The sequence below is a fragment of the Fragaria vesca genome, linkage group LG6 (genome assembly GCF_000184155.1).
Source record: "Fragaria vesca subsp. vesca linkage group LG6, FraVesHawaii_1.0, whole genome shotgun sequence".
Classification (NCBI taxonomy): domain Eukaryota; kingdom Viridiplantae; phylum Streptophyta; class Magnoliopsida; order Rosales; family Rosaceae; genus Fragaria; species Fragaria vesca.
In genome coordinates, this window is record NC_020496.1 from 35,614,373 (window position 1) to 35,668,784 (window position 54,412).

The 54,412-nt window shown below is 37.2% G+C and overlaps 5 protein-coding genes across 6 annotated transcripts; 2 read left to right on the top strand and 3 right to left on the bottom strand.

The window, feature by feature from the left end:
* Positions 1–3,015: 3,015 nt before the first annotated feature.
* Positions 3,016–5,448, bottom strand: LOC101305964 (threonine dehydratase biosynthetic, chloroplastic-like). Its single transcript, XM_004304440.1, has 6 exons — positions 4,826–5,448; positions 4,406–4,709; positions 4,135–4,314; positions 3,689–3,991; positions 3,407–3,604; positions 3,016–3,298 (listed from the first exon to the last, which is right to left on the bottom strand). Exons 1-6 carry the CDS (start codon positions 5,059–5,061, stop codon positions 3,239–3,241), a joined length of 1,281 nt encoding a protein of 426 aa, XP_004304488.1. The 5' UTR covers positions 5,062–5,448; the 3' UTR covers positions 3,016–3,238.
* A 7,111-nt stretch (positions 5,449–12,559) lies between these two features.
* On the bottom strand, positions 12,560–16,754 carry LOC101297077. Its single transcript, XM_004306228.1, has 8 exons — positions 16,739–16,754; positions 15,783–15,972; positions 14,239–14,886; positions 13,813–14,116; positions 13,608–13,720; positions 13,074–13,401; positions 12,789–12,989; positions 12,560–12,679 (listed from the first exon to the last, which is right to left on the bottom strand). The coding sequence occupies exons 1-8, from the start codon at positions 16,752–16,754 to the stop codon at positions 12,560–12,562; spliced, it is 1,920 nt and encodes a 639-aa protein (XP_004306276.1).
* Positions 16,755–18,565: 1,811 nt separating this feature from the next.
* On the bottom strand, positions 18,566–21,995 carry LOC101306254 (K(+) efflux antiporter 4-like). Of its 2 annotated transcripts, XM_004304441.1 has the most exons (6): positions 21,100–21,995; positions 20,636–20,711; positions 20,449–20,522; positions 19,944–20,014; positions 18,812–18,890; positions 18,566–18,671 (listed from the first exon to the last, which is right to left on the bottom strand). In XM_004304441.1, the coding sequence occupies exons 1-4, from the start codon at positions 21,126–21,128 to the stop codon at positions 20,002–20,004; spliced, it is 192 nt and encodes a 63-aa protein (XP_004304489.1). In that variant the 5' UTR covers positions 21,129–21,995; the 3' UTR covers positions 18,566–18,671; positions 18,812–18,890; positions 19,944–20,001. The 2 variants fall into 2 exon arrangements, with proteins under 2 accessions (XP_004304489.1, XP_004304490.1); XM_004304442.1 differs by lacking the exons at positions 18,566–18,671; positions 18,812–18,890 and having other exon boundaries at positions 19,596–20,014.
* A 7,374-nt stretch (positions 21,996–29,369) lies between these two features.
* On the top strand, positions 29,370–49,418 carry LOC101306739 (HEAT repeat-containing protein 7A-like). Its single transcript, XM_004304443.1, has 51 exons — positions 29,370–29,409; positions 29,508–29,598; positions 29,700–29,754; positions 29,849–29,980; positions 30,060–30,131; positions 30,887–30,977; positions 31,093–31,188; positions 31,743–31,821; positions 31,916–31,979; positions 32,693–32,796; positions 33,002–33,107; positions 33,435–33,524; positions 33,881–33,958; positions 34,105–34,172; positions 34,252–34,351; positions 34,484–34,607; positions 34,983–35,058; positions 35,140–35,242; positions 35,392–35,490; positions 35,580–35,654; positions 36,153–36,212; positions 36,658–36,747; positions 37,100–37,221; positions 37,851–37,980; positions 38,066–38,145; positions 38,784–38,919; positions 39,145–39,226; positions 39,925–40,070; positions 40,405–40,485; positions 40,577–40,677; positions 41,954–42,192; positions 42,273–42,382; positions 42,554–42,682; positions 42,802–42,876; positions 42,960–43,093; positions 43,221–43,293; positions 43,758–43,889; positions 44,110–44,291; positions 44,440–44,562; positions 44,857–44,917; positions 45,024–45,119; positions 45,460–45,560; positions 46,182–46,287; positions 46,429–46,542; positions 46,636–46,710; positions 46,790–46,888; positions 47,681–47,752; positions 47,839–47,924; positions 48,026–48,119; positions 48,697–48,804; positions 48,888–49,418. Exons 1-51 carry the CDS (start codon positions 29,370–29,372, stop codon positions 49,026–49,028), a joined length of 5,121 nt encoding a protein of 1,706 aa, XP_004304491.1. The 3' UTR covers positions 49,029–49,418.
* Positions 49,419–52,494: 3,076 nt separating this feature from the next.
* Positions 52,495–54,251, top strand: LOC101307032 (UDP-glycosyltransferase 73C1-like). The gene has a single exon (XM_004304444.1). It carries the CDS (start codon positions 52,511–52,513, stop codon positions 53,960–53,962), a length of 1,452 nt encoding a protein of 483 aa, XP_004304492.1. The 5' UTR covers positions 52,495–52,510; the 3' UTR covers positions 53,963–54,251.
* Positions 54,252–54,412: the final 161 nt, after the last annotated feature.

Here is a 54,412-nt window from a genome sequence, read left to right on the forward strand (position 1 = left end):
CTCTCTCTCTCTCTCTCTCTCTCTCTCTCTCTCTCTCTCTCTCTCTCTCTCTCTCTCTCTCTCTCTCTCTCTGTGTGTGTGTGTGTGTGTGTGTGTGTGTGTGTGAAAACACAAAAAGTTAGACATTTTGTAAGGACCGTTTGTTTTACCGCATATAAGTCCTGATAGGAAAAATTATTGCCAACCTGATTGATAGCGTTTGGGGAGATGGATAACTTGCTCCCAGAAAATATTTATCATGTTAGAGTTTCATAACAAATCCAGTTAGAACGGTAAGATAAAACTTATCCACCCAGGTTTTCTCTCTTTCTACAACCACGTGTCCATGTGCTTACTCTGAGAGAAAATAAAGGTGAAAAGAAAATAACAAACTACATATACCTCTTTCAAAAAGATTTGAAACACAAATACATCTACTAACAATGTTTTTAAACAAATAAAGACAATTTTTATCAAATAAGGACAAATTATTTTGTGTTTGCCATGTGTCATGGTTTAATTTACCAAACTAACCTTATACAAATTAAATCAAATTAAATAAGACCCAGTCATGTCTTGCTTTAGCTGCTATTGTACTTGCTGGAATGTTGCTGCAACTGTTAAGTTATGCTACAACAGTTTTTGTCAAATTCTGCTATTGCAGCACTTTTCCTCAAATTTTGCTATTGCGATAGTACTCGTCAATTTAGTAGTATTCTGCAACTGCAAATCCAATGAGAAACCCAACTTAAACACCGTATGCCAACAGTAGCAGCAAGACCTAACCATCAGTAGCAATAGCAACAAGACCTGAAATCTACAACAGTAGCAGCAAGACATGTACTTGTTGCTACTGCACTTGCTGGAATGTTGCTGCTACTGAACTTGCCGGAATGTTGCTGCAACTATTAAGTTATGCTACTGCAACAGTTTTCGTCAAATTCTGCTATTGCAGTACTTTTCCTCAAATTTTGCTATTGCGACAGTACTCGTCAATTTAGTAGTATTCTGCAACTGCAAATCCAATGAGAAACCCAACTTAAACACCGTCATGACAACAATAGCAGCAAGACCTAACCATCAGTAGTAATAGCAACCTAAAATCTACAACAGCAGCAACAAAACCTGATTGTCATGGCAACAGTAGCAGTAGCAGCAAGACCTGAAATCTACAACAGTAGCAACAAAATTTGATCGTCATGACAGCAGTAGTAGTATAACTTGGACATATCCCTCAAAAGCTACCAATGAGATCGACTACTCTACCACCACCCCTCTCCAGGTCGTCAAGCTCCACACCGCCTACTTTAATATCATCTACTCTAAAGTATTATCACCCAAGATAGCTTCCCTGCCATGAGAGATGATCTCCATCGTTGATTTCTAGATCGTGCTTATGATGTCGTCGATCACATGCCCGACTTACTTAAGCGACAATTGCGCCATTGACGCGTCGACCTCGAGCGTAAGGACACTACTCAGATCACTGTTTAGAGGTTTGAGAGAGAGAGAGAGAGAGAGAGAGAGAGAGAGAGAGAGAGAGAGAGAGAGAGAGAGAGAGAGTAGTAGAGAGAGAGNGAGAGAGAGAGAGAGAGAGAGAGAGATGTAAATTAGATCATGTGTGGAGGAGAAAAAAATGTGGCAATATGTGTAGTTTTATCATAAAGTTAGGGTATATTGGTTATTTGATAGTGAAAGTTTGGATATGCCTAACATTATTGATATTAGGATTAGGCTTAGTGTCATTATTTGTCTAAATCTTTTTAAAGATGAGTTTTTTTGTATTATGTAACTGTTTGAGGCAGTAGTATGTTATATTCTCAAAAGAAAACCACGTGCTTGTCCATCTTTCTTCAACCTTCGAACCAGATCTCCCTTTTCAAAAGTCATTGATCGGTACCACCGTACAGATAACTTGATTCTCTTATTGCCGGCAACCACGACTACCCTCGTCTCATCTTCAATCATCAAGACAACCTGATCCTTTAATTGCCGTCGCATGTACAACAAGTCTGCAACAAAATGAAATCGCCGGAATCAATGTCAGTTGCCGCCAGCGATGAGTTCTTCTAATGGGTCTCTACCATAGTGAATTCAATTGACCTGGAATCGCTTGTTTCCATCGAGCCAAAAAAAATTTCGTTGGGTTGAGTTTTTGTTTTTCTTTAATTTAAGTTTATCCGATCCAGCTTGTTTACTGTTAAGATCTAAGATCTAAACATTGATTTAAGATCTAAGCCTTCAAATCCAATCTGTTTCCATTCCAATCGAAGTCTGACATGGATACTGATCTTTTCCAGTCAGGTCTACCAAACACGGCCTAAGAGTCTATAGAGTTGTTGGGAATTTCAGGATCTGTTTTTGTCTAAGTTGCACAGACACAATGATACGATACGGCACGACACGGCGACAAGGCAAAACTCAAAAACTGAGTTTCCGACATGGCAAACAGAATTATATATTTATATATTTTTAATAAATAAAAAATACTAAATTATAATTATACACAAAATTTTATATAATTATACAGAAAAAAATTATTTACGACACGTCACGTCATAATTATAATCTCATATAATTATGCAGAGATCGAATGGGCGATGTTTTCTTCGTCCGCGTCGTTTCTTGAGTTTCCTCTTCTTTTTTTGATCAAAAGGAAATGTTTATTCATGAGGAGAGAACCTGAGTTTCCTCTCTTTGTTTGTGTGCAAATGCTCGACGGATCTTTACTGCGCCAATTTATTTATTTATTTATTTGTAATTTTTTTTAAGTGAGAAAAACTGATGTGACATGTCGTAAATAGACGTGTCGGGCCAGTTAACGTGTCGGACACTTTTTTTTACCGTGTCAAACTCGTGTCTGCATGTCGGGAGTGTCCGACACTCCACCCATGTGAAGTGTTCGTGCAACATAGGTTTTTGTTAGTGGGAAAAAAATCCCTAAATTTAGAGCTAGTGGGTATTTCCCATATTTTTATTTGTACAAAGGCAAATTAATGATGATACTCATGATAGCAGAATTGCATGAAGTTTTGGAATCTCTGGAGTACTCAAACTAATGGGATTGCAGACAAGTAATGCAACTATCCTTAAACCAAGGTACCGTGGATCTCAAGTATACTACTACCTAGTGTCAACTAATTAATCTACATGATTACAAATCATATTATCCATAATCATCAACATTCCTTTCAGCTCAGCACGTCTTCATACTCATCGATCACGGCAACAATTGTCTTCTGACGAACCTCTTGCACAGTTATTGCACCCCAGCAATGCATAGGGCACTAACTTTCTTTATCGTGTCCCTCTTGATATACTGCATATATACCAAGCACAGCATGTGTTAATCTATAGGGTAGAAAGTAGAAACAATACGGTCATCATGAGTAGAATTTAAATAATATATACAAGTTTTTTCTCGTACCTCGTTTGCTGTGGATATAACATGCTCATCTACAATGATTATACCATCAAGAAACTCAGCGCAAATGGAGAAGCATTCTTCACCAATGGCTTCTACTAGTACTTCCCCATTTTGTTTCTCAAGTAGAACTCTCTTGCCTTTATGGAATGACCATGCCATTACACTTCTAGTGCGCTCCTCCACACCAAAAACTTTTACCTGCCACATGATATCAACTTAGTTTGATGCATAAAACGTAGAAATTCAAGTTCAACACTAAGAAATAACCATAAGGTAACAAACCTTTGGGAAAACCCTCTTTACGTATGCGGCAATTCCAGCAATACGGTTCCCATCACCGACAGGAACGAAAATTGCATGAAGATTATCAATTTTTCCATCTCCAACCATTTGAGTGATTATCTCCACCCCAATGGTTCCATACCCTGTAATAATGTCGGTGTGGTCGCGTGAAGGTACATAGATTATGTTTTGATTTGTAGCAACCTTTTTGGCATAACCATCGGATTCTTGAATGCAAGTCCCTTTGAAAGCCTTATAGCATTGCTTTTTATCTAAAACAACTTTAATTTTCTCCCTATCATTCTTCGCAAACAAGAATTGAACAAAAGTTATACTCCATTTCAAATTCAGAAATTACCAAAGATCAAATGGACATAGATCACAAAATCTAATCTACTTTATTTGCATTAAGTAGGCATATTTGGGATCACAACAAGTGAAAGTACCTGTTCAGCAGAAAAATAATCAACTGGGATCGCAACCCTGGCTTCTGAATTCAAGAGTTGTGCTACACATGCTACTGTCACTGCATGTTTTCCAACTGTGCATATAAATGCCCTCCTCTGCATTTCATTCAGTGCATTTGCCATGAAGTTATAGGTCCCTCTCCATCTGTAGGATGAACCCTGCATACATCACAACATTAGGAACCTAAAACAACTATGAATCAAAGCAACATTAGGAACAATAGATATACTATAAGTTATGTGTACTCACAAGTTCCTTCGAGCAGCAGTCTTCTCTTTTGAGTAATATCTGTACTTCTTCTGGGGTTGAACTGAACTCACGAGAACATGTATGGACTGGTTCTAGGTCCTGTCTTTGAGCAAACTTGCACTCATAAATTCTTGACGAGAGTATGCCACTTAGAAACTTTGGGGAATTTTCTACATTAGTGTGTTCAAGGCAATGCTTCCTCAATGTTGGGTTAGCTTCGACAAGAGTACCTTTATCAAATTCCTGCCCTGGAACTATCCTTGTCTTCTTACCGTTCCAGATGCAAACCGCACAAATCCAATGCCTAAAACACAACTGAAGCATCAGTATACATGCACATCAAACAAAACAATACAAAAGAAAAGATCAAAAGGAACATGAAATAGAGAGAGAGGGAGAGGGAAGTTAATGAAAAACCACCTGTGTCCACATAGGTAAGATGTAGCACTACTAACAACTGCAGTCCCTAAAGGAAGCCACACTGAGGCAAACAACTTCCCAGCAGTGGCTGAGAAATGGAACTCTCCATATCCAATAGTATATGCAGAGACCACAGAAAAATAGGTTGCATTTACCACAGAAAAATCGGTTGCATTTAACACAGAACAATCGGTTGCATTAACTCCATTGTGATTCGGCTGCGTTGTGTCACTCATCTCCTTTGCATCCCAGATCCATATCCCTAAAATTCCAGTGCCAAGTGCCAACGACAAACAATATCCAAACTATTGCGAAGAAGGATTTCCACATCTGTTTTGTCTTGTCACTAGTGGTATTGATAGACTGGAAAAACCACTTCTCCAACTTATCCCCTACCGAATTTACCAAATTTCCAACTGGGTTACCAAAGACAGTACTCATTACAGTACCCAGTAAAACAAAAGCAACCACCAGACACTTGGCTACATTTGTATCAGGAGTCACATTGCCGTACCCAATGGTAGTCACGGTGACAATGACAAACAGTAAGGAGTCGAGGAAACTCGGACGGGCCTCAAAGGAAAGTGTGATCAGATACCCTCCTAATAGGTAGAGAAGATATAGGCTTATACGGAGGGCAATACAAAAGAACCTGGATGTCAGCAGTTTCCTGACATAAATAAAATGAAAACAAAATATGAGACAAACTGACAAGGTATAGTGTCAGTTCATGAATTTTGCACAATATTGAGCTATAATGCTATATCTATAGACTACAGTGATGCAGGGGAGACCTTTAGAACAATCTTCTCTTACTGGATTCTAGGAAATTCAATTTAGCCGAGAAATCTGGTACTTTAGGACCATTAAGGATTTTATGAAATCAACCACAGAGAATCAAGTAGGAGGATTTATAATATTTTTATAGTACTAGCATCGAGCTACAGGGTCCTAGGTATCCAACACAGTGGCCTTAGAACCATAACCTTATCAGGCAATTCATGTAAATCAAAAACCATTTCACCGAGAAACTTGAAAATAGAAAATCCTCTGAACAAAAAGCCTGTCATGTATGAGGTTTCACATGCTGAATGCTATCAATGCATAATTGAAACAACAAAACCACAATGTGCAATAACTTTTGGACATCAATAAGTTGTAATAAGTTAAGGATCACTGAGCAGAGATGATGTAGAGCTGTATAGAATAGGTGTTTTCTTAATAAGATGAAACAGCAGATTGACGGCTTACATGGTTATCAAAGGGAACATATAATAACAAAAGCTTGCGACACAGTTCAACAGCTGTGGAAAAGCGACCACCAAGTACACCTGCAATTTATATAAAGGAATAAGAACATGGCTAAGCATGAAGTTGGATAATGCATGATAAAATAGTGCAGTCTGCACTATTTTACTCTATGTCGATTAATTGCAGGACAAGTAGGGGACAACATTTATTGAGAACTAATTCTCGATTGTCTATCAAGTTCCAGAAGAAGCAGAACCGAAAATCGATCACATCTATAACAGAACAACGTACTGGTGGCTATAATGGACACAAGTTGAGGAAGCAGAACCAAATATCGAGAAATCAATTGATAGAATGCATAATATACAGAGTTTGATGCCTCCTGCTGTTACAGAAATTCTATATATGAACAATCATCAACTCATGCTATGCCCAATCTCATATATATTGTCTATATTTTGCCTTAATTTTACTGTTACAGGTACCAAAGCTCACAAATCGATATTTCAGTGAAGAACAAATCGCAATTTCGCAAGGTCAACACCAGAATCAGAATCAATTGACCAAATTTACATTTAAGACTTTGCGGACTGAAGATCGGAAGCTTACCTTGATAGTGTCGTGATCGGGGACTCAGGGGAAGGTCAGGCAACTCCGATCAGCTTGAGGCTTCCTCCGATTGTTCATCTAGGTCAGTGAAGAGATAGAATCAGATCATATCAAGAAAACAGAACTGGAATTAGTCCGTAATCGAAACTTACGGTGATTCTTCCTTACCGGGTTCATCCTCCATGGATGACCTTCAATTCTCCACCTTGCTCTTCGTCTAGGTCTTCTCTCTCTTCGCTTCGCTTCTCTTCTCTTCTCTTCTCTTCTCTTCTCAGTCTTCTCTCGCTTCGCTTTGCTTCTCTTATCGTCTCCGATAAACGAGGATTCAAAAATGCGAAAGTAGCGGAAAAAAACGACGCCGACTCCTAGTTGGGAGGGAAAATCAATTGGGCCAAAGCCCACTATTTTTATTTCCACCGTTCTACTTTCACCAAAGGTAAATAGTTTACACTTTAACACTAGGTCACCTTGATCCCTTTTTTCTTTTCTTTTTTTTGTAAAAAAAATTCATTTATAATACCGATACACCTCGAAATGGTAATTATTGAAGCTAGAATTTTGTGTTAGATAGATCAAGATCATTGTAGTAAAATTTTTGTTTGATTGGAATACGTGTTATATAGACCCAGAAGCACCAAAATCGCCGCCATAAACAGTGAACTCCGACGAAGCCCGATGACAGCGGAAAACACAAATCGTCAAAACTCTATCGAGATTCGAAAACCAATTATACCAGCAGATAGAACGTGAGGAGGAGGTCGGATTTCATACCTCAGGCAGAGTAACTCGCCGACGGAGTCAACGGAAAATGCAGAAAACACCGCCGGAAAGTCAGAGTTTCTGCCTTCGTCTCTCCCTACACCCCAGCAGCTGAACGAACCTAGAAGGATGTCGACGATGACGAGAACAAAATAGTACCAGTGCGCCGCCATGAAGTGACCGGAAGACGGAGATAGACACGGTCGCCGGCGCGGGTCGTCAGTCTCGAGCTCGCTCACTAACCTTAACCTTCTGGAGCGTTCTGATGTGTGCGATCAACACTACCCGTTATATACTTTATGTCAATGGTTGAGATTAAATCGTGGTTGAGCCCAACGGTTTATATAGCGCACCTCTTTTTATAAAATAAATAAATTTCTTTTGTTACCAAACTTCCGAAGTACAAAGACCTTCGACCAAACTTCCATGAAAAATTCCACCGAGTCCGTAATAAAGCTTACTTCATTATCAAACCTTTATAAACTGAAGATTTTACTTTGAAATTTTACAAAATTTTTCCGAAGGTCCTTGTTAATCAACGAAACTCTAAATCAAATTTTTAACATTCAACTTTAACTCTTCAAATATTTCCGGTGATGCACACCACATACAGACTTGAACTGACCAATTCATTGGCAAACCACACACACAATAGTGTCATCGGAAGTAGAGTATGATATAACGTCTCAAAACAAATTTTCAATATATAGAATAATCACAGATGGTCGGGTTTGAAAGAATCTAGGAGAAACCTCTGTACCTATGTTCGAATCTTCCAACGGCGTGAGGTTCAAGTACCATGGGATAGTTAGCAAACATCGAGAAGTATAAGCACTCAAAGCAGGCCTGTACCTGAGGGGAGGCTTGAGAGGTCGCCGCCTCAAGCACAATAAAGTCGAGGGCAAAAAAAAAAAAATTTGTATATGTGTACATATATATAATTTTTATAAAAATTTTAAATTTTGTCTTCTTTCTCAGTTTCTCGTGTTCATTATATTTTACCAATATTAGAATACTTCTTGAATTTATATTCAAGTTTGCACATTTACTGTGTTAATTATACACATCTTGTAATCAGCGAAATTTCTTTTTATAACGGTCATTATTTTTTCTTTTTTCGTATAACCGTTAAAGGACATCATTTTTAAAATTCGCCTCAGGTCTTTAAATCTCAGATCTGACCCTGACTCAGCACAAAGCCTCTCATTCTCAAAGTATGACGTACGCAAATACGCATTAATCACTTGTGTTAGGCATATAAAAACACTGTAGCCACGACAAATCGCTGTAGCTTGCAGAAATAATTGTATATGAATATTGCTTGGGAAACTCGATTGTCCAGTCGAGAATTGTTAACCTACTACATAGTTGTTGATCTAGCAGTTGATGATGAATACACCTGATCACTAAATTGAATGCCATAATCTCGCCATGCTTGCAAGTTGCAACCTCCATGACCGGTCAGTCGGCCTGCCACTGTTTCTACAATGCAAATTAGAAACAAGGATTTAGACACTGCCATAGTCCAAGCACCCGTTATTATTGGCTCCAAGAAGCATCAGTTATTATCATCCAGCCAGGCTTGCGAGATTAGTGAGAAAAAAATTCCTCTAGAGAGAGAGGTGTTACCACTTTAGTTAGTCTAGAGTGAGTGTTTCTTGTAATCTCATTATTTAGTATAATAGAAGAAAGTACTACGGTTGTCCCGAGGAGATAGGCACATTTGCCGAGTCTCATTAAACATTGTGTCTTTTTTTGTTGCTATTTTTGTAAACAAAGAAGCGGTGAAAAAATTAGATCCTGGAATAAATAATTATCCGTCGACCTTATAATAGGCGGCCACTTTTTTCTTAATGGTTGCTTGATTATGAGAAGACACAAAAATAAATGATTATGGGCATTATTCTATAAGATTAGTGCTTGTTGGTGTCTCCCGCAAAATATGAAAATTTGTTCAGAAGCCTCAAGTACCTGATTTGAGGAATCTTCATCAAGACGTGAGTGAATTTGTCTTAAAGCCTGGTTCTGGATCAGAAAGTAAAGGAGATGAATTTGAAGAAGCAGCAACGGTAACTTTGGCTAGTGATCTGGGTAGGGCTACTCGAGCTTCATCATAAAGTGCTATCAAGCTCCAAGAGATAGGACCCGGCCACGATGACTCTTTGCATGATTAAGGTGGAGAAATGAGAATGGATTGATTCCCATGAGTACATGTCTGATTTCTTGAGACACATGCATATATAATTTCAACAAGTTAACTAATAACGGATTAAGAAAAAAAAAAGTTCTTAATTGCACGCGTACGTAATTGGGATAGCAGTAATAGCACATAACTGAATAACCCAAGCCAAGAGTTATTCAATGAAATGATAAACTTAAGAGACTAGTGGAAACCAACCAAGTCCATACGGCGAATCGTTATTTCCATCAATGTAATTGTCTGCTGAAAAATAGTCGGTTTTTCCATCAGCTAAGTTATAGATGCCAATCACTAAATGACCAGTCGTGTTTGTTGCATAATATATGCAGTTTCCACCTCCGACTCCATCAAACGCCTTGTCCTTCAATACCGCTGACACTGAACTGGTTAGCTTGGACAATGGAATCGAGATATGTCTGTTCAAGCGTAAGAAACTATAATATGGATTAACGAACATTGTCTGGTTTTCAAGAGTAGTCTCTGTCAATGCAGGTTCGGGGCCAAGGTCTAACTTGAACACCCAAAATGGTGCATCTGGATTCTGTAGACGAAGTTGGGAGTGTTTATCTGTACCATTATGCCGATTCCATACAAGCAAAATTTCACCTTCAGAAGCTATCATGAAGTAAGGATTAGCCTCAATTCCATACAGATTCATGTGTCCTGCAATTAAACTTCCAATTTCAAATTGCTTGCCTACGTAGATCTGACTTTTGGCTTTTGAAAAAACCTCTAGGGGATCAAAAACAACTACATATCGAACACCATATCCCCCTTTAGCGAATGCGTACAACTTCCCATCCTTATGGAATTGAAGCTCATCAAAACGAATTTCATATTTGGGGCCTGATTGGTAAGTCCATGATTTGTCACCTGGCCTGCAAAACGCCAACCTGTATGTGAGTGGTGTTAGTATTGTAGCTACAATGCAGTCAGAAGATTTCGGGTTTGAGGAGGCTGCAGATATCATGGATGATTCATTGGAGGGTGGCAGCATAATCCGAGCACCTGTAATCGGGTTCGACAAGTAGTTGATGCTCCATCCATAAGGAGTGTAGCTAGTCGACTTTTGCATTTTATAATCTCTCATGATCAAATATCCATCAATACACCCTAGGAAGGATGTATAATACGAAGGATCCGCAGTTGCTTTTGGAAACGTAAAATTATAGACACTGTCTTCACTTGGACTATAGAGACTACAGAGTACAGTTGACGAGTCCACAGACCGAACCCATTTCAAGATCCATGGAAAAAGGGTGGCACGTTGACACCATTTTGACGACGCTCTTCTCCATGATGTACACACAGCAGAGAACTTTTGTGAATCAATAAGTGATAACCGCTTCAGCAACATCTCGATCAAGTCATCCGGAAGATGTTCAGACCACCTATTCGAGACAGAGACTACTCCATGGCGGGCACTTTCACCATCTCCTAATTCCAATTGACGGCAAAGTTTATTTTTCAATGTGTCATCTTCAAAACTTGTTGCATTAATTCTACCATCAACTCTACTGCAACTGATACCCATTGTCGATCTTCTGAAGTTATATTCTTGATTGATTGGGCCTGGAAAAAAAAGAAGAAGATCAACTAGTTAATCAAGTATACCTGCACAAGCTGTTCACAGGATCGAATAGGGATAAAAAGATAAATTAAATTAGTGCAACAAGGCTTGCAAGTTGCAAACGCCTCATAATCTACCATAATCATACCCAACATAAGTTTAACAACTAACCAAACTAGCTTCAAATCGAGCAAGTAGCATGTAACAATCATGTAATCAAAGATGGAGAGTACTGATGTTAAGTACTACTTACATTCGACTTATCTTATAGAATTGCCTACACCAACAAAACCAGAACAATTAGTTCTTATTAGGGTTTGGAGTTTTAGCACTTCTCTATCTCTATAAATAATGAAGGAGTATTCCTTATATATATATATGCTACTAGGGTTTCGGCTGTCCTTCGCCACGATGGGATTATATACAGGATTTACTTCTTCTTTTTTTCTTTTTTCTTTTTTTTCTTTTTTTTATATACAGGATTTACTTCTTAACTGAGTTGTTCTATCTTACACAAAGTTGTGTCTTCTTGTACAATATGGCTAAAGCGATGCTGTGACCAAAGGTCCTAAACCATGAAATAGACTTACAACTTATGACATTAGATGAATATCCAAATTTACATTTGGGGTCAAACAAGGAGAGCGCTTTCAAGGCCATATATATCTAGCCAAGTCCAAGGATAAAGCTAGCATGGGTGCTGCGATATATCATATATGTGCAGCATGCGGTGGCGGAAATTTGGGAGGCAAGCACCGAGCCAGTTGCATGTTGATGGCGACACCCTTGGGAGAGCCCTAGTTTCGGGTAGTTTCTAGGTCATTGAATAAACTAGGGTTAGAACATGGTTCACACTCGGTTTTTCTTGTGTTGCTTTGGTATCTAGAGTTTGTTACATGTTAGGTTGCCCAATGCTCTTTTTCATTTGGTTATATAGGCTCTCTAATGATAGCTCAAACTTATTTTCTAAAAAAAAAACAAAATGATAGCTCAAACTTGTCATGTATAAACCTTTGTGATATTTAGTATATTACAACTTCTATCTTTAATGGATTGACAACCACATCACTTGAAAAAGAAATGCATGTTAAGCATTCTTATATGGCCAAATTTCAAAGAGTTCAAAATAATACTGCTCAGAACTGTAGCTTTTATGATGTAGAACAATAGGAGAAGCAAGTTAGTGTTGATTTCTGGCTACAACAAGCTCATTAGTACTCTTACAGTAATTAAACTAGATCAATTCTATACGATAGGCTCCACACAGCTGAGATCCGCCACTTCAGCTCTACTTCACTACTGCTAGCATTCTTAGGCCTAAATCAAACCCCAGTTAACACTAAATTCACTCATCAATGACAGCAACAATATTCTTGTTGCAAACCTCTCCCACATACTTAGAGCAGTAACATTGCACCCCAGCAATGCATAGGGCACTAACATCCCCTCCTATGTCCTTGGTGATCTGCATATATACCAAGTATGACATGTGTTAATCCATAGGGCTAGAAAGTAGAAACAAGACGGTCACCATGAGCAGCATTTCAATAATATATACAAGTTTTTTCTCGTACCTCCTCATTTGCTGTGGATATAGCATGCTCATCTACAATCATTATACCATCAAGAAACTCAACGCAAATGGAGAAGCATTCTTCACCAATGGCTTCTACTAGTACTTCTCCATTTTGTTTCACAAATAAGACTCTCTTGTCTTTATAGAATGACCATGCCATTACACTTCTATTGCTCTCCTCCACACCGAAAACTTTTACCTGCCACATGATATCAGCTTGGTCTGAGGCATAAAACGTAGAAATTCAAGTTCAACACTAAGAAATAACCATAAGGTAACAAACCTTTGGGAAAACTCTCTTTATGTACGCAGCAATTCCAGCAATATGGTTGCCATCACCAATGGGGACGAAAATTGCATGGAGATTATCAATTTTTCCACCTCTAACCATTTGAGTGATTATCTCCACCCCAATGGTTCCATAGCCAGTGATGATGTCGGTGTGGTCACATGAAGGTACGTAGGTTGAATTTTCAGTTGCAGCAATAGATTTGGCATGGTCATCGGATTCTTGAATGCAAGTCCCGCGAGAGACCAAAATGGCTGCATACTTTACTATATCTTCTATTAATTTCCTCCTAACAACCTTTGCAAACAAGAATTGAACAAGGCTTATACTCCATTTCCAATTCAGAAAAAACCAAATATCATATGGATATGATCACCAAATCTAATTTATTTTATTTGCATTAAGTAGGCATACATGCATGTCTTCCAAGAGTCACTTAGCTAGAAAGTAGATCATTGGGGATCACAACAAGTGAAAGTACCTGTTCTGGCTGTTCTGGCAGTTCTGGCAGTGGAGGAGGAATATAACTATTTGGGGTTGCAACCGTGCAGGATAAATGTGCATGTGAATCCCCTCCTCTCCTTTTCAATCAGTGCATTTGCCATGAAGTTATAAGTCCCTCTCCATTTGTAGGATGAACCCTGCATACATCACAACATTAGGAACCTAAAACAACTATGAATGAAAGCAACATTAGGAACAGGAGATATACTATAAGTATATTTGTACTCACAAGTTCTCTATTGAGTAATATCTCTACTTCTTCTGGGCTTGAACTGCACGCACGAGAAAATGCAGGGGCTGGTACTAGGTCCCGCCTTTGAACAAACTCACATTCATAGATTCTTGACGAGAGTATGGCACTTAGAAACTTTAGGGAAGTTTCTGCATCTGTGTGTTCAAGGCAATGCTTTTTCAATATTGGGTTAGCTTCAACAAGAATACCATTCCCAAATACTAGCCCTGGAACTATCATTGTCTCGACCTCCATCAATGATTTGGTCTTCTTATCCTTCCAGATGCAAACCGCACAAAGCCTAAAACACAACTGAAGCATCAGTATACATGCACATCAAACTAAACAATATAAAAGAAAAGATCAAAAGGAACATGTAACAGAGAGAGAGGGCGAGGGAGAGGGAAGTTCATAAAAACCCACCTGTGTCCACATAAGTAAGATGTAGCACTACCAACAATTGCAGTCCCTAAAGGAAGCCACACTAAGGCAAACCTCTTCCCAGCAGTGGCTGAGAAATGGAAGTCTCCATATCCAATCGTATATGCAGAAATTACAGAAAAATAGGTTGCATTAACCAGATGGGTTGCATTGACTCCATTGTGATTCGTTGCATTTGCTCCATTGTGATTCGTTGCATTAACTCCATTGTGATTCATCTTCGTTGTGTCGTCCCAGATCCATATCCCTAAAAATCCAGTGCCAACGACAAACACTATCCAACCTATTGCGAAGAAGAATTTCAACTTCTGTTTTGTCTTGTCACTAGTGGTCTTGATAGACTTGAAAAACCACTTCTCCAACTTATCCCCTACCGCATTAACCAAATCTCCAAGTGGATTACCAAAGACGGCACTCATTACAGTACCCAGTAAAACAAAAGCAACCACTAAATACTTGGCTACATTTGTATTAGGAGTCACATTGCCATACCCAATGGTTGTCACGGTGACAATGACAAACAATAAGGAGTCGAGGAAACTCGGAGGGGGCTCAAAGGAAAATGTGATCAGATACCCAAAAATTAGGTAGGCAAGATATAGGCTTGTACAGAGGGCAATACAATAGAACCTGCATGTAAACAGTTTCCTGACATATATAGAATGAAAACAAAATATGAGATAAAAGTATAGTGTGAGTTCATGAATTTTGCACAATATTGAGCTATATCTATAGTGATGCAGGGGAGACCTTTAGAACAATGTTCTCTTACTGGATTCTAGGAAATTCAATTTAGCCGAGAAATATGGTACTTTAGAGCCATTAAGGATTTTATGAAACCAACCATGCACAGAGAATCAAGTAAGTAGGAAGAATTATAGTATTCTAGCATTGAGCTACAGGGTCCTAGGTATCCCACACAGTGGCCTTAGAAACATAACCTTATCAGGCAATTCATGCAAATCAAAAACCATTTCACCAAGCAACTTGAAAATAGAAAAATCTCTGAACAAAAAGACTTATGTTTATGAGGCCGGTTTCACATGCTGAATGCAATCAATGCAAAATCGAAACAACAAAACTGCAATGTGCAGTAACTTCTAGACCTCAATAAATTGTAATGAGTTAAGGATCACTGTGCAGAGATTATGTAGAGCTGTGTAGAATAGGTGTTTGCTTAATAAAATGAAACTGCAGTCTGATAGCTTACATGGTTGTCAAAGGGAACATATAACAGCAAAAGCCTGCGACAAAGTTCAACAGCTGTGGAAAATTGACCACCAAGTACACCTGCAAGTTATATATAGGAATAAGAACATGGCTAATGATAAAGTTTGATATATGCATGCAGTATGCACTATTTTACGCTATGTTGATTATGATGCAGGACAAGTAGGGGACGACATTTATTGAGAACTAATTCTCGATTGTATATCAAGTTCCAAGTCATTAGGAAGAATGAAAAAAAAGAGAGAACAAACATACATCAGAAAACTTTGAGGAAATCAACTTAACACGTGAAGTACCATAGCGCATTGAAGTTATTGATGCAAAAGTAGAGGAAATCAACCCGAAAGAGGGTCTTGGAAAAGCAGATTCCAACAGCTTTAGATGAAGGTGAAACAGACTCGAAGGAAGTTGAAATAGACATAAAGGAGCGAGCAGGAGGAGACAAAAGGGTGTAGAACCATCTTAATTGATGAAAAGGTCCTGGACCTTAACAACATCCGTGTACAAGAGCAAGAGAATTTTAACTCTAATGAGAACTTGTACAGTCAGATTCCAACAACAGTAGGCACTTGAACAAGGAGCACATAAAATGCACTTAAACTGCTGCTGATAACAATGGACATCTTAAGAGATTCAAGATAGCAAACATCTTAGGATGAGACTGCAAGCAGAGGAAAAAACCCGAAGAAGCAGAACCAAAAATCGATCACATCTATAGCAGAACAACGTACTGGTGGCTATAATGGACACCAGTTGAGGAAGCAGAACCAGATATCGACAATCGCGAAATTGAAATGATAGAATGCTATAAACAGTATCATGAATACATAATATACAGAGTTTGATACCTCCTGCTGTTACAGATAACCTAGATATGCACAATCATCAACTCTTACTATGCAACCGCACCCAATCTCATACATATTGTCTATATTTTGCCTAATTTCACTGTTACAGGTACCAAAGCTCGATCACAAGTCGATATTTCAGTGATAGTGTAAAGAAATTGATCAAGGTCAACACTAGAATCATAATCAATTGACTAAAGAAATTGCGGACTGAAGATCCGAAGCTTACCGTGATAGTGTTGTGATCGGGGACTCAGGTGAAGGTAAGGCGATTCCGATCAGCTTGAAGCTTTCTCCGATTGTTCATCTAGGTTAGCGAAGAAAGAGAAACAGATCTGGATCAGTATCGCAAAAATTGAAATTGAATTCGTCCATACAAATCAGAACTTACAGCGGCTACTTACCGGATTCATCCTCCATTGTTGATCGAGCTTCGATTTCTCCGCCTCGCTCTTCGTCGTCTAAGTCCTTCTACTCTTTCTCTCTTCGCTTCTCAGTCTTCTCTCTCTTCGCGTCGCTTCGCTTCTCTTCTCTTTTCTTCTCTTTCCGATATATGTGGATTTCGAAAATGAGAAAATAGCGGAAAACGACGCCGGCTCCTAGTCTTGGGAGGGAAAATCAATAGCGGGCCGGTGGATCACCTCTTTTCTTTCTTGCAATTTAGGCGAAAGCCCACTTCTTTTTATCATCCACCTTTCCACTTTCAACCAAAAGATAAATAGTTTACTCATTAACACTAGGTCAGCTTGACCTCTGTTTTTTTTGTTTTGGTATTTTGTTCGGGGGCATAAAACAACCCCAAAGTAAATACACCTCAAAATAGTGAGAAGACGGTGCGAGAGAGAGAGACACTGAAAATGTCTTGAATAGAAAAAGACTTTGTGTAGTACCAAGCTTTATCATTTAGCCCTTCGGCCCTGACCCTCATCAATGACGATGGTGACGAGACTAATAAAATAGTACCGGTGCGCCGCCATGAAGTGATCGGACGAAGATAGGTTTGGTCGTCAGCGCGGGTCTTCAGTCTCGAGCTCACTAAGCTTCTTGAGCGTTCTGATACGTACGATATACATTACCTTTTATATACTTGAACATAACAGTTGAGATTAAATCGTGGTTGAAACCAACGCTTATGTCGCATCTCTTTTTGTTAAATAAATTTCCTTATTAGCAAACTTCCTAAATACCAAAGAAATGCCTTCGACTTTCGAAAAGCTTTCATGAAAATTACCACCGACTCTATCATAATTCATAAACTCATAAAACATATACTTCATTATCAGACCATAAACTAAAGATTTCACATCTAATTTTTCTGAAGGTGCTTAACAATCATCGAAACCCCAAATCAAATCTCTAACCATTCAACTTTTGTTCTTCAAATATTTCCGATGCATACATAACTAATTGACTTGAATAGACCAATAATTCATAGGCAAACTGTGAGACCCCGTAAAGTTATGACTTTATGAAATTGAAGTCTTGATAATTCCTAGTAAACGATTTCTATAGTAGACGGACATTGCTCGATTTAGTTGAATTCGAGAGGTTTCATTTTTGAATTGGGCCTATAGTGTAGGCTTGGAATAACCCGATTGGGTCACATGTTTGGGCTTAAGGAGGGCAACATTGTAATTTTATATATATGAGCAACAAATTAATAAGCTTTGATCAGAATGACCAGAAGCTTCTCCCGTTTTCTCTCCCTCTCTTACGAACACTCTTTCTTTCTGTCTGTCTCTCTGTTCATGTTCAAGAAGACAAGGCTGCTAAATATTCATGGTGGGATGTTAATCTTCAGTTCAAGGATACAACAGAGATGGAGTTTGGGTCGTTTAGCTATGTACCGTCGACACCGATTTGAGTTGTAGAAAGCCACAGGCATGAACGTTATTCTTCTTCTCTTAGCATATTGAGGTAAAGTCCTAAGAACCCATAGATTTGGCATTTCTGATTTTGATAGATTGGGTTCTAATTATTCTGTTAATTGGAATGCCAGTGACACGGAATTTCGAGTGGAATTTGAGTTCCAAGGAAAGAAGCATGAAGTCCATGGAGAGTTACTGAATTTGAAAAGGGAGAAGTGATCGATGAATACAATCAATACTCCTGATTAGTGAATCCCATAATCTCGGCATGCTTGCAACCTCCATGCCCGGCCAGTCGGCCTGCCACTGTTTCTACAATGCAAATTAGAAACATGGATTTAGACACTGCCATAGTCCAAGCACCCGTTATTGGCTTCAAGAAGCATCAGTTATGATCATCCAGCCAGGCAGCCATCACCAGGTCCAGAGCAACAGTACCTTGATATTCATTGTCTTTAATCAGATATACCTTTCAAGAATTTGGCATGGATTCAGACAAAAAGAATTTGGCATGGATCGAAACAACATGCACCCAAAAAAAAAAAAAAAAAAACTGTAAATGAGGGGGCAGATCTTTGTGGATGTAGATAATGCATGAAGAAGGTTTACGTTAGTTTACGACTGCTTTTGAAGACATTGAAAGGAACACGCCAACGAATACGCCCTCAGAAATTTTACCTCCACACAACTGCAAACAGCATCCAATCAGAACTGCAGCATTGAGAATAAAAAAAACATTGTATAATCCAGTCTACATTAGCGAAAGCTATGGCTTCACAATCAATGTCGATTATAGTTATCTTAAGCACACCCGTCCAATAAACGAACATAGAAACTAAATACCAAAGAGTGCTAAAGATATAACCAGAAATACTGAATGTCAAGATGCAAGAGCAGAATAGAGGCATATACCAGTCAATTTCATGTGCTATCATTCTACGACTATCAGCAACTTCAGTAAATTACAAATGAACGATAGGATACAGCATAGAAAGACTCAGAAGGTAGACATGCAATCAGAATAGAGACCTAAAGTAGTCCAATTTAATGTGGAAGTTCCACTACTGCCAGTAACTTCAATTAAGGCCTCTATGTGATTAAGGGTGTCTTGGGAAAGTGTAAGTCTAGCACAAATACTGCACCTCTCACCCCTCCAACACAGAAGAATAGCTACTGGTACTCCATCCTATTAGTTTTAAGGACTCAGATGCTACATCCTAGTACGATATTTTGAAATTGTCACTCAGTGTAAACCCAAACACAGGCAAAGTAGCTGGAGGAATAAAGCACCAAGAAGAAATAATCTACAACACTATTATAAAAGGACATTAACAAAGAGCCAAACTAAACTAAAGTGGAAAAACATAAACAGTATAATTTTGCATAGGGTGGTGCAATTAACACACCCTTTTTTGCTATTAACACACCCCTTATATAAAGGGCATCTTATCATTCTCTACTTATTCATTGCCATGTTACTAGTACCTGCTAGAATATGGCATGGGATACTGGTTATAAAGGGCATCTTATCATTCTCTACTTATTCATTTCCATGATACCATCCCATGCCATAATCTAGCAGGTACTTTTATAATTTTTGTGGCAACATCTATTCCTGTAATTTTGCAATGCCTAAAACACTAGGTGTAGGAAGGTTGCACATTGAAATAATCATAAGTAAGCAAAAACTTCGGTAGAGAGAGAGAGAGAGAGAGAGAGAGAGAGAGAGAGAGGATCTAACTTTGTTGTGGAAAACTCTAAGCCCAAAGCAAAAAGAAGAAAGATCACACCAAACTGAGCTACAGTTTCAACCTGCATCCATATACCACAGTGAAAATATGAATAAGACACATAAAGATAACCTAAATACGAGGGATCAGTTAACGATCTAAATTTTAGAAAGGAGAACAAATTCTATCTCTGCGTACAGAATAGTCCTGGTTGTGTTTCTTACATGAGGCATGCTCAATATAGCTACCAAGAACATTTTATTGCATACTCCAAGACAACAGACTTAAGAGTATCTGAGCGACTGAAAAAGTGCTAGAATCATCTGAATGAGTACTAGAAATGTTTCTTTCTTTCTTTCAATAATGTATATGAAAAATGACTGTTCATGCATCGTTCTTTCCAAAATTATCAGTCACTTCTACACATGTGACGAGAGCAAATGACCAAGACCTTTATGCTTACAATATCATAACATATAAACCATTGCATAAGATAATAAAGCAAAGTGAACATACTTGAACCATTTCACTAACAAAGTGAACCCTCCAGGTCCAATAACAGATTTGGCTAGCAAATACCCTGATATGACCTGCAAAGTTATAAATCAAAGTAACACAATAAGAAACATTAAGTATAGTCAAATTTACAAGATGCTCTATGATAAGTTCATAAATGTATGACTGTTGATGTGTATGTACAGACCAGTTGTCCAGCACAAGCAAAAGCAATATCACCACAGGTTGCAGAGACATTAACGACGACCAGATCTGATATCAGTCTACAATCCAACAAGCAGAAGTGATCAGATCACCATTTCTAATGAATGACCAAATTCGGGCAACTATATTGGTTTCAAGACATAATCTGATCATGGTACACATTTCCAAATTCATTTAGCACTCCGCGAAAAGATGAGGAAATGAGAAAAACAGAAACTGAAAGGGATAGATACAGAATTTCTAGTTAACTACACAAGTTACAAAACAGAAGAGACACAAATCAGACTTCTTGCTCACTTATATCTCTCAACTTAACTTTTCCACGTTCAGCCTTTCCATTTTTTAGATAAGCAAAATCAACGTGGAAAAGTTGAATTTACAATTCACACACTTATTGCTCACTGAATAAGTTGAGGGATGAAGAGGTAGTCGAATTTGGTTCTTTACCTTCGAGCAATCAGTGAGCAGATTGGCATAAGAATTTCTAGTGTCCATTCTGCTCAATAGATTGGGAATGAGGGGCGTGCGATAAGGCGGCGCCGTCGGTTTCGGAGAAGGCGTTGATGAAGGGGAAAGAGGAGTCGACGGCGAAGAGGTACCCCCTACATCGTCCATGGCTGTGGATATGGTACCCCTACATACTTGCCTGCAACAATTTCTAATCGAATTGAATCCTATTATAAACCATGATTTACAATCCCGTGACAAGTCAATTGTAAAGCATTAGAAATTTGTGAAACTAAACATAAACCACACAGACAAAACTTGATTAAAATTCAAAGATACTAATATTCCATGGATCCGAAACAGAGTACATACACATAAACCTCCTCATCACCCGAACAAATCCCCAACCACAAAATACGAGTAAATCATGACATTACGGACGGTCCTGGATAAACACTGTACTGTAAACAACATCCAAACAAATACAAAAACACTCCCGGAATTGGTTTTGAAAGAGAGGTCTCCAAATCCCACAGACAACAATAATGACTCAACGAAGGCCAGACCCTCCAGAAAATGCACAACAATTGCACCAACAACTACACAAGCCATCAGCATCATGACTGCCGTGCACATTCGGACTCCTGCCTCCAAATTCTCATCCAAACTTGGATTATGAAGATGGGTCTTTTTGGAATAGCGTCCGTGATAGATAACCAAAACAACTGTCAAATATACGCCGATCCACATCCTCAATAATCGCCGGCGATGCGGCTGCACTTTGTTTTGGTCGTCAGGTTGCGCGGCTGCGTGTTGTCAGAGCTTTTCTCTCTCTATTTGTACTAGGTTTTTCTGTTTCTTTTTCTTTTCGAGTTGGAAATTGACTGTACTTGTTTAAAGTCCAAACTACTTGCGGCAGATATGTTCGGCTTCTTATCCTTGTTTTTTACTGTTTTATTTTTACTAGCTTTCTTTGCACACGCAGGGCCGCGTGCGTTTGGTTTTGTTATCGTTCATTATCGTGTGTCATGATTGAAATCATGACTGCGCCATGCTCCTTTCTTTCAGGAATTGGATAATTCGTTTGGAAATTTGCACTCATTAAACAATATTTCTACTCTCTCCCTTCTCTTAAAAGGACTGCCCTGGTGAAAATGCTAAAATCAGATTCAAAAGGCTAAAATCTAAACTTCACGTCAAACAATACAAAAGAATCACAATTTCATATTAGGCTCTTCCTCACAAAATAAGAAAAGAAAATAATTTGCCTAACCACAATATGAGTCCAGGCCATGAAAAGCCCAAATGTAAGCTTAATATGAAATTGTATCTAGCAAACTCAAGACCTAAAAAGAACTTGAGGGTATTGAGATGAACACATCTTCAAGTCATTCTCATCTCTGTTAATCTGCAATGAAAACAAAATAGTGAGAAACTCTTTAAATCTCATTCCTTTCAAAGTGGTATCTACCACAACATAAGGAGATAAATGGTCTATTTTATTTGAAACACAACTTGGAACTCGGCATCAATGGTTCTGTACTTAAATGCAGTAACAATGGCATAATTAGCTCCATGATCCCCCACCCCAAAATCCAATTTCCTAAAGCACCTCCCTCACAAAATTCCAATGAAGTCTATTAGAGCATCTCCAGCAGCTTCCCCAAAATTTCTCTAAAATAGGGAAGCAAAAGCTAAAATCTCTAAAAAAATTATGCTTAAAATCCAACAGCTTCTCCATTTTAGAGATTTCAGCATTTAATACAACAAAAAAATATACTATATCATTATTGATTATAACAAAAAACATTATATATTTCATTGTAACAATAAAATACTCAATCAAATATTCTATTGTTGTCTTGAATTCGTTAGAGCATGTGAAGAATTTAATTTTGGGGAATGAAGGCTTTGCTGCAAATTTGGGGAATGAAGGCTTCTCTTTCTTCTATATCCCCATTTTGGGGAATGAGATGGGGAAACTGTTGGACCTAAAAACAGCTCTATATTCCCCAAAATTGAGAAGCTGTTAGAGATGCTCTTATAAGCTTTAGCAAGATCAACTTCCTAAGCAAAGAAAATAAAAATTGCAACAAAAAAGTAAATGATAAAAGGATTCTCAGCAGTGTACTAAGTACCCAAAAATTGCAACCTGTAAGTTTGAAACTTGAATAAACTCTTAATCAACAGTCACATAACAATGATAATACACAACAAAAATCACTAAACCACAACCCCTAAATTCGCTTGCATAAGCATACCTTTTTCTGTGTTTATGCTTTGAAGAACGACCACCAATTTGCACCAATTTGCTTGTTTACAGTGTCATGATATGGTAGCATAAAGAAACTGCTATTGAACGTAAATCCGCTCAGCGAACAATACCTAACAATGATAATCCAATTCCAATGAGTAACATGAAAAACCAAAAATAATAGAAATAGGATTCCTAAATCTAGGATTCCTAAATCAATGCAAAACAAATCTGAAAATTTCCTAAACCAGCAATTTCCTTTCCACCAAGATACACCTTTGCAATGACCTATGTTGAAGGTAAAAAAACAAAGATGCAAAAGTTACAGATCAAATAGTTTCAGCGTAAACACAGACATATGAACCAAGCAATTGGGATCCTATAGCAGCAAATACCGACCCCAATCGGTTATTTGCAGGGCAACGTGAATACCTGATTTCTGATATGCTCCTCTTTGCCCTCATGTGGTTGAAGTTGAACTGCAAATCAAGAGGTCAGAGTACTGATTTGATATGCTCCTCTTTTTGGGGTTGAAGTTGAACTACAAATCGAGAGAGGGGTGAGCATTGATATAGAGCCATATGCCCATATGTAAGCCGAACCGCTCCCACATTGTTCCGGCTAAAAACAAAAACACAACTGTTCATACACAAAAAGTTAGTATGGACACGTTGAGATTGTAAGCCAATCACTTGAGCAATGAAAAGAATTAATAGCTCCATTTACCAAAACATAGAAACATTCATTGTCACTATTGTTCAATCAAACAATCAATAAAGTTCATTGACTTAGAAAGAGGCATAAATTGATGACAATAGGAAGCCTGTTATATATCTACTACCACAGATTAGAAAGAAAAGAACGACAAAAGTAATACAGCATTACAGAAAAGTATATCATTTACATCTAAGACAGTTGAAAAGCTAATTCCTAAACAGGAGCGTATATAGAACAGATGAAAAATGAACAACAAAAAGAATCAAGGATTTACCACTAGTGAGCCTTTGGTACTTTGACTGATATCGATGAAAAACAAAACAAAAACAAAACTATCAAAACACTTGCTTCCCACCCAAATTGCATACACATTGATTCTTTGAAGACAAAAAAAAAACAGAGGAGACCCAAACTCATCTAATTGAACACAAAACCTCACCCAAATTGTTTTGACGCTCCCTTTCTGGGTTCACTTTTGTTTTGCTTCTCCCTTTCTGGGTTCACTTTCTGCTTCGTGCATTTAACTTTTTTCGCCTTTAACATTAGTTAGCTATTTACTTATTAACGCATGCAGGACTGTCTCAACTATTTTTCTTTGTAACATTCATAGACAATCAAACAGTTTTCAGCATAATACAAATGAATTGAACTCTCAAACTCCTAAACTCTTAAAAACAAAAACAAAAAAGAAGTCCTTTGCTTCTCAGATTTCACGCACTACCAAAATCATGTCCTTCATATCACTTGAATTTTCAATCAGCCTCCATATGCTATAGTTGTAGCAACATGCATGCTACAGCTTGCCATTTATGTGAAATGACTTTCTATGTAACAGTTAACACTTAACATAATCATTTATTATTTTATTTACTGTAAAAAAAACACTATGAACTTACAATATCGGTAACCAAGCATGAAATGACATACTTAATAAGGAAAGAAATTACACACAGCTCTAATCACTACATTAAGGGGTCAGTTTGCATACGTTTCAGATTGCATCACAATGGAAAACCAATTTTAATAGCATGAGCAGCATTAAGGACGACAAAAAAACAACAAAACAACAAAAGAAAAAGAAGTCAGGCATACGTTGATTGACCTGAACTTAGCCATACACAAACCAGTTCTTATTACATCAGTTCTAGAGTACGAAACAGAAGAAAGATAAGCCAAAGAAGCCAAAAAAGAAAGAAAAGAAAGGAAGCAGGGCACCAAGTTTATATCAGTTTATGCTTCACTTGTGAAAAAAAAAATTGTAAGTTACATCCAAATCTCTTTACAATAAACACATTACACGCAAAAAACTTGTAACAAAACTAAAAAGCTCAAAATGAATGAATCTGAGAAGAAGAAAAAAAAAAAAAGGATAAGAAACCATTTTCTCATAGGCCCTTATCTTCTTGGCTCTTGCACTTAGTAGTAGCTCCCCTAAACTAAGCTTCATAGTTAACTCAACCTGAACTTGATTAATGAGCAATTAAAGCTTATAAACTCTGCCATAGCAGAATTGAAATCTTACAAAGAGAAGCTAATTTGAAGGCTTGTTTACTTAAAAAATTGACACATATGGAGCACAAAGGTTCAAATTTTACTGATGGGGTCTGCGAAAAGCAATCAAATTTTAGCAAATGCAAACTAAATCAGGGGAGCGATTCTGAGATCAAAAGATATAACCAATTAACCATCTCAGAAAGAAATAGGTAAAACAAATTGGTACTGCCTTTTAAACTTGCAGACCATACCTGAACAGAGTACCTAACTTTAAATAGTAACAACAAATGAATCCGTATAGAGATGGGTCTGAAATTTAAAGAAATGGAAAGCTAAGTTACCTGCAATGAAAGAAATTGGAACTTCTGAGAGTTTCAAACAAAGAAAAAGAAGAACCAATTAAGAACAACAGGCATACAAACAACAATTTGAAAATTTTCTTACCAGTCTTTCATATGATTGATATCCCCGCATTCGTAGTCCTAATCAACAATTATTCTGGGTTCATTTGCAAATCGCCAACAACTGAAATTAAACATTGAAAATCAATAATTTCCGTCGATTTATACATTCCAAGCCAAACCCCATATTTTTGATTCCACCCCATGCAACTAGTATCGCATTCATCCCCAAATTTCAACAGTTTCCCTTACAATCCCAAATACAATCATCGGAACCCCACTAAAAACCCATGACCCAATTTGACAAATCTGATTACCACAATCAAAATCACTTACGTAAAACCGATGGCGCGAATCCAAATTATTAGTTCTGACTTTTTGGATTTGATTTTGCTATGCTCTTCTTTGCTTCTTTTATTTCCTTTTTCGCACGCAATGCGGATGGAAACAGGGGATAAGATGTATCCCCACGTCCTTCTTGCAGTTATCGTCAATGGGAACTGTGGAGAATACTGGAGATCGTGTCTTGGCAGTTCGCAACTGCAACCTTCTTTTTCTTTTTCTTTTTCTTTTCCGATTTCTCCCGCGGAATCCTCTCTTATTTCAAAATGACTATACTATCCATACACAATATGCAAATATAGGTGAAGAATAATAAACTTGTGGTTTTTTCGGAACATAAAAAATTTAACCATTCTCACATCTCTTCTGGCTTTATTAATAGAGATTTATTTATTTATTAAAATAAAAATACCTGAAAAGAAAAATATATAGGGTAACAAAAAGGAATGTGTTAATAGCGTACAAATTCTTATTTTATATTTCAATGAACAAAATTGAATTTTAATTCGTTGTTGAAGTTCAATTTACAAGATAAAAAGAGTTGGGCAGCAAGTGAATATTAACACTGTTGTTTAGCACTGAAAAAAAAAAAATACCGCGTTGCTCGCTTTCTTAATGTTTGAGTGGAGGTCAACAAGGGTGTTTGAAAACTGCTCCAACATGTTGGTCATAAATTTGTAGGAGTTAAGACTGGATGATGGACATGAAACATCCATGTTAAGCGTTCGACCAACATTATCATATTGAATAGTTTAATATTTAAAATTTAAAAATTAACAACATTTACAAAACATTTTAAGATGGTGCTTTAATGCTTGTTATGTGAGACTGCATGGGATTAGAAAGTGTAACAAGAACAAGTTTGTGTTTAGCAATAACAGAGTTTAGGACTAATAAGCTTAAGTAGTCCCAAAAACACAGTCAACACCTTCTACCATAGCAACCCTAAATTCATGGGTTTATGGAAGACGTTGTTGTAGACACTGAAAACTCTCGTTGTTTTCTTCTATGCATGCATGCCTCATCAATCACTCTCTTCAATCTCTCATTATCTTTTTGTCAGTAATAGGGGATTCTGGTTCTTTAATCATTCATTTCTCTCTATATCTTTGTCTCTCTCCGATTCATTCTAGATCGGTCACCAACGGATCCTGATTTCCTGGACGTTAAATCGTAAATCTCTTTTTAAAATGTTGTTCATTGATATGGATATAAAGTTCCTCAATGTAATCATTTTCTTTTGAAATGTTGCCTATTGGTTCTCTTTCTGATTTTCTATTGAAATGCTGCATATTATGCTCTTTAGTCCCCCACTAGAACCAAACATAAGTTTAGTGTTTTAAGGTCGGGAGAGCAATCCATTAAAACACACATGCTTTAAGGAACTATTAGAGGCTTAGAGCAACTCCATCTGAATATGCATTTTAGACACCTCAGCCCAACGACTCTAATTTGGCATTGTCAACAACCTCCAACCAAATAGGCAATGTCAAATTTGACAAGTGTAATTGGCATTGAGGGAAGGCAATGTTAAATTTGACATTGATGAAAGACAATATCATATTTTTTTCACTCTCTTTATGCTTCTCCAAGTAGTACGCACACCATATTTACTCTTTTAAATGATTGTTTAATGTACGGTATATATACAAATTTGGAGATGAGCTTAGCCAAATAACCAAATGTTATATTTGTCTTGTCACATGTTAAATTTTGTATTTGACAATAAATTTGATATCTCCATTAGAGATACTCTTAAAGACAATATGTATATGTTGATCTTAAAAACAAAGGGACTCAACCTATCGTTCTCTCCCTAGCCGGCCGCTAGGGTTTCGAGCCTGACCAAACTTTCTCCATTGTTTTTCAATGGAGACCAAAGCAGGCTTCACCCTGCTAATCCTCTTCGTGTTTGCTATTCTCTTGGATGGCTATGGTAGAGTTTTTCTCTATTCGAATCTGGTCTCTAGAGATCTCTTTGGTGGATCAGTGGTGATTTTCGACTATAGAGATGGAGATAGCTGCCACGGCGACGGCGACGACATTAAGAGCTCGTTCGGGTAAATGGTCTTTCCTCTCACTCTGATTGTATTGACGATAGCGGTATGAGAGTCTTTCCTTTCCATTCTTTGGCTGTGATGGGGATCCTCCCTCATCTCTTCCGTCGAATCTAAGGTGGTGACCACGGGTTGGCTCGCTAGTTCTCATCTAATACAAGCTTTGACCTCTCTCCCTTCGCTTATGGTGGTTGTGATGGCATTGATAGTGGTGGTGAAATAGTTGAGATCAATCGGATCTTGAATCAATCTGGCCTGGACAAGGAAAACTCCGGTTTTGGTTATGACGGCGACGCTCGGCTCTGATGGTGATGACATCGGCAGAAAGGTAGTGGCGGCTAGGGCAACATTATTTGTTTCTCTTGGAATTGGGCTCGAATGGGCCTGGGATGGATCAACTAAGGTTTCCCTCGTTTGGGCCTTGGCTAATAAAGTTGGGCTTGAGCCCCTAGTTTAAATTTAGTTTGGTCCAGGTAGACTAGTGCATTCGTAGAGTTTGATAGTTTTATGCGGATACTAATTTATTTGTAAAATCGTGCTTAATTGTTACAAGGTAGGTGTACTTAGGATTTCATAGCTTATATGCTTTAGATAGTATAAAACTTGCAATTCTGCAAGATGATGCTTTCTGACAACTCCACAGGGGTGTGTTGTCTTTGTATTGCTTGCTCTGATTTAAATGAAATGACCTATTGATCAAAAAATACAATATGTATACAGTATGTCGTACTTTTCTTCTAAGTGTGTTTTCGATGCGGGTATTTTTAGTGTTTAGTAGTTTAAGATAATTTAATAAAAATTATAAAAAACAATGCCTCTTTTTTTTGATTTACTAACAGTAAATATTTCCCAAAAAAGTGAAATTCACCTCGAGAGCAATTTACCGTTTGAACTTCCGCCGCGTCAAATAAAAACTGTTAGACGGGCCAACCTATCATCTTCTTCTTCTTCTTTTTCTTCTTCTTCCGGAATCTTTGAGCTTCTCTCTCATCTTCTGCTTCTCCAATGGCGTCGTCCAGCTCCGGAAGTTCAATTGCGGCTCCAGGTACTTCCAATCTCCAATAAAAATTTTACGTTTCTCTCTTTTCCTCACATCGCCACACTCTCTCTGATCTCGGAAACTTTGACCGGTTGGTGCCACAGAGGCCGTTCAAGTTCTCGTTTCTCTCCTCGCCGACGAATCCCCCAATGTCAGAGAAGCCTCCATCGCCTCCCTCAAAGACATTGCCTCCCTGTAAATCTCTCTCTCTCTCTCTCTCTCTCTCTATATATATATATATCTATATATGCAAGTGACGTAGACCATTACGTAATAGATTGAATTGCGATTTGCAGGAGTCCGGTGTTAGTCCTCGATTGCTGCTCGGCCGTTTCGAGAGGAGGACGGAGGGTAAGCTAGTTTTCTTGGCATTGAAGTTAGGATTTTGCTAGGGTCTAGTTTTGCAATGTGGAGTGTGATCACTGAAGAGGCTTTTTCACTGCAGCGGTTTGGTAATATGGCTGGGGTTTTCCAAGTAATGTCGTATGGAGTCGGAGCTTTGGACAACAAGGATGTGGATCCTCCTTTCATGACCAAGCTTGCCAAGATTGCCACCGCGGAGATTATCTCCTCCAAGGTAGTTTGGATGATGAATTGTAGGTTTGCTAGTGGAAATGCTTGCGCGACTTGATTGGAGTATATTGTGTTTGATGCAGGAGCTCAATACAGACTGGCAAAGAGCTGCATCGGGCCTTCTTGTTTCGATTGGCTTGCATTTGCCTGACCTAGTAAGTATCTTTGTGCAAGTAGAACTCGCATTATGTCGTATGTGGTTTGAAACTGAGTGAGTTTGTTTTGTTACGACTAATATAGTGTGAGATGAAAACAATGGTATATTCTAGTTTGTTGCTTCCGGTATACCCTTGTGATCTGATTAACTTGAGTGACTTGAGTGCTGGTAAGTAACTTTGAGGGGTAGATCGTAGTAGTAAAAAATTGACTGCCAACTAATATCGTTGTTACCACCCGAATTCTCCCAACTCTTACACCAGATTGACTAGTGATGTAGATATAACATGAGGATCTAACCATTGTGCCGTTGGCTCTGTTGGGATTGCCAGCTTCTGTATTTGAATATAGTTTTTCTACTGACATAAATGTTCAAATTCCTTGATGTTTGTTGCAACCTGTTTCTGGCATCTTGAAATGCCTGAATTAAAATTCAGTCTCCCAATATACTATATACAATCGTATTCCTTTTCTTTGGATTAGTGGGTTGGGCCAATCCTTATTCTTGTAGATAGTATGTAACGTATTAGTCTCACCTGAGGAAAACTATGACAGGACCTATGTTTTAGATGTATTTGATTGTCAAAAGATTATTTCTCTGCACACTATTAGCCCCATTTTCTTGACATTGTATAGAAATCAATTTCCAGTGTTGGCAGTTAGTTCTCTCTCCCTTCCTCTTTCCTTGCTGTTCCTGAGATTCTTCATCAACCTGTCCGTTACTTGATTTTCTTCTCGTTTATTGATATTTCAGATGATGGATGAAATATTTCTCCATTTGCCCGGGCCAAATTCATCTTTACCAGCTATGGTTCAGATACTAGCAGACTTTGCGCTTGCTGATGGTTGATTATCAAACTTTTCTTCTCTGCGTTCGAGCTTGTGCATGTTCATATGTTACTTTTTTTTTCGTCTTTTGGCTTAACTAAATTTCGTGACAGACTATTTTATCCTTTGAAGCATTGCAGTTCACACCACGATTGAAACATGTGCTTTCGCGGGTTCTACCTATTCTAGGAAATGTGCGTGATGCCCACCGGCCAATTTTTGCTAATGGTATCTGAATTGTCTCTTCTGTTTGGTTATGCTATATTGAAGTGAAATTGGAGTAAAGGGGTTGCTATTATTTGAGAGCTGTTGAACCATTTACTATATGTTCCAAACACTGGTCAAAGTCTGCCAAATATCTCAAGTACTGCAATGTCTAACTTGCACATGCTAAGATGGGTTAAGCTCATGCTTTCATTCCAAATCAAGTAAAAGATTATGGCTGCCAAACCAACAATTTCGAATGTTCAATAAATTTCTGAATGACTTGAGAAGATTTATGGAACTTGTGATGATGTTTCCAGTCTTGACTTGAGACAAAGGCCACTAAGAGGAAAGATGATAATAATAGCTGGGGCATGCTATTATGTTAGAGTCTTATTATTTGTAGATAGACGTGTTATTTTCTACGTCTTTTAAGTTATCCTTCTCATCGTTGATAAAACTTTCCCCTCTTTTTTTTTTTGCATAGTCTTTGACAAATTTCTCATAAATGTTAATATACATAATTTACTCAATAATATTCTCTCTCTCTAGATGCTGACTATCTTTACGCTTTTCAGCTTTTAAGTGTTGGTGTCAGGCTGTTTGGCAATATAATCTGGATAACCCTTCTTACCCATCTCTGGATAGTGACATAATGTGAGATCATTGATCCCAACCCATCATTTCAAATATGCCCTTTTTACATGTCGATATGTTTCTGTCTTAAATGAAAAAGCATCATATACTGCAGGTCATTTCTGAATTCTGTTTTTGAGCTTTTATTGAGAGTTTGGGCAGCTTCAAGGGATCTAAAGGTTAGGAAAATATTCTCCTTCTGTTTCTTATCGTAATCTCACTGTTTTGCATAAAATTTTATGCAGCTTCACTTTGGTATTCGCTTATCTATAAGTTGGTTTCAGCCAAATAATTATATATGAATAAAGCCTGATTTTTAAGTGCCTTCTATAGTTCTACTTTCTTACTATGTATAATGTCTATTTTTCACAAATGTAAGTATCTTTCTTATAAACAAAAGTTCAAAAGCATATAATTTCGCGTGAAAGACACAAATATTTTACTAATAAAGCAGTTGTTATAGTAAAAGTCTGAGTATCAAGTCTGGTGTTTGCTATTGGTCAGAAATTTAGAAAAGCAATTACTCATGTATGGCCTCCTATATGCATTTGTTTTTTCTTTGATGCTGAAGAGCGTTGTTAAATGTTAACAAATTTTTATAGAAGACTAGAAATGCAGATGCTTACAAAACTGCCCCATATTATAGTGTTCCATGTGGCTAGCTTTTGGTTTTTGATTACATCCAAATGTCCATTGGTATTGGGTTTTGGAGGAGACCCTTGTTTTGAACTGGGACCAGCAATTGGGTTTGGGTAATCTGGGCATAAAGAAATTCCACTGATATTTTTTCTTTTTCTTGTACCTATAAACCTTTTTTTTTTTACCTGTTAAGACAACTTATTCCATTTTACTGATGTGAAATTTGATATTATAAACCCTTTTCGGAGAGTAGGTTCGGTCATCTTCTGTAGAAGCATTGGGTCAGATGGTTGGCCTTATTCCCCGGACGCAATTAAAGGCTGCTTTACCCCGGCTTGTCCCCACAATATTGGACTTGTAAGATTGATTATAGTAGTTCTGGTTGTATATGTTTATGATGCTGCACCACATGTATGTTTTGGTGTACCGGTTTTCGGTCACAGCACTTTTCCATCTTGATATATCTCATATATTTCTCAGGATAAATGGACACACATAGTGCTGGCTTTGTATCTGTAAATCTATATTATCAAAATCTTTGTGTCTTTTTCCTATTGATCAGATACAAAAGAGATCAAGATATTTCGTTTTTGGCAACTTGTAGTCTTCACAATCTCTTAAACGCATCTGTACTATCAGATAGTGGTCCTCCTTTACTTGAATTTGAGGTAAAGCTACTGTAATCTGTTTTTATTCTTATTTTTAGTTTTTATTCCTAGTCAGTTTATTGGTTGTAAGTCCTAAAATCATGTTATTTTGACTGCAACACTTGACTTTTGTCTATGGTTTTAATTTGAATAGCTGCGCTGGTTTTTCTGTTCAACATTGTCACAATTCTAAAAGAATGAAACATGTATTTAGATCGTAAATTGAGACCATGAATCAGGCTTTGCATAGTAGGAGATCTTATACATTACATCTTAGGTGTCTCGCTTCTGATAGACTAGTACTGCTGTTTCTTTCAAACACCGGTTTATTCTTATGATGGTTCGCAGGAGCTCAGCATCGTTCTATCAACACTCCTTCCGGTGGTCTGTATCCATAACGACAACAAAGAAAACTCAGATTTTTCAGTTGGATTGAAGGTGTAGAAAACTTATTTCCTTATGTTTGAATAAGCTTCTGATTTCTTTCTATGTTGCTAGTTTCTACAATGGTCTATAATTGCTTTAGTTATTTCTTGAATCTGTAGGTCTTTTGTTTAGATCTCTAATTTATTCGTATCTTCTTCATGTTATTGTGGTTCTTACTCAAACCACATCTTTTTGACACATCCTGTTTATAATGGAGGATAACTTCACATTCTCCCAGCAAAACAAAAATTGTTTCCTGCCTTTTGCTTCAAGGACTAGGTCCACATAGTATCTATGATTTCATACTGATGTTTATGCCAACAGCTACCTTCCAAATGTTTGAGTTCTTTTCTTTTCCTTGTGGCCAGACATATAATGAAGTTCAGCGTTGCTTCCTGACAGTTGGTTTGGTATACCCTGAAGATTTATTTGTTTTCCTTCTAAATGTGAGTATTCTTTCATCAAATGTTCCTTCTTACTGCCACATGATCCAAAGTAAAAAAAAGAAAAGTTGTCCTTCTGTTCTACAATAGTTTACAAGGTCCAACTTAAATTAGATGACCTTTTCTTTTTTCTGCATTTGTGCTACCAGAAATGCAACTTGAAGGAAGAACTATTGGTGTTTGGTGCACTCTGTGTTCTAAAGCATCTATTGCCGAGGTTCTTTACATTCTGTTGTCTCTATTTACTTTGTCCGATTCTTTTACATAATTTGACATTCTTATAATTTTATATGGAGGCTGTCTGAAGCTTGGCACAATAAACGACCCTTACTTGTTGAAGCCGTCAGATCGTTGCTAGATGAGCAAAACTTAGGTGTCCGAAAAGCGCTCTCAGAGGTATTCAGATTCAAATTATGAAGTGGTAGCTGTAGGCAATATGCTACCTTTTAAATTACCTTTTTCTTCAGTCTTTTCAGAAGCACTTTTGTCTTTCCTCTCCACTAACTTTACATTGCATTGCTTGCGCAGTTAATTGTCGTTATGGCATCGCATTGTTACTTAGTTGGTCCGTCTGGGGAGCTGTTTGTTGAATATCTTGTGCGTCATTGTGCTTTAACAGATAAGGACAGACATGACTTTGAGAGGTCTAAGGATGTTTCAGGAAACACCTATGTTCCCTTCCAATACAAGAGATCAGAGGTTTGCATCCGACAATTTTTACTTTTGGAAATTTTAATGTTGCTACTGATCCTACGTGGCTGCTACAAAAGAAATTTTTGTTTTGATGTTACAAGCATTCTGTAACATTTACTGAGATGAAAATATGATGGCAAAAACATATTTGGAAACGGTGAATTTTCTTTTAAATGTTGTATGTTTTATGACTTGTCTCCAGTATTTAATCATGTGCATCTTAGAATAACATTTTTTTTTAAACAGTTACTGGATTTTTCTAAACTGTCTTGGAACTATCAGATGCTTATAGCATTAATGCTAGCTTCATCTTCTTAGGTGATAATTGGGACACTTTGTCCAATGGAGTTGAGGGCAATAAGCGAAAAAAGTCTTCTGTTGCTGACTATTACGATCCCTGAAATGGAGGTATGCAAGATTGTTGATTCTACATTCAGTAGACGTCTAAGTTTTTACTGGTGGTTTGAGCTTCTAAAGGGGTTTCTTTGTACAAGCATATATCGACATCTTAACATTATTTTCGTGCAGCATATACTATGGCCTTTTCTGTTGAAGATGATTATTCCACAAGCTTATACGGGTGCAGTTGCTATGGTAGGAATTTCTATATATCTTCGTCTTTACATTCTTAGATCCTGCTGTTTCTGTTGAGTAGAAGTTTACTAGTTCTTGGTGATAATCTGAGTCAATGTATGTATTCATTATAGTTGTCTCCCGAATTTGAATAATTTCTGCTGCTACAGGTTTGCAGATGCATCTCTGAGTTGTGCAGGCATAGATCTTCTAATAGCGATACTATGGTGAAGGACTGCAAAGCTCGTGCTGATATACCAAATCCTGAGGTAGACTTCTTTCTATATTGAACTTTGGACTCTTTTTTGTGCATCTCCAGACAATTTATCTCAGCAATCCATATATTACTTGTGTTTAGGAGCTTTTTGTTCGGTTGGTGGTGCTTTTGCATGATCCTTTAGCAAGGGAGCAGCTGGCTAGTCAGATTTTGACAGTAAGTGTATATTATGTTTAAGTGTGGATTTATCCTGGAAATAAACTGGGAGTAATATGTATTAATGAGTTGTGTCAATTTACTTTTATACTTGCTATAGAATTCCAAACATGCGAATCCAATCTCATTCACTATAATAACTGGTTTAATGTGTAACACATGGTTTAATGAGTCATGTCTACTTACTTTTAACCCAAATAAACTGGTAACTTAATGAGTCCCTATATATAAGCACAAACTTGTCCACTGTTTTGACGATTTGGTGTGTACCACCCCACAACAGCACCCCTCATTTACTTGTGTGAGAGATATTTTATCAGTGCGGGAGATGTCAGATGCTTCTTTGTATTTTTCAATAGATGGTTCAGATGAGTTTAAGATATTTTGCAGGTTATTTCTTTCGTAAATAAAAAAATGGTGTTTGTGCACTGATTTAGTTCACCTATTATTCTTATAATTCTAAATGAGGATACATGTGCTTTTTGTGTTGCCTCGCAGGTACTTTGTTATCTGGCACCACTGTTTCCGAAAAATGTCGGCTTGTTTTGGCAAGATGAGGTAAATCATTATGCAGTTAGAATTGAATAGTTTTGTTAAAGCTGGATGTTTCATGTTTGGGTTATAATTTTTACATATAAGTATTGTCATACCTTTGAAACTAGGTTGGATTAACAGGTCATAAATACCATTGTTTATGTGATTTTAGAAAATAAACGTAGTCTTGGCGGTGCTGTTCTTATTTGTGACAAAATCCATATGTGCTTTTAGAAGGAAATAGAAAAGTAGTAATATTGGCGGAGATGTCATATTTGTTTATTTTCATTTCCTTTTGGGATTGAATTCCTTGTTCTTTCCTGTGAAATTCCTTGTACTTGACACTGAATTTGGTAAATACTTGACAATTATGTGCTTAATTTTCCTTTTGGTGTATTCCTTTTACCTGATGACAGGGAAAACCAAATGATTAGTAGTCTAATTTATTTTTGTCTTTGGTAAGCTCTAGATTCCAAAATTGAAGGCATATGTTAGTGACACAGAAGATCTTAAGCAAGATCCTTCTTATCAAGAAACTTGGGACGACATGATAATCAATGTAAGTGCAGTGGATCTTTCAATAATACCGATCTATATACATGGGATTTTTTTTGGAATATGGTTCATGCTGGCTGTTGGAACCATGTCCTACAGTGGATCATTTAGGTGATGCTGGTAAAACATAATAATCTGCTTCTAGACTTTACCATGGCCATTGAATTTGAGAGTAATTATTTAAAAATGAGTCGATGATTATTTTCTAAATTCTTCCTATAAATTCATATTTGTATCATTCAGATTTTGTAGAAAAGTGTACTGACAGAGAGAGAGAGAGAGAGAGAGAGGTTAAAGCTTAAGGTTCTGCTCAGTGACTGGTTAGGTTAATTTTTCTCTTTGATTTTATGCAACAGTTTTTTGCAGAATCTTTGGATGTGATCCATGATGTTGCCTGGGTGATATCTCTTGGAAATGCTGTTACCAAACAGTATGGGCTTTATACAGCTGATGATGAACATTCTGCACTTCTTCATCGGTATTATTCCTTTCAAACCTGTTTTGCTTTGCCTGTTAGATGAGATATTGCATATTTATTGTCACCTTCCAGCATTGCTGTACCTGACTCTCAGGCCGTTAGTGTACAATTGCTATCTTCCTTAAGTAGGTCCCACATGTCAGGGAGTTTGTCAGGTTGCTACCTCTCCTCACTACACTATATCTCTATCTCAAGAAAAGAAAAAGGAAGCTAAATAAAATGCACATATAGTGAACATAGAAGGCTGGTGCCACTAAGGATAGTTTCTTAGTGGTTAATAGGATAGGGATTCTTGTGGTGTCCACCCCATACAAGGGTCATGGATGGTTGACATTGGATAATCATTGCGGGCACAAATTTCCATAGCATTTCTCAATTAACCCACATTCCTTTGGTATTGTTCCTCATTTCTAGCACCAAGATTGTAAAGAATGCTGAAGCACAAATGCAATCAAGAAAACAACTTAGCTTTTCCTGCATTTTAATGATTTAGTTGCATGTATTCTCAACAGAGTTTTACTAATAATGTCCGATTTCTATGGGCTTCTAGTGGTTGGTGCCCTCTGTGGTTTGTCAACTTGAGAAGCCATGTCTAACTTCAGGGTTTAACTATAATTCTTTCAATGCAGCTGCTTCGGAGTGTTGCTTCAAAAAGTTAATGACAGGGCATATGTCCGTGATAAGATAGATTGGATGTATAAACAAGCAGACATTACAATTCCAACAAATAGACTTGGTCTAGCAAAAGCAATGGGCTTGGTTTGTTACAGCCCCTTGTTTATTTTCTACTCTTTCCACCTTTACATCATTCATGATGGAATTCTTTTGTCCTCTCCACTTCCAGGTCGCAGCATCCCACTTGGACACAGTCCTGGAAAAGCTGAAAGGGATTCTGGATAATGTTGGGCAAAGTATCTTTCGAAGGTTTTTGCCATTCTTTTAGAGTGCTACATAGCATATATTTATAGTTTAGTTTATCTAGTTAGATTAAGGAAATATAGATTCAGTAATGAAAAAATAATTTATACATAGACAAGGTGTATACTATGCAGCAAGGTGAAACTATGCAAACCTTTTCCTTTTACTGCTCTCCAAGAGCAGAAACTGGGGATGCTGTCAGTATACTTATGGATCTTAGAGTTTCTTGCTCTTCCTTGCAAAACTCTTGTGGTCAAATGTCATCTGCAATGGTTTTTTACCCATAACATGTTGTTTCTATATTGCAAGTAGAAAGTTCAAGGTGTTATTTCTGGAAACATAAGCTAATAAAATATAACAAAGTCAATCAAATAAGAAGAAAATGAAATTGTAATGTAATTGTTAGTCCAATGGTTTCCTTAGAGTGTGCACTACTGTTGTGTTCAGTACAAGCTTTAAATTATAAGAAATGCAAGAAGTTGTTAATGCAATGTGACCCCTTTCTCTTTGTTTCTTTTGTCATTGTCATCCTTATATATATACACATATTTATTTATTTTTATATTGTAATGCTCAATTTACATTTAGTGTGCAATATTATGGGTTTGATATGAAGACATTCTCCTTTGCTTCATTTATTGCAGATTCCTATCCATTTTCTCGGACGATTTTAAAACTGAAGAGTCTGATGATATACATGCTGCTTTGGCTCTAATGTATGGATATGCGGCAAAATATGCTCCGTCAACAGTCATCGAAGCCAGAATAGATGCACTTGTTGTATGAAATCTTGTCCTTTCCTTAATGCCCATAATACCGAGAAAGAAATAGATTCTGTTTTTCTCCCTTCAATATTTCTAGCATGTATTTTGAATTAAGAATCTAGTGAACTGTTCAACTTTAGGGTTCCTATTTATTTCTTGCTCAGACTTCTGGTCTTACTAAAAAGGCCAAGGTTTTTAGATCTTGAAGAACTTACATATCGGTTACTTTTTCGTCTTGCAGGGGACTAATATGCTTTCTCGGCTTCTCCATGTGCGCAACCCTACTGCAAAGCAGGCTGTTATCACTGCTATCGACCTTCTAGGTTTGTAAGAGTCATTGGAAATATGGTGTCATTTTGTTTCGTGTACTCTGTATAAGCTGCTGCTGACATGGAATGTAATGTTTATGCTTTGTTGGGTGTTTTAACATGTTTTGTGAAGTTCATAGTCCTGTAAGCGGTTTAAATAGTTGAAATGCTCTGACTGGGTCTGTTACTGTAATGCTTATAACTATTCCATTCCCAAAGGAAGTCATCACTGAAAATGTTGTTAGCATTGAGTCCTGAATGTTTAACCCCATATAACCAGTGGTTAGGTGTCTGTTTGTTGGTGTGGTGTGCTTTGAAGTTGTACTTAAATGTTTATTCCTATCCGGAGACTTGAAACAGAGAAAGATTAGATTGCAAAGAGTGTGTGCATGCTTCTTTCCCTTTTAGTTAATGTGCCTGCTTGCATATTCTTAGACACACTAACATGCAGGGTTGTCGAACTTAAACTCTAATAGAAGTGTAGGTGATCATATTATTGATGTTGCTAATGTAGTATGGTGTTATCAATCTATCGTTAATCACATGTTTATGTTGGAAAAAGCTTGACTATTTGGGCAGAATGATATATTATTTCAAGATTAGACAAGGAAATATTGTAATTCTCATTATCTGCAATTTTATACAATTGCTGTGCTATGATCTGTGCCATATGGCTTTGCACCTAAAGTTGATGAATTATTATGAAATTGCAGGTCGCGCTGTCATTAATGCCGCAGAAAATGGTTCATCGTTTCCATTAAAGAAAAGGGACCAATTGCTAGACTATATATTAACTTTGATGGGACGAGATGACGATGAAAACCTTTCAGATTCTACTCTTGAACTTCTGGACACACAAGTTAGTAATATCCTTGGAACAATTGTCTGTGGCGAGATTGCTTTTGTTTTTCCAGAAAACCATGGGAAAAAGAAATTTAATTTTGGGAAAAATTTTATGGGTATTTGTCTCATTTGTAATAACTTTCTACGGGTCATTTTATTTTTCTACAATTTTTACGATGATCTTGCCTGAACACATACCTAAATACTATAGACGTATTAGATCATTGCACTCCAAATCAATGCCACAACATAAATTTCTCCTTAGCTGTACTCCTTAAGAGAGACCAAATGTTCGTGAATTTCTTTTATAACTTTTTATATATCTCTTCCCCCGGTTTACAATTTTGCAGGCCCGTGCTTTAAGTGCATGTACTACGCTGGTTTCTGTGGAGCCAAAACTAACAATTGAAACCAGAAACCATGTGTTGAAGGTTCGGTGTTATTACACACATGTTGTATTTAAACTGAAATCCTTTTTCTTGTTGGTTGTTATTAAATATCAGTAATCTGATAATTTGACAGGCCACCTTAGGGTTTTTTGCTTTACCAAATGATCCAGCAGATGTAGTCGATCCCCTTATTGACAACCTTATCACTCTATTGTGTGCAATTCTTCTTACAAGGTATCGTAAACTTGTGGTCTGTTCTTTTCCAGACTACGTATCTTCTGATATATCATTCTGTCATCTATTTTAGTTTTTTTAAAATACTTTTTGTTTTGTTATATTTATTGTTAAAGTAACCGGAATCCATTGGTCTTCATTTACAATTTTGGATTTATATAATGAGATTATATCTATCTTGAAAACTTTTGGGTAAGATGAGTTTCCACATCTGGAAGTTCTAAGCTTGCATCTCAAAACATATATTGTGGGCCTCTTCAGCCAGTGGGTTTGGTTTAGAATCTAACTCCCACCATTTATGAAAGCAGACTGCTTTTATATCTTAGAGTATGTTAGCGTTAACATAAACTCGTGTCTACATAAACCACTGACAATACACAAAGTTTAGTCCCTTCACCTTTCCTCAAATCCTTGAAAAGAATGCTCAAGAATTCAAATAACCCCTTTAAAAACACTTCAACTTCCTTAACAGCCTCCACCAATATAGAGATTAAGAACAATGCCGGAATAAGTGATGCACACTCTCTCACTAAGTTTACAGAGAAAGCATGTGAGTAAATGCCCAGAGAAGTTCTAGTCTTTTGGATCTGATCACATCCTAGGAGCCACTGATCAGCCCAAAATCTTAACTTCCGCAGTCTTCAATTTCCAAAAGCTGAGAAATTGGTGAGGGTAAGAGGAATCCACAACATGTACAAAAAGTACTGTAAGATTTTCTGGAGGAAGTTCCAGACCCATCTACTATCTACTCCTGAAACATGTCAACCCCCTCGAACTTACCAAGCTGCAAAACAAACTCCTCTGCCTCAAAGTCATTCAAGTTATTCCTAGAGGCTAGAGCCAAAACCCAGTTCTAAGGAAAAGGAAAAGAAGTACCTTGTAATAACCTGGAAACAACACCTGCAGTATATTCTCCATTGTCCTCCCAGAATCTCACCCTGAAGAGGCTTAATAGAGAATATAAATTCTCACAATCTTGTATTCTAGGTCTTGCGTCTCAATATATTGAATCCCTGCCCTCCCTAATGGTTTGGTTTTCTTATGCATCAAAACATCTCTCTTTGTAATTAACTATGCATTTTCTAGCTGTTATGAAGCTATGGGCCCCTTATGTTTATCCAGTTGAACTAACCATTTAGATTCTAGGAATTGCTTTTGCTACTTTTCTATATTGATTAGTGAACCTATAACAGGGAAATTGCATTGGATTATATGTATAGCTGTTTTTATTTACAACATGCATAAGGCTTCTGATTACCAATATGTGACAATTTAGTGGAGAAGATGGAAGAAGTCGAGCAGAGCAATTACTGCACATCTTGAGACAAATTGATCAATATGTTTCTTCAGCTGCCGATTATCAAAGAAGAAGAGGTTGTCTTGCAGTACATGAGATGCTTCTCAAGTTTCGGACAGTTTGCATCACCGGACATTGTGCCCTTGGCTGTCAAGGAAGTTGTACTCACATCAAGCCAATTGACCGTAATTTGCATGGGAATTTTTCCAACTTGCCATGTAAAAATGTCTCCTATGACAGCTTTTTCCCTTTTTATTTGTTCTTTCCTACCCTGATTCTTATATTGTTGAACTACCAGCGGCATTCGTGTTGCCAAGTCGTGAGGCCTTGTCTTTAGGAGACAGGGTTATTACATATCTCCCACGCTGTGCAGACACCAATGCTGAAGTTAGAAAAGTCTCTGCTCAGGTGAGTTTCTGGTAGAATTTGCCTGGTCTTTTAGTTTTAGCTTCTTTTTTTTTTTTTTTAAAGAAAAAGAAAATTTACACCTCATTGTTATCTGATATAAGTTATATTGACACCCAAGTGTTGTTTCTTATTTTGATTACATATGACATAAATCTATCTATCTCTGTGTAGATTCTTGATCAACTTTTTAGCATCTCACTTTCACTTCAACGGCCTGCAACTTCCTCTTATGGTGTTGACATAGAATTGTCCTACAGTGCTTTATCATCCCTGGAGGACGTCATAGCGATTTTGAGGAGTGTAGGTCCATTGCCTTACTCGTTTTCTTCTTTTTCAGATTTCTGTTCTTTACATTTGTACATTCCATTGTTGGGTAAATTTGACACTAGGGAAATCTTATGGTTTTTCTATATATCCAGGATGCTTCTATAGATCCATCTGAGGTTTTCAACAGAGTCATCTCTTCTGTTTGTTTATTACTCACAAAGAATGAGGTTAGTGCGTTGTACTGAACATGCTCTCAGAATTGAAATGTATGCTGCAACTGTCGTATCTTATTCTCAGTCAATTCTTGCAGCTTGTAGCTACCCTGCATGGTTGCACAGCTGCTATTTGTGATAAGGTCAAGCAATCAGCTGAAGGGGCAATTCAAGCTGTTATTGAGTTTGTCACAACAAGGGGGAATGAGCTGAGTGAAATTGATGTTTCAAGGTTTTTGTGATTATGAATTTTTAATTTAGTAATAGATTTCAAAAACAGAAATATTTGAAGAGCTTTTCCCTCTGGATAAAGAAATAGATTTATGCCCATTACTGATGGGGTATATTTGTGGTTATAGAACAACGCAAGCTCTACTGACGGCTACTGGGCATGTAACAGAGAAGCATTTACGTCAGGAAACTCTTGCTGCCGTATCTTTTTTTACCTTTATAATGAATTACATGCATGTATATGTAACAGGGCCTTTTAAAGTGAATGATGCCTCTTGAGAGAAGAAGGAAACATAGTTTATGATCTATTGGCTGTTGGCTACTGCACATTGTGTTCCGATGATCCCTATTCACATATTTTGAATCTCCCTTTAAGGATCAGGCAATATCACTTTAAATTGGTTTACTCATATAGTCATTTATGATAACTTCAGTATTCATGGCAAACTAATTGTCTATTTATTGCATTAAGATAGATTATTTTGGCTGTTTCTTTTTTCTTTCTAAGAAAGCACTTTACTCAGAAACTCCCTATAACTGTGTCCAATCTTATATATAAATATTTCCTGTTGCCTTGCTTGTCAAATTCAGCAATGCTGTTGCTCTTATCTATCATTTGGTTATTCTTTTTTGGGCTTCTATCGAATATCCTTAACTGCTAGAAGATTTCTTCTCTTGCCGAGAGCACTAGTTCGAAAGTTGTCTTCAATGAAGTTTTGGCCACAGCTGGAAGGGATATAGTAACGAAAGATATATCCAGACTACGCGGTGGCTGGCCAATGCAAGATGCTTTTTATGTGAGTCTCCTGTGACTTTCACTTGTTGCACTTTACGGTCAAATCTTAATGTTGATTGGTCAGGAGTAGCCATCATTGTTGCCTTGGTCTCGTTGCCAAATTTAGTTCGACTATTCTCTCTGATTGATTTATCTTTCATTTTACTAGTATTATGTCCTTAAGTTCTTCATTTAATTTATTCAGTTTGATGTGAATGATTTATTTTTATTTTTCCCTGTAGGCATTTTCCCAGCATACAGTTCTTTCCTCTTCATTCCTGGAACATGTGATATGTGTCCTTGATCAGTATCCTGTCCTTAAAGCTGATTCCGAGAAAGGAGACTATTCTAGCCCTTCAGTTGATGGTCATATAGACGATGAAGTTCTTCACGCAGCCATTGTTGCTCTCACTGCAATTTTCAGGTTTATAGAAAATGATGCTGTCACTGCCGTCTATTTGATCCATTTATTTAATCATCATAGTATCAGTAATCCATATGTCAGCTTTGCTTATCAGACTTGAGCTAGATTTATTAGTTAGATAAGTTCGTTAAGTCTACTTTTATTGCAGAGGTGGTGGCAGAATAGGAAAAAAAGCTGTTCAACAAAACTATGCTTCTGTTCTTGCTGAACTCACTCTTCAATTGGGAAGCTGTCATGGTCTGGCCAAGTGTGGTCAGCATGAACCATTACGGTAATCATCTTGTAGATTTTACTGTTTGGCATAGAACATAACTGACACCAACACACACACATGTGTTTAGTCATATTTGCATACACAGAACCAATCAGAAGCACATGTCTGCAATGTGAACTCTGCCAAAATGCTGGGGCTGTTCAAACTTTGAAAGGTGTTGTTATATCCTTTTGAATGTGCAGCTGTTTTGGCCAAGGTTCACATTGCAGAGGTCTGCTTCTGAAAATGTATACATATACTGTGAAAGTTTGAATTATGTTATTCGATGTCTCAATTTGTGTGCTCTTGCAGGGCACTTCTAACTGCATTCCAAGTATTCTGTGAATGTGTTGGAGATCTTGAGATGGGAAAGGTACAAAATATATAAAGGACTGCAATCTCTCTATTTGTTTGTTCATAAATTGTCTCTTGCAATAGGAGTGAAATGTAATTTGGATATACCTTGTAATTTTGTATAGATTTTGGCTAGAGATGGAGAGCAAAATGAAAATGAGAGGTGGATCAATCTAATTGGAGACATAGCGGGCTGCATTTCCATAAAGAGACCGAAAGAGGTAATATGGCTCTTCTGGGACACTATTTATGTATTGATATACATTGGAACTGATCACAGTGAAGTGAATGCCAAAGTAAATGGCAGTGACAGTGAGTGTAGACTTCAAGAGAGAGATAACTGTTAAGTTGTGTTCTGTCACATTATCGTGGATTTTGGGTAAAAGGGAACTTGCCCGTACACAATTTGCCTTTGTTAGACACTAGGACACGTGATATATTTATGCTATGTGTTTTAATTTCTTTATTTCTAAATTCTTAGATTAATAAGAACCCCTATGAATTCATGTTTATGGCTGGGTAGTTTTGTTTCTTGATGGATCTTTTTGTTTTTCTTTTAAGGTTCAAAGGATATGTGTAATTTTTAGTAAATCATTAAATAGACACCAAAGATACCAAAGGGAAGCTGCAGCTGCTGCATTGTCAGAGTTTATCCGCTACAGGTATGATAATGATGTCAGTCAACACTGGTTACTTGTTTTTAGATGCATTATTTCACATATTTTAACGTGTAAAAGATATTGCTATTTCCATGATAATGAAAGGAGTTTCCTGTTGCAAATGTTGTGTCCATCCTGTGTCATTTGTCTCAGTGTTGTTATTAATTTTGTTTACATTTGCGATCACTGTTGTTTGTAGAGTTTGCAAGTTTTCTATAGGATGCCAAATAGCACTCTACTTCTTATTGGTTCCTTCTAAATCACTTATTTTGATATGCACAAACTGTCGTTATTTCGATGGTGCATTATTGCGATCAGGATATCTTATCATCACAAAAACGCTATCCGTCATGACATTATAGCTGTGTAATCTTGTTAACTGAAGGCATACGGTATGGAAAATATTGGTTTACTCAAATTTTTTTCATATAACAATAACTGATCACTCTATGCATTTCAATTTTGTGCGTCTCTGAGACCGGTTTAGTTCTTTGCAAACAATTTGAACTCCTTTGTGCATAAATTTAGTTCATTCATCCACTCACACTTGTGTGTTATTAGTTAAATTGGTTCTGTTAGCTTTTCATTCCAGCATCTTACGAGTTAATATTCATGACAATGCAGTGATAGTTTTGGCTCCCTATTGGAGCAGATGGTGGAGGTGTTGTGTCGACATGTAACAGATGAGTCTCCAACTGTCAGGCGCTTATGTTTGAGAGGATTAGTACAGGTTTGCTAATTCTAACACATGTTTAGGAACCACTGTTCAACTTTTGTGTGTGCTTTCTCTTTTCCCTTAATTTTCTTTTGATCTCTGCATAGTATGAATATGTACAGGAGGAAATGACATTTCTAACTTTTTCTGTTGTAGATACCTTCTATTCAAATGCTTCAGTATACAAGTCAAGTGCTGGGCGTAATATTAGCTTTACTAGATGATTCTGATGAATCTGTGCAATTAACTGCAGTTTCTTGCTTACTCACGGTGAATTCTCCACCCCTCTGTAGGTGTTCATCTAATTTGCTACATCTGCCGGTTACATTTTGGTAATCATTCTTATTTTTTTGGATGCAATAGATGCTTGAGTCGTCACCCAATGATGCAGTGGATCCCATTTTGCTCAGTCTTTCTGTACGGCTTCGTAATCTTCAGGTGTGCTACTTTACTCTTTGGTCTACTTGCTCAGAAAGTTATTTGCAGTCTAGAATGATTTACTAAATGTTTGAAACAGATAAGCATGAACCCCAAGATGCGAGCCAATGCATTTTCAGCTTTAGGATCACTTTGCAACTACGGAACTGGGGCACAACATGAGGCATTTCTTGAGCAGGTTGGAACCTATCTTATGTATTGAAGAAACTTTCTTTGATTTGAATCTTGATTATCATATTTCATGGTTACACCCACCCACCCACAAGTGCACAGATATATAAATAATATGCAAGCAGTGGCGGATCCAGGATTTAAATATGGGGTGGGCTTCAAATTTGGCCGAAGGCCAAAAAAAATTTCGTTGTATACCCATGCAAAGTGTAGGAGCTCAAGCATACGTCAATTACGAGTCTTTGAAAAAAATGAAAATAGGCGTCAATGAAAGTAGAAGAAAATTTAAAAAATAAGAGACAAATTAGAAAACCCAATAAGAATATATTGAAATCCAATATTTCATCGGATTCTATATAGGAAAAAGAAGATTAGAAAATTTATATTCAACAAACTTTAGAGATTTAAGCAGGATAAGACTAGAAAACTAGAAGGATAAGAAGAAGAATGGAAGAGTAGAGATGTAGTCGCATACACAAGATGAGATGCGTAAAAGTATGGAAGTTAGGTGGGCTTGAATGCACAAAAAAAAATATATCCAATAAAAAAAACATAATACACTTGGTTTTTTTTTCAATCCCAAAAACCTTGGTTGGGCTTGAGCCCCACCAACCTCTGCACTGCCTCCGCCCCTGTATGCAAGTATTATGGTTTTGGTTCTAGTTATATCTTGTCAAGATAACTTGTTAGACCATTATTGTTCGATACTTCAACCACTTGCTTAAATATATTGTAAATGGAATGACCTATTTGTTTGTTATTATATGAAGCTCATATTGATCATAAATACTAATTTCAGGTACATGCTATTATTCCACGCTTGGTTCTGCATTTGCATGATAACGATGTTATCGTCCGACAGGCTTGCCGGGTAATTGCTTACGGTCCCTGTTATTTCTTCCAGGGATGAAGGTTTATGGAAATGTTTTGACATGTCTTTGGTTGACTGATTAACAGAGTACTTTAAGACGAATTGCCCCCTTACTGGATATGGAAGGATTATTTCCCTTGTTCAACATGCATTGTTTCAATCAGGATCACCGGTATGCCTGCATATATTTTGAGATGGCTGAGTTTATACAACGTTTATGAAGTGACACATTATATGATGATAGTAAAGTCACAGAAACTTTTGTCTTTTCAGAACTGACTACGAGGACTTTGTCAGAGAACTCACAAAGCAATTTGCTCAGCATCTTCCGTCAAGAGTCGATTCTTACATGGCATCGGCAATTCAGGTTCCCATGCTGGAAAGCTTGTTCTTTTCATACAATTAATATTAGTCTTGGTTGGTTGCCATTTGCCAAGCTTGGTATCAGCATTACTGTACTAAGAATTGGTTAGGCGTAGATCCAAAGGGAAAGGAAATGGTACACTGATTCTCGTACGCTCTACATTTGATACTTACCTTAGATTGATAGATCTACACCTTCTGATTTATTTTTAAAGCCTGTCTTGGTTAGTTTATTGTCCACACCAACCTGTTTAGTATCAAATTCAAACCATTAGTTTGAAACTGTCACAAAGAATTACTGTAGCTAAACGTACAACCTTTTGTTTAAAGGATAATTTGAAAGCTTACATGTCAAGCCACTCACAGCTTGCTCTATGGAGGCTGGACAGGCATAACTGCCGCATTTGAGCTATCCCTTAAGATGTAGGCTAACTTTCTAGAAGTCTCGTACATTCTTGATGTTTTTCCTATAATGCATAATATTTGGCTTTATAGAATAGCACTTCTATTGCTTAGGTCATTTTCAATTTCTTATGTAATTTGAGCGCACAACTACTTATCAGACATTCTTATTGTGGCAGGCTTTAGATGCACCTTGGCCAATAATCCAGGCAAATGCTATATACTTCTCCAGCTGTATGCTATCTCTGTCAGATGATCAGCACATCTTGACTATCTATTATCCACAGGTCATTTTCATGCAGATTGCTATCTTTTTATGTCATAACCAAAACAAACTTGGCATGCTTACAGAAACTCATGTCTTCATCAGGTATTTGGTACATTAGTTGGAAAATTGAACAAGTCAACAGATGCAAGCGTGAGAGCAACGTGCTCTTTGGCCCTTGGTTTGCTATTAAAATCCTCAAAGTCGATATCATGGAAAGCAGCTCCAGTTGATCCTGTGGAGTAACTTGAAATGGTCATCTTCATCTGTATACGTCAATGGCAAGTCTCCCATTGTAATCACTCGGCTGGCCTCAAATTCAGGGTTTTGTGTAGCAATGCATGTTGGAAGTGGAAGACATGGTACTCAGTTATGCAGGAAGCTAAAAAAACCCTCAATTAGGTGACTTTTGAGGTGCATGTAGTGGTTAGCAGTGCCTGCAATGGCAATCGGTGTGTATATTGTCAATTGTTGTAAATTATGTCAATTGTAACTTTATCATCCCACATTGTGCGCCCTCACTGCCGTGGGTCATTTGTGTATTCTGTTTGTTGTATATGTAACGACTTTGTTGTAACGACTTGTATCATAACATGTATGCTTAATTACCCAGATAAACATAAACTCATTGAAGCCAGATGTTGTAAACTTGTAAATTCGCAAATGAATGACATCTGATCTTTTATGATATATATAACTCCCTACTTGGTTGATCATACCAAAAAAAAGTTTCTTAAAACAATGTCACCTAATATGCCATTGTATGACACTTGTTTTTTTTGTTAGCTATTCATTCTCTGATGGCCAACCACAAGTGAAAACTTCGAGTGTCGATAAGTTTAACAAAGTAGTATTGAATCGCTGGCTCTTTGGCGCCCTCATTCATTCTGGGAGGGGACGCCCCCCCCCTAGGAACTGTCTGTTCGAGATCTTCTCCTGCTTATTTTGTTTTCCTTTTCCTTTGTTCGTTACTTCGTTTGGTTGAGATTTTGAGCTGCTTGCCTTTAGAAAGCATGTCGTTTTAAAAATATTGAAACACAAACAAACGTACAATACTCGAATGTGCTTACAAATTGGAAATCCTTTGCTGTTTTTAAGTTTTTTCATTTTTATAAAATTGCTTACATAAATTGGGACCACATGAAATGAAAAATGCTTCATTTTGTATCCCAACTTGTACTTGACAAAGACTAGAAATCTTGTTATATCAAATCATATTATCCTCTATGCTTCTTGTGGTTAACATACGAATTTAAGAATACATTGATAAAGGCTGTGAGGAAATTTAAAAAGCTTGAGAGCTACCTTTATTTTCGATTTTTTATTCTTTGATAATAGGACCACATTGCATGATTACAGACTAACACAATTATTATGGCTAATTGATAATTAATTAGACCAATAATAGCAGCAAAATGGGACACAAATTGAAGGTTGTCTTGTCAGTTGTCACCGATGTGTTCCAGAGTTCTTGATGAAGTTTTTTAGTTGTGCTTTGCTCTCTTTTGCACTTGTTCAGAACATCGAGAAGAGTTGATTCATTGTCTCAAATTACGTCCTCAGCTTTTCAACTTCGACTAACAACAATTAGGTTGTGAGAGAGACAAAATCCTATATATGCTGACTGCGTTTTCTAGAAGATTAAGAACGTCTATGCAAGACAAAAGTCACGATAATATCGAATATTAACCAATTTTAATTAGTACCATACGTCTATACTACCATCTAAAGCTCTATATTTTACCAAGTATTCATTTCCGCAGATGAAATGGGAGGCCATAACTTATAAAATTTTCATTTGGCATGTCAACTTGGTACTAGACAAAATCTATAAATCCTTTTTTTTTTTTTGGTTCGAAAAAATCTATAAATCCTGCAAAACCCAACTATAGATTCTGAAATTCTTGATCATTTCTCAATAGTCTGTATGTACTATTGTACTATACGACCCCATTTGAACTCGAATAACTATGCCATAATGATAATTATTTTACGTAAGGGAATGCTAATTAATTTACAATACTCTATTTCACAGTGAGCAGGAGCTTCACGGTGCATATACTGTTCATTTTCCAGAAATTTACCATTTTGTCCCTTCTTCTTCGTTTATTTATAACGCTGTTATTCAGTATGAGAGAGAGATAGTGACAATTTTGTAAATTACCAAAAAAAGAGGACAAAATGGTATTTATTGATGGGGATGACAGAGGTGTAAATCAGAAAAAAACATGGGTAAAATAGTAATCCCACAGTCTAGATGGTCAACTCAATTATCGTTTTGTTCTCATATTGTAGTTATTTACAAAATTGCTTATCTCTCTCTCTCTTTTGGTCAGCTATCTAGTATATAACTAGAGCCTAGAGGACCACCTTTGTTTGGGTAAATAAACCAGTAAATTAAATAAAAAATGAAAGGGCAAATTAAGCGCAACCAAAGCCAAAGGCAACAAAGACTACAGAACAAGGAAAATAAAACAAGCTTGTTTTATGAATAATTGAGAAGGACCACAATGAAATGGCAAAGGACAACCTAACATTATGACTAATTGTTAACTCCTGCATCATCAAGTGTTCTAACGATTTCTATTATATGGTGATAATTACTTGAGGAAATTTTACATATAGTACCCCAACAACTTATTCATCATTTTGACATATTATTTTTAGAAACTATCACATATGTACCTCAATGCTAAAACTCAAACCAATTTTAATACATACATGTCTATAATAGTGTTAAACCTTTATTTCTCAAATGATATTTTCATCTCTCAATATTTCAGCTTAACTTTTTATTTTTTATTATTTATTATTAGCTCAATTTTTTGTTGGTTCAACTCAAAAAAAAAAAAACCCTCCCAAACCCTCTAATTAAATTCTCTCTCTCTCTTTTGCGACCGAGGAGCCTTTGCAACCATCACCAGCACCAAAGTTCATAGGATCATGACCCAGAGTAAAGCATGGAATTTAGATTTGACTCTTTCAACAAAAACAATAGGATTGAAGGTTGATAATTGGTATTGATGAGTACATGAATTTGGTTGTAGATGACGTTGAAGAAGTGAGCATCAAGAACAATACCGGAAGACACTAGTTAAGAAATTTTCCTCAACGATTAACATAACTCTCATAATGAACACGGGAAAATGATGATCGATCTGACTCAAAGTCAAAAATAATAATCATCTGAAAAATGAATTGCATATCAACCTCAGAGATTCAACTTCAGCCCCAGAGATTCAAATTATTTAACTCAATCAAATTTGTAGCTAGCCCCGTCAACTTTTTGAGTTGAAATTGCTGTTTATACTTTCTGGGTTTTGGTGGTATGGATTTGACTATTTGAGATGGGGAGAGAGAGTAAAAGACGGAGTTGCCCACTGAATATCTTATGTGGCAATGGAGCTGACGTCGTCAATGACGGCAGGTACTAAAAAGTTCTTGAGGTTCGATGTTGAGGTGCTGATACTATAGTTTTCAAAATTGGTATATTGAAATGATGAACGACTCTTACTTAGGGTACCATTTGTAAATTTTTCTCTAATCACTTAGCAAAACCCTTTACTTCAGTCAAATTGAGCTTATGTCTTAACAAAGGGGATATAAAAAAAATATTAATAGTGACATGTTTAAATATAAAAACAAAAATAAAAGCTAAAGGCTGGCCGCATTCTCTATAAAATGCTTTTCATGGATGATACTCTTCATATCTAACCTGGTTGCTAATCATGGGATCCCCAACACCCCAGCTTCACTTTACCTTATTCCCTCTAATGGCCCAAGGCCACATGATTCCAATGGTTGATATGGCTAGAATGTTGGCACTGCGAGGTGTTACCATAACCATATTCACAACGCCATGCAACGCCGCCCGTTTCAAATCAGTCCTTGATCAAGCCAACGAAGCCGGGCTTCAAATTCGAGTAATCGAACTGAAGTTTCCATGTCAAGAGGCAGGTCTACCGGAGGGGTGCGAGAACTTCGACATGCTACCTTCACCCCACTTAGCCTTCAATTTCTACAATGCAACAGCTATGCTACAAGAGCAAGTAGAGAAGTTGTTCCCAGAGCTAACACCAAAGCCATGTTGCATAATCGCAGACTTATGCTTGCCTTGGACAAACAACATTGCTAACATGTTTGATGTACCAAGGATAAGTTTCCATGCACACTGTTGCTTTTCACTCTTGTGTATGCACAACTTAGGCGTTCATTATAAGGAGTATGAGAGTGTAACCTCCGATTCAGAATACTTTATTGTTCCAGGTAATTTGCCTGATCGAATCGAGGTTACGAAAGCTCAGATACCAGGACCAGTGCTTCCAAACTCGAAGGATTTCCTTGTCCGATTGGGAGCAGCTGAGAGCGCCTCATACGGTTCCATTGTGACTACTTACGAAGAATTCGAGGGAGCATATGTTAATGAGTACAAGAATGCAACAAAAAAGAATTATCTCTGGAGTATCGGACCAACCTTCTTGTGTAACCAAGATGACTTGGAAAGAGGAAACAAGTCCTCAATTGAGAAAAATCAGTGTTTGAAGTGGCTTGATTCCTGGGAACCAAACTCTGTGCTCTATGTTTGCCTCGGAAGCCTATGTAACCTGATGCCTTCACAACTCTTAGAGCTTGGCTTGGGGATTGAAGAGACAAAGAGGCCATTTATTTGGGTACTAAAGGAAGGGAGAACATCAAAAGAGTTAGAGGAGTTGCTCTTGAAAGATGGTTTTGAGGAAAGAAACAAAGAAAGAGGCCTTGTGATCAGGGGTTGGGCACCTCAAGTGTTGATTTTGTCACACCAATCAACTGGAGGGTTTATAACACATTGTGGAACGAGTTCATTTCTTGAAGCAGTATGTGCTGGGGTTCCCATGGCCACTTGGCCACTATTTGGTGACCAATTTTTTGCTGAGCATCTTCTTGTGACAGTTCTGAAAATTGCTGTGAGAATTGGGGTGCCAAAACCACTGAATTGGGGAGAGGAAGAGAAGACTGGGATATTGGTGTATAAGGAAACTGTGAAGGAAGCCATAGAAATATTAATGGATGAAGGTAAAGTAAGCCAAGAGAGAAGGGAGAGAGTTAGGGAGCTTTCAATTTTGGCAAAGAAAGCTGTACAAGAAGGGGGTTCATCTTATGCCAACATTACAAATCTAATCCAACATTTCATGCAATTATGAAGTGGTGGGTGTGATGAATCTCAGTTTGGTTTCAAGGTGTGTGTTGTTTTTAGTGTTTGAAAGATGTATTTGCGTCTTTGTCCAAAGAAGAAAATAAAAGAAAAGTGTGTGCTCTCCAAGGTGATGACACTTATGTACGTGTATCCTTGGGTTTGTTACTGTTGTTAATCAATTGTATGATGGAAATAAGATTGAAGACTTAGGGAAATTATTATTTGTACCCGGAACACCACGTGTCTTATGTTTCTTTTTAATTTTATAGAAAATTTCATATAAGTCTATTTTGAGACATTTTCTCCTACATAAATCCACCCTAAACTTTTTACTCATATAAGTCCACTTATGAGCTTAAATCCACCAATTCAGTATTGTACTATACCTAAAATACCCTATATGTACTCTCCCTCATCCACAATCAGCTCCCTTGTCCACGATCACTCTCTCTCTCTC

Coding starts and splice junctions, on each gene's coding strand:
- LOC101305964 (XM_004304440.1), bottom strand. CDS start 5,061: ATGAGTGACACAACGCAGCCGAATCACAATGGAGTTAATGCAACCGAT. Junction 3,992..4,134: donor ATTATTTTTCTGCTGAACAG/GTACTTTCACTT, acceptor TTGTTTGCGAAG/AATGATAGGGAGAAAATTAA. Junction 3,605..3,688: donor TAAAGAGGGTTTTCCCAAAG/GTTTGTTACCTT, acceptor ATCATGTGGCAG/GTAAAAGTTTTTGGTGTGGA.
- LOC101306254 (XM_004304441.1), bottom strand. CDS start 21,128: ATGCCAATCTGCTCACTGATTGCTCGAAG. Junction 20,712..21,099: donor TGCTCACTGATTGCTCGAAG/GTAAAGAACCAA, acceptor GTTGGATTGTAG/ACTGATATCAGATCTGGTCG. Junction 20,523..20,635: donor TTGCTTGTGCTGGACAACTG/GTCTGTACATAC, acceptor ATAACTTTGCAG/GTCATATCAGGGTATTTGCT.
- LOC101306739 (XM_004304443.1), top strand. CDS start 29,370: ATGGCGTCGTCCAGCTCCGGAAGTTCAATTGCGGCTCCAG. Junction 36,748..37,099: donor GGGACGACATGATAATCAAT/GTAAGTGCAGTG, acceptor TTTATGCAACAG/TTTTTTGCAGAATCTTTGGA. Junction 37,981..38,065: donor TAGCAAAAGCAATGGGCTTG/GTTTGTTACAGC, acceptor CTCCACTTCCAG/GTCGCAGCATCCCACTTGGA.
- LOC101297077 (XM_004306228.1), bottom strand. Junction 13,402..13,607: donor CACGGTTGCAACCCCAAATA/GTTATATTCCTC, acceptor ATGGAGTATAAG/CCTTGTTCAATTCTTGTTTG. Junction 12,680..12,788: donor TATCCACAGCAAATGAGGAG/GTACGAGAAAAA, acceptor GTATATATGCAG/ATCACCAAGGACATAGGAGG.
- LOC101307032 (XM_004304444.1), top strand. CDS start 52,511: ATGGGATCCCCAACACCCCAGCTTCACTTTACCTTATTCCCTCTAATG.